Raw genomic sequence first — 70975 nt, 5'->3', positions numbered from 1 at the left:
AGAGGGAACGTATGTCAGTGTGTTAGAGAGGGAACGTATGTCAGTGTGTTAGAGAGGGAACGTATGTCAGTGTGTTAGAGAGGGAACGTATGTCAGTGTGTTAGAGAGGGAACGTATGTCAGTGTGTTAGAGAGGGAACGTATGTCAGTGTGTTAGAGAGGGAACGTATGTCAGTGTGTTAGAGAGGGAACGTATGTCAGTGTGTTAGAGAGGGAACGTATGTCAGTGTGTTAGAGAGGGAACGTATGTCAGTGTGTTAGAGAGGGAACGTATGTCAGTGTGTTAGAGAGGGAACGTATGTCAGTGTGTTAGAGAGGGAACGTATGTCAGTGTGTTAGAGAGGGAACGTATGTCAGTGTGTTAGAGAGGGAACGTATGTCAGTGTGTTAGAGAGGGAACGTATGTCAGTGTGTTAGAGAGGGAACGTATGTCAGTGTGTTAGAGAGGGCACGTATGTCAGTGTGTTAGAGAGGGAACGTATGTCAGTGTGTTAGAGAGGGAACGTATGTCAGTGTGTTAGAGAGGGAACGTATGTCAGTGTGTTAGAGAGGGAACGTATGTCAGTGTGTTAGAGAGGGAACGTATGTCAGTGTGTTAGAGAGGGAACGTATGTCAGTGTGTTAGAGAGGGAACGTATGTCAGTGTGTTAGAGAGGGAACGTATGTCAGTGTGTTAGAGAGGGAACGTATGTCAGTGTGTTAGAGAGGGAACGTATGTCAGTGTGTTAGAGAGGGAACGTATGTCAGTGTGTTAGAGAGGGAACGTATGTCAGTGTGTTAGAGAGGGAACGTATGTCAGTGTGTTAGAGAGGGAACGTATGTCAGTGTGTTAGAGAGGGAACGTATGTCAGTGTGTTAGAGAGGGAACGTATGTCAGTGTGTTAGAGAGGGAACGTATGTCAGTGTGTTAGAGAGGGAACGTATGTCAGTGTGTTAGAGAGGGAACGTATGTCAGTGTGTTAGAGAGGGAACGTATGTCAGTGTGTTAGAGAGGGAACGTATGTCAGTGTGTTAGAGAGGGAACGTATGTCAGTGTGTTAGAGAGGGAACGTATGTCAGTGTGTTAGAGAGGGAACGTATGTCAGTGTGTTAGAGAGGGAACGTATGTCAGTGTGTTAGAGAGGGAACGTATGTCAGTGTGTTAGAGAGGGAACGTATGTCAGTGAGAGAGGGAACGTATGTCAGTGTGTTAGAGAGGGAACGTATGTCAGTGTGTTAGAGAGGGAACGTATGTCAGTGTGTTAGAGAGGGAACGTATGTCAGTGTGTTAGAGAGGGAACGTATGTCAGTGTGTTAGAGAGGGAACGTATGTCAGTGTGTTAGAGAGGGAACGTATGTCAGTGTGTTAGAGAGGGAACGTATGTCAGTGTGTTAGAGAGGGAACGTATGTCAGTGTGTTAGAGAGGGAACGTATGTCAGTGTGTTAGAGAGGGCACGTATGTCAGTGTGTTAGAGAGGGCACGTATGTCAGTGTGTTAGAGAGGGAACGTATGTCAGTGTGTTAGAGAGGGAACGTATGTCAGTGTGTTAGAGAGGGAACGTATGTCAGTGTGTTAGAGAGGGCAACGTATGTCAGTGTGTTAGAGAGGGAACGTATGTCAGTGTGTTAGAGAGGGAACGTATGTCAGTGTGTTAGAGAGGGAACGTATGTCAGTGTGTTAGAGAGGGAACGTATGTCAGTGTGTTAGAGAGGGAACGTATGTCAGTGTGTTAGAGAGGGAACGTATGTCAGTGTGTTAGAGAGGGAACGTATGTCAGTGTGTTAGAGAGGGAACGTATGTCAGTGTGTTAGAGAGGGAACGTATGTCAGTGTGTTAGAGAGGGAACGTATGTCAGTGTGTGTTAGAGAGGGAACGTATGTCAGTGTGTTAGAGAGGGAACGTATGTCAGTGTGTTAGAGAGGGAACGTATGTCAGTGTGTTAGAGAGGGAACGTATGTCAGTGTGTTAGAGAGGGAACGTATGTCAGTGTGTTAGAGAGGGAACGTATGTCAGAGGGCACGTATGTCAGTGTGTTAGAGAGGGAACGTATGTCAGTGTGTTAGAGAGGGAACGTATGTCAGTGTGTTAGAGAGGGAACGTATGTCAGTGTGTTAGAGAGGGCACGTATGTCAGTGTGTTAGAGAGGGAACGTATGTCAGTGTGTTAGAGAGGGAACGTATGTCAGTGTGTTAGAGAGGGAACGTATGTCAGTGTGTTAGAGAGGGAACGTATGTCAGTGTGTTAGAGAGGGAACGTATGTCAGTGTGTTAGAGAGGGAACGTATGTCAGTGTGTTAGAGAGGGAACGTATGTCAGTGTGTTAGAGAGGGAACGTATGTCAGTGTGTTAGAGAGGGAACGTATGTCAGTGTGTTAGAGAGGGAACGTATGTCAGTGTGTTAGAGAGGGAACGTATGTCAGTGTGTTAGAGAGGGAACGTATGTCAGTGTGTTAGAGAGGGAACGTATGTCAGTGTGTTAGAGAGGGAACGTATGTCAGTGTGTTAGAGAGGGAACGTATGTCAGTGTGTTAGAGAGGGAACGTATGTCAGTGTGTTAGAGAGGGAACGTATGTCAGTGTGTTAGAGAGGGAACGTATGTCAGTGTGTTAGAGAGGGAACGTATGTCAGTGTGTTAGAGAGGGCACGTATGTCAGTGTGTTAGAGAGGGAACGTATGTCAGTGTGTTAGAGAGGGAACGTATGTCAGTGTGTTAGAGAGGGAACGTATGTCAGTGTGTTAGAGAGGGAACGTATGTCAGTGTGTTAGAGAGGGAACGTATGTCAGTGTGTTAGAGAGGGAACGTATGTCAGTGTGTTAGAGAGGGAACGTATGTCAGTGTGTTAGAGAGGGAACGTATGTCAGTGTGTTAGAGAGGGAACGTATGTCAGTGTGTTAGAGAGGGAACGTATGTCAGTGTGTTAGAGAGGGAACGTATGTCAGTGTGTTAGAGAGGGAACGTATGTCAGTGTGTTAGAGAGGGAACGTATGTCAGTGTGTTAGAGAGGGAACGTATGTCAGTGTGTTAGAGAGGGAACGTATGTCAGTGTGTTAGAGAGGGAACGTATGTCAGTGTGTTAGAGAGGGAACGTATGTCAGTGTGTTAGAGAGGGCACGTATGTCAGTGTGTTAGAGAGGGAACGTATGTCAGTGTGTTAGAGAGGGAACGTATGTCAGTGTGTTAGAGAGGGAACGTATGTCAGTGTGTTAGAGAGGGAACGTATGTCAGTGTGTTAGAGAGGGCACGTATGTCAGTGTGTTAGAGAGGACACGTATGTCAGTGTGTTAGAGAGGGAACGTATGTCAGTGTGTTAGAGAGGGAACGTATGTCAGTGTGTTAGAGAGGGAACGTATGTCAGTGTGTTAGAGAGGGAACGTATGTCAGTGTGTTAGAGAGGGAACGTATGTCAGTGTGTTAGAGAGGGAACGTATGTCAGTGTGTTAGAGAGGGAACGTATGTCAGTGTGTTAGAGAGGGAACGTATGTCAGTGTGTTAGAGAGGGAACGTATGTCAGTGTGTTAGAGAGGGAACGTATGTCAGTGTGTTAGAGAGGGAACGTATGTCAGTGTGTTAGAGAGGGAACGTATGTCAGTGTGTTAGAGAGGGAACGTATGTCAGTGTGTTAGAGAGGGCACGTATGTCAGTGTGTTAGAGAGGGAACGTATGTCAGTGTGTTAGAGAGGGAACGTATGTCAGTGTGTTAGAGAGGGAACGTATGTCAGTGTGTTAGAGAGGGAACGTATGTCAGTGTGTTAGAGAGGGAACGTATGTCAGTGTGTTAGAGAGGGAACGTATGTCAGTGTGTTAGAGAGGGAACGTATGTCAGTGTGTTAGAGAGGGAACGTATGTCAGTGTGTTAGAGAGGGAACGTATGTCAGTGTGTTAGAGAGGGAACGTATGTCAGTGTGTTAGAGAGGGAACGTATGTCAGTGTGTTAGAGAGGGAACGTATGTCAGTGTGTTAGAGAGGGAACGTATGTCAGTGTGTTAGAGAGGAAACGTATGTCAGTGTGTTAGAGAGGGAACGTATGTCAGTGTGTTAGAGAGGGAACGTATGTCAGTGTGTTAGAGAGGGAACGTATGTCAGTGTGTTAGAGAGGGAACGTATGTCAGTGTGTTAGAGAGGGAACGTATGTCAGTGTGTTAGAGAGGGAACGTATGTCAGTGTGTTAGAGAGGAACGTATGTCAGTGTGTTAGAGAGGGAACGTATGTCAGTGTGTTAGAGAGGGAACGTATGTCAGTGTGTTAGAGAGGGAACGTATGTCAGTGTGTTAGAGAGGGAACGTATGTCAGTGTGTTAGAGAGGGAACGTATGTCAGTGTGTTAGAGAGGGAACGTATGTCAGTGTGTTAGAGAGGGAACGTATGTCAGTGTGTTAGAGAGGGAACGTATGTCAGTGTGTTAGAGAGGGAACGTATGTCAGTGTGTTAGAGAGGGAACGTATGTCAGTGTGTTAGAGAGGGAACGTATGTCAGTGTGTTAGAGAGGGAACGTATGTCAGTGTGTTAGAGAGGGAACGTATGTCAGTGTGTTAGAGAGGGCACGTATGTCAGTGTGTTAGAGAGGGAACGTATGTCAGTGTGTTAGAGAGGGAACGTATGTCAGTGTGTTAGAGAGGGAACGTATGTCAGTGTGTTAGAGAGGGAACGTATGTCAGTGTGTTAGAGAGGGAACGTATGTCAGTGTGTTAGAGAGGAACGTATGTCAGTGTGTTAGAGAGGGAACGTATGTCAGTGTGTTAGAGAGGGAACGTATGTCAGTGTGTTAGAGAGGGAACGTATGTCAGTGTGTTAGAGAGGGAACGTATGTCAGTGTGTTAGAGAGGGAACGTATGTCAGTGTGTTAGAGAGGGAACGTATGTCAGTGTGTTAGAGAGGGAACGTATGTCAGTGTGTTAGAGAGGGAACGTATGTCAGTGTGTTAGAGAGGGAACGTATGTCAGTGTGTTAGAGAGGGAACGTATGTCAGTGTGTTAGAGAGGGAACGTATGTCAGTGTGTTAGAGAGGGAACGTATGTCAGTGTGTTAGAGAGGGAACGTATGTCAGTGTGTTAGAGAGGGAACGTATGTCAGTGTGTTAGAGAGGGAACGTATGTCAGTGTGTTAGAGAGGGAACGTATGTCAGTGTGTTAGAGAGGGAACGTATGTCAGTGTGTTAGAGAGGGAACGTATGTCAGTGTGTTAGAGAGGGAACGTATGTCAGTGTGTTAGAGAGGGAACGTATGTCAGTGTGTTAGAGAGGGCACGTATGTCAGTGTGTTAGAGAGGGAACGTATGTCAGTGTGTTAGAGAGGGAACGTATGTCAGTGTGTTAGAGAGGGAACGTATGTCAGTGTGTTAGAGAGGGAACGTATGTCAGTGTGTTAGAGAGGGAACGTATGTCAGTGTGTTAGAGAGGGAACGTATGTCAGTGTGTTAGAGAGGGAACGTATGTCAGTGTGTTAGAGAGGGAACGTATGTCAGTGTGTTAGAGAGGGAACGTATGTCAGTGTGTTAGAGAGGGAACGTATGTCAGTGTGTTAGAGAGGAACGTATGTCAGTGTGTTAGAGAGGGAACGTATGTCAGTGTGTTAGAGAGGGAACGTATGTCAGTGTGTTAGAGAGGGAACGTATGTCAGTGTGTTAGAGAGGGCACGTATGTCAGTGTGTTAGAGAGGGAACGTATGTCAGTGTGTTAGAGAGGGAACGTATGTCAGTGTGTTAGAGAGGGAACGTATGTCAGTGTGTTAGAGAGGGAACGTATGTCAGTGTGTTAGAGAGGGAACGTATGTCAGTGTGTTAGAGAGGGAACGTATGTCAGTGTGTTAGAGAGGGAACGTATGTCAGTGTGTTAGAGAGGGAACGTATGTCAGTGTGTTAGAGAGGGAACGTATGTCAGTGTGTTAGAGAGGGAACGTATGTCAGTGTGTTAGAGAGGGAACGTATGTCAGTGTGTTAGAGAGGGAACGTATGTCAGTGTGTTAGAGAGGGAACGTATGTCAGTGTGTTAGAGAGGGAACGTATGTCAGTGTGTTAGAGAGGGAACGTATGTCAGTGTGTTAGAGAGGGAACGTATGTCAGTGTGTTAGAGAGGGAACGTATGTCAGTGTGTTAGAGAGGGAACGTATGTCAGTGTGTTAGAGAGGGAACGTATGTCAGTGTGTTAGAGAGGGAACGTATGTCAGTGTGTTAGAGAGGAACGTATGTCAGTGTGTTAGAGAGGGAACGTATGTCAGTGTGTTAGAGAGGGAACGTATGTCAGTGTGTTAGAGAGGAAACGTATGTCAGTGTGTTAGAGAGGGAACGTATGTCAGTGTGTTAGAGAGGGAACGTATGTCAGTGTGTTAGAGAGGGCACGTATGTCAGTGTGTTAGAGAGGGAACGTATGTCAGTGTGTTAGAGAGGGAACGTATGTCAGTGTGTTAGAGAGGGAACGTATGTCAGTGTGTTAGAGAGGGAACGTATGTCAGTGTGTTAGAGAGGGAACGTATGTCAGTGTGTTAGAGAGGGAACGTATGTCAGTGTGTTAGAGAGGGAACGTATGTCAGTGTGTTAGAGAGGGAACGTATGTCAGTGTGTTAGAGAGGGAACGTATGTCAGTGTGTTAGAGAGGGAACGTATGTCAGTGTGTTAGAGAGGAACGTATGTCAGTGTGTTAGAGAGGGAACGTATGTCAGTGTGTTAGAGAGGGAACGTATGTCAGTGTGTTAGAGAGGGAACGTATGTCAGTGTGTTAGAGAGGGAACGTATGTCAGTGTGTTAGAGAGGGAACGTATGTCAGTGTGTTAGAGAGGGAACGTATGTCAGTGTGTTAGAGAGGGAACGTATGTCAGTGTGTTAGAGAGGGAACGTATGTCAGTGTGTTAGAGAGGGAACGTATGTCAGTGTGTTAGAGAGGGAACGTATGTCAGTGTGTTAGAGAGGGAACGTATGTCAGTGTGTTAGAGAGGGAACGTATGTCAGTGTGTTAGAGAGGAACGTATGTCAGTGTGTTAGAGAGGGAACGTATGTCAGTGTGTTAGAGAGGGAACGTATGTCAGTGTGTTAGAGAGGGAACGTATGTCAGTGTGTTAGAGAGGGAACGTATGTCAGTGTGTTAGAGAGGGAACGTATGTCAGTGTGTTAGAGAGGGAACGTATGTCAGTGTGTTAGAGAGGGAACGTATGTCAGTGTGTTAGAGAGGGAACGTATGTCAGTGTGTTAGAGAGGGAACGTATGTCAGTGTGTTAGAGAGGGAACGTATGTCAGTGTGTTAGAGAGGGAACGTATGTCAGTGTGTTAGAGAGGAAACGTATGTCAGTGTGTTAGAGAGGGAACGTATGTCAGTGTGTTAGAGAGGGAACGTATGTCAGTGTGTTAGAGAGGGAACGTATGTCAGTGTGTTAGAGAGGGAACGTATGTCAGTGTGTTAGAGAGGGAACGTATGTCAGTGTGTTAGAGAGGGAACGTATGTCAGTGTGTTAGAGAGGGAACGTATGTCAGTGTGTTAGAGAGGGAACGTATGTCAGTGTGTTAGAGAGGGAACGTATGTCAGTGTGTTAGAGAGGGAACGTATGTCAGTGTGTTAGAGAGGGAACGTATGTCAGTGTGTTAGAGAGGGAACGTATGTCAGTGTGTTAGAGAGGGCACGTATGTCAGTGTGTTAGAGAGGGAACGTATGTCAGTGTGTTAGAGAGGGAACGTATGTCAGTGTGTTAGAGAGGGAACGTATGTCAGTGTGTTAGAGAGGGAACGTATGTCAGTGTGTTAGAGAGGGCACGTATGTCAGAGTGTTAGAGAGGGAACGTATGTCAGTGTGTTAGAGAGGGAACGTATGTCAGTGTGTTAGAGAGGGCACGTATGTCAGAGTGTTAGAGAGGGAACGTATGTCAGTGTGTTAGAGAGGGAACGTATGTCAGTGTGTTAGAGAGGGCACGTATGTCAGTGTGTTAGAGAGGGAACGTATGTCAGTGTGTTAGAGAGGGCACGTATGTCAGAGTGTTAGAGAGGGAACGTATGTCAGTGTGTTAGAGAGGGAACGTATGTCAGTGTGTTAGAGAGGGAACGTATGTCAGTGTGTTAGAGAGGGCACGTATGTCAGTGTGTTAGAGAGGGAACGTATGTCAGTGTGTTAGAGAGGGAACGTATGTCAGTGAGTTAGAGAGGGCACGTATGTCAGTGTGTTAGAGAGGGAACGTATGTCAGTGTGTTAGAGAGGGCACGTATGTCAGTGTGTTAGAGAGGGAACGTATGTCAGTGTGTTAGAGAGGGAACATATGTCAGTGTGTTAGAGAGGGAACGTATGTCAGTGTGTTAGAGAGGGAACGTATGTCAGTGTGTTAGAGAGGGAACGTATGTCAGTGTGTTAGAGAGGGAACGTATGTCAGTGTGTTAGAGAGGGAACGTATGTCAGTGTGTTAGAGAGGGAACGTATGTCAGTGTGTTAGAGAGGGAACGTATGTCAGTGTGTTAGAGAGGGAACGTATGTCAGTGTGTTAGAGAGGGAACGTATGTCAGTGTGTTAGAGAGGGCACGTATGTCAGAGTGTGTTAGAGAGGGAACGTATGTCAGTGTGTGTGAGAGGGAACGTATGTCAGTGTGTGTGAGAGGGCACGTATGTCAGTGTGTTAGAGAGGGAACGTATGTCAGTGTGTTAGAGAGGGCACGTATGTCAGTGTGTTAGAGTGGGAACGTATGTCAGTGTGTTAGAGAGGGAACGTATGTCAGTGTGTGTCAGAGGGCACGTATGTCAGTGTGTTAGAGAGGGCACGTATGTCAGTGTGTTAGAGAGGGAACGTATGTCAGTGTGTGTTAGAGAGGGAACGTATGTCAGTGTGTTAGAGAGGGAACGTATGTCAGTGTGTTAGAGAGGGAACGTATGTCAGTGTGTTAGAGAGTGAACGTATGTCAGTGTGTTAGAGAGGGAACGTATGTCAGTGTGTTAGAGAGGGAACGTATGTCAGTGTGTTAGAGAGGGAACGTATGTCAGTGTGTTAGAGAGGGAACGTATGTCAGTGTGTTAGAGAGGGAACGTATGTCAGTGTGTTGAGAGGGCACGTATGTCAGTGTGTGTCAGAGGGCACGTATGTTAGTGTGTTAGAGAGGGAACGTATGTCAGTGTGTTAGAGAGGGAACGTATGTCAGTGTGTTAGAGAGGGAACGTATGTCAGTGTGTTAGAGAGGGAACGTATGTCAGTGTGTTAGAGAGGGAACGTATGTCAGTGTGTTAGAGAGGGAACGTATGTCAGTGTGTTAGAGAGGGAACGTATGTCAGTGTGTTAGAGAGGGAACGTATGTCAGTGTGTGTCAGAGGGCACGTATGTCAGTGTGTGTCAGAGGGCACGTATGTCAGTGTGTTAGAGAGGGAACGTATGTCAGTGTGTTAGAGAGGGAACGTATGTCAGTGTGTTAGAGAGGGCACGTATGTCAGTGTGTTAGAGAGGGCACGTATGTCAGTGTGTTAGAGAGGGAACGTATGTCAGTGTGTTAGAGAGGGAACGTATGTCAGTGTGTTAGAGAGGGAACGTATGTCAGTGTGTTAGAGAGGGAACGTATGTCAGTGTGTTAGAGAGGGAACGTATGTCAGAGGGCATGTATGTCAGTGTGTTAGAGAGCGAACGTATGTCAGAGGGCATGTATGTCAGTGTGTTAGAGAGGGAACGTATGTCAGTGTGTTAGAGAGGGAACGTATGTCAGTGTGTTAGAGAGGGCACGTATGTCAGAGTGTGTTAGAGAGGGAACGTATGTCAGTGTGTTAGAGAGGGCACGTATGTCAGTGTGTTAGAGAGGGCACGTATGTCAGAGTGTGTTAGAGAGGGAACGTATGTCAGTGTGTTAGAGAGGACACGTATGTCAGTGTGTTAGAGAGGGCATGTGTGTCAGTGTGTTAGAGAGGGAACGTATGTCAGTGTGTTAGAGAGGGCACGTATGTCAGTGTGTGTGAGAGGGCACGTATGTCAGTGTGTTAGAGAGGGCACGTATGTCAGAGTGTGTCAGAGGGCATGTCTGTCAGAGGGCATGTATGTCAGAGGGCACGTATGTCAGTGTGTGTCAGAGGGCATGTGTGTGTGAGAGGGCACGTATGTCAGTGTGTGTGAGAGGGCATGTGTGTGTGAGAGGGCATGTCTGTCAGAGGGCATGTATGTCAGTGTGTTAGAGAGGGCACGTATGTCAGTGTGTGTCAGAGGGCATGTCTGTCAGAGGGCATGTATGTCAGAGGGCACGTATGTCAGTGTGTGTCAGAGGGCATGTGTGTGAGCGGGCACGTATGTCAGTGTGTGTGAGAGGGCATGTGTGTGTGAGAGGGCACGTATGTCAGTGTGTGTGAGAGGGCACGTATGTCAGTGTGTTAGAGAGGGCACGTATGTCAGTGTGTTAGAGAGGGCACGTATGTCAGTGTGTTAGAGAGGGCACGTATGTCAGTGTGTTAGAGAGGGAACGTATGTCAGTGTGTTAGAGAGGGAACGTATGTCAGTGTGTTAGAGAGGGAACGTATGTCAGTGTGTTAGAGAGGGCACGTATGTCAGTGTGTTAGAGAGGGCACGTATGTCAGTGTGTTAGAGAGGGAACGTATGTCAGTGTGTTAGAGAGGGAACGTATGTCAGTGTGTTAGAGAGGGCACGTATGTCAGTGTGTTAGAGAGGGAACGTATGTCAGTGTGTTAGAGAGGTCACGTATGTCAGAGTGTTAGAGAGGGAACGTATGTCAGTGTGTTAGAGAGGGAATGTAATGTCAGTGTGTTAGAGAGGGCATGTATGTCAGTGTGTTAGAGAGGGAACGTATGTCAGTGTGTTAGAGAGGGAACGTATGTCAGTGTGTTAGAGAGGGCACGTATGTCAGAGTGTTAGAGAGGGAACGTATGTCAGTGTGTTAGAGAGGGAACGTATGTCAGTGTGTTAGAGAGGGCACGTATGTCAGAGTGTTAGAGAGGGAACGTATGTCAGTGTGTTAGAGAGGGAACGTATGTCAGTGTGTTAGAGAGGGAACGTATGTCAGTGTGTTAGAGAGGGAACGTATGTCAGTGTGTTAGAGAGGGAACGTATGTCAGTGTGTTAGAGAGGGCACGTATGTCAGTGTGTTAGAGAGGGAACGTATGTCAGTGTGTTAGAGAGGGAACGTATGTCAGAGTGTTAGAGAGGGAACGTATGTCAGAGTGTTAGAGAGGGAACGTATGTCAGAGTGTTAGAGAGGGAACGTATGTCAGTGTGTTAGAGAGGGCACGTATGTCAGTGTGTTAGAGAGGGCACGTATGTCAGTGTGTTAGAGAGGGAACGTATGTCAGTGTGTTAGAGAGGGCACGTATGTCAGAGTGTTAGAGAGGGAACGTATGTCAGTGTGTTAGAGAGGGAACGTATGTCAGTGTGTTAGAGAGGGAACGTATGTCAGTGTGTTAGAGAGGGCACGTATGTCAGTGTGTTAGAGAGGGCACGTATGTCAGTGTGTTAGAGAGGGAACGTATGTCAGTGTGTTAGAGAGGGAACGTATGTCAGTGTGTTAGAGAGGGAACGTATGTCAGTGTGTTAGAGAGGGAACGTATGTCAGTGTGTTAGAGAGGGCACGTATGTCAGTGTGTTAGAGAGGGCACGTATGTCAGAGTGTGTTAGAGAGGGAACGTATGTCAGTGTGTTAGAGAGGGAACGTATGTCAGTGTGTGTGAGAGGGCACGTATGTCAGTGTGTTAGAGAGGGAACGTATGTCAGAGTGTTAGAGAGGGAACGTATGTCAGTGTGTGTGAGAGGGAACGTATGTCAGAGTGTTAGAGAGGGAACGTATGTCAGAGTGTTAGAGAGGGAACGTATGTCAGAGTGTTAGAGAGGGAACGTATGTCAGTGTGTTAGAGAGGGAACGTATGTCAGTGTGTTAGAGAGGGAACGTATGTCAGAGGGCATGTATGTCAGTGTGTTAGAGAGGGAACGTATGTCAGTGTGTGTGAGAGGGCACGTATGTCAGTGTGTTAGAGAGGGAACGTATGTCAGTGTGTGTTAGAGAGGGAACGTATGTCAGAGTGTTAGAGAGGGAACGAATGTCAGAGTGTTAGAGAGGGAACGTATGTCAGTGTGTTAGAGAGGGAACGTATGTCAGTGTTTTAGAGAGGGCACGTATGTCAGTGTGTTAGAGAGGGCACGTATGTCAGAGTGTTAGAGAGGGAACGTATATCAGTGTGTTAGAGAGGGAACGTATGTCAGTGTGTTAGAGAGGGAACGTATGTCAGAGGGCATGTATGTCAGTGTGTTAGAGAGGGAACGTATGTCAGTGTGTTAGAGAGGGAACGTATGTCAGAGTGTTAGAGAGGGCACGTATGTCAGAGTGTGTTAGAGAGGGAACGTATGTCAGTGTGTTAGAGAGGGAACGTATGTCAGTGTGTTAGAGAGGGAACGTATGTCAGTGTGTTAGAGAGGGAACGTATGTCAGAGTGTTAGAGAGGGCACGTATGTCAGTGTGTTAGAGAGGGCATGTGTGTCAGTGTGTTAGAGAGGGAACGTATGTCAGTGTGTTAGAGAGGGCACGTATGTCAGTGTGTGTGAGAGGGCACGTATGTCAGTGTGTGTGAGAGGGCACGTATGTCAGTGTGTGTGAGAGGGCATGTCTGTCAGAGGGCATGTATGTCAGTGTGTGTGAGCGGGCACGTATGTCAGTGTGTGTGAGAGGGCATGTCTGTTAGAGGGCATGTATGTCAGAGGGCACGTATGTCAGTGTGTGTCAGAGGGCATGTGTGTGAGCGGGCACGTATGTCAGTGTGTGTGAGAGGGCATGTGTGTGTGAGAGGGCACGTATGTCAGAGGGCACGTATGTCAGTGTGTGTCAGAGGGCATGTGTGTGAGCGGGCACGTATGTCAGTGTGTGTGAGAGGGCATGTGTGTGTGAGAGGGCACGTATGTCAGTGTGTGTGAGAGGGCACGTATGTCAGTGTGTGTGAGAGGGCACGTATGTCAGTGTGTGTGAGAGGGCATGTGTGTGTGAGAGGGCACGTGTGTTAGAGAGGGCACGTGTGTGTGAGAGGGTACGTGTGTGTGAGAGGGTACGTATGTCAGAGGGCATGTGTGTGTGAGAGGGCACGCGTGTGTGAGAGGGCACGTGTGTTAGAGAGGGCACGTGTGTTAGAGAGGGCACGTGTGTGTGAGAGGGTACGTGTGTGTGAGAGGGCACGTGTGTGAGAGGGCACGTGTGTTAGAGAGGGCACGTGTGTTAGAGAGGGCACGTGTGTGTGAGAGGGCACGTGTGTTAGAGAGGGTACACAATGACCCTTAGGTATGGGTTTTAAGATGTATAATTTCCCTTGTCAACACATCACCCTATTCTCTGGAATGACCCATATGTCAACACATCACCCTATTCTCTGGAATGACCCATATGTCAACACATTACCCTATTCTCTGGAATGACCCATATGTCAACACCACCCTATTCTCTGGAATCACCCATATGTCAACACATCACCCTATTCTCTGGAATGACCCATATGTCAACACCACCCTATTCTCTGGAATGACCCATATGTCAACACATCACCCTATTCTCTGGAATGGGCCCATATGTTTCTGTGGAGCAACACTGACTAGGTGGTAGTAGCACCCTTTGTTGTTACTTGACTGGCTGTAGGCCTATAAGTTCATATAAACAGAAATGATGTGCCCGGTCAGTGACGTGTAGAGTTCAGTATTAGAACATGAATCCTAAACCGCCAATGAGAGATGCTGTATATCCTTTTATGGCAGTGAGTCTGCATCGGGGCTCGGGCTGATCTTGGCAGGCTGGTAGACTACGAGTCCAACTGGCTCTGTCACTGGGTGTTGCACTACCAGCCTCTCTGACTCACCAGGTGTCCGTGGCACATGTGGCTCCTGTCCCTACATGTCCCGAGACACTCCTTAAACCTGGCCGGTCATCCACAACCTCTCCCAGTCATTTACAATTAAGGTATTAAGAACTTCGGCTCACTCACTCATCTTCGCTTGCTCCATCAACAAATGGATCTCCACACCTTCCTATTCTGGGCCAGGTCCCAGGCTGATATGCTTTTAAGTCCCAGGTTGTGTAGGTCGTCCTCCAACTGGGTGTACCACCTGGCTCTCAGTCTTCCTCTTGGGCATTGGGGGATGGCTCCTTAAGGATAAGGGCAGGCTCCAGAGGTGGGTCGTAGTTTTGAGGCTCTGTCCAGGGAGGAGACCTGGACAGAGACCTGGACAGAGCCGACTTTTGCCGTATTGTGGAGTTTGGGATGTGGTCACTCCATGTGATGCCCAGTATGCCATGGAGGCACTTGGAGTCAAAGGCGTCCAGACGACGTGTGAGGTCCAGGGTGAAGTCCATGTATCTGATCCGTACGTCAGGATGGATGACGTGTGAGGTCCAAGGTGAAGTTCCATGTATCTGATCCGTACGTCAGGATGGACGACGTGTGAGGTCCAGGGTGAAGTCCATGTATCTGATCCGTACGTCAGGATGGATGACGTGTGAGGTCCAGGGTGAAGTCCATGTATCTGATCCGTACGTCAGGATGGACGACGTGTGAGGTCCAGGGTGAAGTCCATGTATCTGATCCGTACGCCAGGATGGACGACGTGTGAGGTCCAGGGTGAAGTCCATGTATCTGATCCGTACGCCAGGATGGACGACATGTGAGGTCCAGGGTGAAGTTCCATGTATCTGATCCGTACGTCAGGATGGACGACGTGTGAGGTCCAGGGTGAAGGTCCATGTATCTGATCCGTACGCCAGGATGGAGATGACCAGGCTATTGTATATGCAGAGTTTTAATCTTTTCAGAGAGAGGGTTACATTGTTTCCAGATGATGTTTAGGTTGGCAATGGTTGAGGCTGCCTGGCCAATACGTAGGTGAATGTCAGCTTTGCTCCTGCAGTCAGTTGTTAATGTACTTCTAAGGTAGCAGTACTTAGGAACAATGTGGTGGGGGTCCACAGCAGGGCTGGTTGGAGGAGGTTGGAAGTCGCTAAAAGACTAGATCTTAGTTTGGTCCCAGCTGATCATGAAGCCCAGTGGGTGGGTCTCCTCCTCCACAAGGTGTATGATGTCCAAGAGCTCGGCCAGGATTGCCACATGGTTCAGGTGGTTCAGGTGGTTCAGGTGGTTCAGGTGTTTCAGGTGGTCCAGGTGGTTCAGGTGGTTCAGGTGGTCCAGTTGGTCCAGGGGGTTCAGGTAGTCCAGGGGGTTCAGGTAGTGCAGGTGTTCCAGGTAGTCCAGGTGGTTCAGGTGGTCCAGGGGGTTCAGGTGGTCCAGGTTGTTCAGGTGGTCCCGGGGGTTCAGGTAGTCCAGGTGGTTCAGGTAGTCCAGGTGGTTCAGGTGGTCCAGGGGGTCCAGGGGGTTCAGGTGGTCCAGGTGGTTCGGGTGGTCCGGGTGGTTCAGGGGGTTCAGGTGGTCCAGGTGGTCCAGGTGGTTCAGGGGGTCCAGGTTGTTCAGGTGGTCCAGGTGGTTCAGGTGGTCCAGGTTGTTCAGGTGGTTCAGGTGTTGCAGGTGGTTCAGGTGTTGCAGGTGGTCCAGGTGGTTCAGGGGGTTCAGGTGGTCCAGGTGGTCCAGGTGGTCCAGGTGGTTCAGGTGTTGCAGGTGGTCCAGGTGGTTCAGGTGGTCCAGGTGGTTCAGGTGGTCCAGGTGGTTCAGGTGGTTCAGGTGGTCCAGGTGGTTCAGGTGGTTCAGGTGGTCCAGGTGGTTCAGGTGGTTCAGGTGGTCCAGGTGGTTCAGGTGGTCCAGGGGGTCCAGGTTGTTCAGGTGGTCCAGGTTGTTCAGGTGGTCCAGGTTGTTCAGGTGGTTCAGGTGTTGCAGGTGGTTCAGGTGGTCCAGGTGGTCCAGGTGGTTCAGGTGGTCCAGGTGGTTCAGGTGGTTCAGGTGTTCCAGGTGGTTCAGGTGGTCCAGGTCAGAGAGGCTGAGGCTCCCATATATTGGTATATAGAGTAAGTATTCATGGAGATGACCTCACGGACGGGAGTGCGTTGAGTGTAAATAAAGATTTAAATAGGTTGGCCTCTCGATTTCATTTTTTTCCTGGAAATCCTATTTAGGATATGTCTCTCTGTACGCAGGTCTCTTTGCGTGGGTATGTGCACGTACATGTATCCATTTCTGCTATTCCCTAGTATTGAGATGATATCACTTGCCTTTCTCTGGAAATCAAAAAAAAGGGAAATGATCCCTCTGAAGTCATGATGATCAAACAAGTTGTTGACAGAATCTGTCCCCTGTCCCCTGTCCTCTGTCCCCTGTCCTCTGTCCTCTGTCCTCTGTCCCCTGTCCCCTGTCCCTCTGTCCTCTGTCCCCTGTCCTCTGTCCCCTGTCCCCTGTCCTCTGTCCCCTGTCCCCTGTCCCCTGTCCCCTGTTCCCTGTCCTCTGTCCCCTGTTCCCTGTCCTCTGTCCCCTGTCCCCTGTCCTCTGTCTCCTGTCCTCTGTCCCCTGTCCCCTGTCCTCTGTCCCCTGTCCCCTGTCCTCTGTCCCCTGTCCTCTGTCCCCTGTCCCCTGTCCTCTGTCCCCTGTTCCCTGTCCTCTGTCCCCTGTACCCTGTCTCCTGTCCTCTGTCCCCTGTCCTCTGTCCCCTGTACCCTGTCCCCTGTCCTCTGTCCTCTCCACAACAAAAGAAGCCTTACCTGGAGCGCAGTGTGAAGGAGGATGAGGACAACATCAGAGAAATGCCCAGTCACATAGAACCAACAACACACACTCATTGACAAACACACACTCATTGACAAACACACTCATTGACAAACACTCATTGACAAACACACACTCATTGACAAACACACACTCATTGACAAACACACACACTTTTGCAAATGTATAATGTTCCCTCTGATATGATTTCTGTATGTAATAACCGGCTACAGGAACCCTTAAACAACTGACCAAGCAGGTACCATTGTCTGTAGTGTTTCTGGCTTGTTTGCCAGTTCTGTAACATCTGTCATGTTAATCTGAAGGCACTCTGTCCTCACATTACCTTAGGCAAGTTAAATCATTCACTTGTCAAGTGTCTTGTAATGTCATTTTCACTTCTCTGCTGTTTTTGTTACTGATGCAATTTGTTGATATGGTAATAAAAGTTGGTATTGTGCAACGTTTGTTTATTTCAGAGATTTACTGGTGTTCTTGCCTGCTGGTTTGACTGTTGTATCAGTCAATGGTAGACTTGTCTGTTTCCTGTGTGTGTGTGTGTGTGTGTGTGTGTGTGTGTGTGTGTGTGTGTGTGTGTGTGTGTGTGTGTGTGTGTGTGTGTGTGTGTGTGTGTGTGTGTGTGTGTGTGTGTGTCTTTATCTTTGTATGTGCAAGGCTGTTTGTTTTTCCCTTCCTATACGTCACTGGTTTCCTGTCAGGAGGTTTTGGGCTCCCTGATATCCTGTGTCCTCTCTCTCCATCCCTCTCTTCATCTTCCCTATCGTTCTCTCTCTCATCTCCTCTCAATCTTCCTCCCCCTTCTTGAGTTGTCCTCTTGCTCTCCCCCTCTCTCTCCCCTATCTTCTCCCCTCTCCCTCTCTCCCCTCTCCCATCTCCCCTTCTATCTCCCCCTCTCCCTCTCTCCTCTCCTCTCTCCCCTCTCCCTCTCTCACTGACACCACCAAACCCACTCTGTTTCACTGATCATCTGGTAGACTGTCTGTCTGTCTCAGTCTGTCTGTAGGCGATGTCCTACTGAGGCTCAGTATTGGTAAGGAGCTGTTCCGGACTTCCTCCTTGACTTCCTGCAGACAGTCCCTCTTGTGTCAAGCCAGTCCAGCCAGTGTGTCCGTATGGGTGCTTGGGCAATGTGTGTCTGTTTGGAAAGGGATGTGTGATGATGCACAAGGGTGTGTCTTATTGGGTAATGTCCTAATTTTAAGAGGATGAAGTATCTCTGCTTTAGGATTACACATGAAGGGAAATTCTGCCTTTAGGTAAGACGAGACACAGGAAGACAACGTGGACAGCAATCTGCAGTATAATTAATGAATAATTAAGCCCTCAACCGTATTTTATGGGTGGAGACATCTTACTCTGTTCTAGAACATGGAGTCATGCTTCGGTGTGTGTCGACCTCTTGTGGTCAATGAGTCATCAAATCAAATTTAAAAAATGGAATCAAAGTTTATTGGTCACATACACATATTTGCAGATTGTATTGCAGGTTCAGCAAAATGCTTGTGTTTCTAGCTCCAACATGGCAGTAATGCTGGTGTTTCTAGCTCCAACAGAGCAGTAATGCTGGTGTTTCTAGCTCCAACAGTGCAGTAATGCTGGTGTTTCTAGCTCCAACAGGGCAGTAATGCTGGTGTTTCTAGCTCCAACAGAGCAGTAATGCTGGTGTTTCTAGCTCCAACAGGGCAGTAATGCTGGTGTTTCTAGCTCCAACAGGGCAGTAATGCTGGTGTTTCTAGCTCCAACAGGGCAGTAATGCTGGTGTTTCTAGCTCCAACAGGGCAGTAATGCTGGTGTTTCTAGCTCCAACAGGGCAGTAATGCTGGTGTTTCTAGCTCCAATAGGGCAGTAATGCTGGTGTTTCTAGCTCCAACAGAGCAGTAATGCTGGTGTTTCTAGCTCCAACAGAGCAGTAATGCTGGTGTTTCTAGCTCCAACATGGCAGTAATGCTGGTGTTTCTAGCTCCAACAGAGCAGTAATGCTGGTGTTTCTAGCTCCAACAGTGCAGTAATGCTTGTGTTTCTAGCTCCAACAGATCAGTAATGCTTGTGTTTCTAGCTCCAACAGATCAGTAATGCTGGTGTTTCTAGCTACAACAGAGCAGTAATGCTGGTGTTTCTAGCTCCAACAGAGCAGTACTGCTGGTGTTTCTATCTCCAACAGAGCAGTAATGCTGGTGTTTCTAGCTCCAACAGAGCAGTAATGCTGGTGTTTCTAGCTCCAACATGGCAGTAATGCTGGTGTTTCTAGCTCCAACAGAGCAGTAATGCTGGTGTTTCTAGCTCCAACAGTGCAGTAATGCTGGTGTTTCTAGCTCCAACATGGCAGTAATGCTGGTGTTTCTAGCTCCAACATGGCAGTAATGCTGGTGTTTCTAGCTCCAACAGAGCAGTAATGCTGGTGTTTCTAGCTCCAACAGAGCAGTAATGCTGGTGTTTCTAGCTCCAACATGGCAGTAATGCTGGTGTTTCTAGCTCCAACAGAGCAGTAATGCTGGTGTTTCTAGCTCCAACAGGGCAGTAATGTTTGTGTTTCTAGCTCCAACATGGCAGTAATGCTGGTGTTTCTAGCTCCAACAGAGCAGTAATGCTGGTGTTTCTAGCTCCAACAGAGCAGTAATGCTGGTGTTTCTAGCTCCAACATGGCAGTAATGCTGGTGTTTCTAGCTCCAACAGAGCAGTAATGCTGGTGTTTCTAGCTCCAACAGAGCAGTAATGCTGGTGTTTCTAGCTCCAACAGAGCAGTAATACTGGTGTTTCTAGCTCCAACAGAGCAGTAATGCTGGTGTTTCTAGCTCCAACAGAGCAGTAATACTGGTGTTTCTAGCTCCAACAGAGCAGTAATGCTGGTGTTTCTAGCTCCAACATGGCAGTAATGCTGGTGTTTCTAGCTCCAACATGGCAGTAATGCTGGTGTTTCTAGCTCCAACAGGGCAGTAATGCTGGTGTTTCTAGCTCCAACAGAGCAGTAATGCTGGTGTTTCTAGCTCCAACAGAGCAGTAATGCTGGTGTTTCTAGCTCCAACATGGCAGTAATGCTGGTGTTTCTAGCTCCAACAGGGCAGTAATGCTGGTGTTTCTAGCTCCAACAGAGCAGTAATGCTGGTGTTTCTAGCTCCAACATGGCAGTAATGCTGGTGTTTCTAGCTCCAACAGAGCAGTAATGCTGGTGTTTCTAGCTCCAACAGAGCAGTAATGCTGGTGTTTCTAGCTCCAACATGGCAGTAATGCTGGTGTTTCTAGCTCCAACAGAGCAGTAATGCTGGTGTTTCTAGCTCCAACAGGGCAGTAATGTTTGTGTTTCTAGCTCCAACATGGCAGTAATGCTGGTGTTTCTAGCTCCAACAGAGCAGTAATGCTGGTGTTTCTAGCTCCAACGGAGCAGTAATGCTGGTGTTTCTAGCTCCAACAGGGCAGTAATGCTGGTGTTTCTAGCTCCAACAGGGCAGTAATGCTGGTGTTTCTAGCTCCAACGGAGCAGTAATACAGAACAATAAGATGGATGTCGGTGGTTTTGAACTACAAAATATCTCGTGCAGCAACCTTCTCATGAACTACAAGAAAAACAATACAAATCCCCCAAAAATATCAATAATAAAGAAGTCAAGAAATCTCAGAATGAGCAGTGTCAGATTCGTGAATCTAAATAATACAGTACATATATGATGGAGTGTATAGGCAGTATGGACAGTATATGAATAGAGAAGGTTTGTAAAGCAGTAGTTATACTGAACGCAAATATAAATGCAACATGTAAAGTGTTGGTCCAATGTTTCATGAGCTGCAATAAAAGATCCCTGAAATTTGTTTACATCCATGTTAGTGAGCATTTCTCCTTTGTCAAGATAATCCATCCACCTGACAGGTGTGGATGTATCCACCTGACAGGTGTGGCATATCAAGAAGGTGATTTAACGGAATTATCATTACACAGGTGCACCTTGTGTTGGGGACAATAAAATGCCCCTAAAATGTGCAGTTTTGTAACACAACACAATGCTATAGATGTCTCAAGTTTTGAGGGAGCATGCAATTGGCATGCTGACTGCAGGAATGTCCACCAGAGCTGCTGCCAGAGAATTGAATGTTCATTAATCTACCATAAGCCACCTCCAACTTTGTTTTAGTCAATTTGGCAGTACGTCCAACCGGCCTCAAAACCGTAGACCACGTGTAACCATGCCAGCCCAGGACCTCCACATCTAGCTTCTTCACCTGCGGGATGGTCTGAGACGAGCCACCCGGACAGCTGATGAAACTGTGGAGTTGAACAACCGAAGAATTTCAGCACAAGCTGTCAGAAAAAGTCTCAGGGAAACTCATCTGAGTGCTTGTCGTCTCCACCAGGGTCTTGACCTGACTGCAGTTCGGTGTCATAACCAGTGGTGGAAAAAGTACTCAATTCTCATACTTGAGTAAAAGTAAAGATACCTTAATAGAAAATGACTCAAGTAAAAGTGAAAGTCACCCAGTAAAATCCTACTTGAGTAAAAGTCTAAATGTATTTGGTTTTAAATATACTTAAATATCATAAGTAAATGTTGTTGCTAAAATATACTTATGTATCAAAAGTAAAAGTACGAATAATAAAAGAATCCTTAAATTAAGCAAATCAGACGGCACAACTGACTTCCGTTGCCAAATGCCCTACTTCTATGGCCACTGGATACCTGGAGAAGTATGCTCTTCACAGATTAATCCTGCTTTCAACTTTTACTTTATTTAGTCAATATTTTCTTAACTCTCTTTTCCTAAAACGGCATTGTTGGTTAAGGGCTTGTAAGTAATAATTTCACGGTAAGTTCTATACCTGTTGTAGTCGACGCATGTGACAAATTGTTATTTACAATGACGGCCTACCCCGGCCAAACCCCAAGCTGGATGACACTGGGCCAATTGGGAGCTGCCCTATGGGACTCCCAATCACAGCTGGTTGTGATACAGCCTGGAATTGAACCAGGGTCTGTGTTGACACACCTAGCACCTCTGAGATGCAGTGCCTTAGACCGCTTCTACCCCTCGGGTGCCCATACAAGCCTAATGGAACGAACATATACCATGATGCATCCCTGTCTTTACCAGGTTTCAGATTTGATAAAATATAAAATCATGACAGTATACTCGTATGCAGTCCTTTGTGTAAACAGTTATAACATTAAGCACCTTTCAGATGGGAGGAGTCACTTACCAAGCTTATGAAACTTCTTATTAAACCCCGATCTCCTCACTCAAACCCCCGGATCTCCTCACTCAAACACACACGGTCTAGATGCCATTACAACCTCTTCCTTTACAGTTTCTCGATTGTTTACACACATTTTCTGAAAGCATACCTCATATTCTCAGAACTCTACACACAAATCAAAAAACACACACAATGGGCAAAACCCTTCAATTCTCCAGCAAAATGAAACTTTACATTCAAAACAATGTTATTTCTTATCAAAATGGTATTTTGTTTTCAAATGACACACATAAACCATCATATGAATAGACATTTATAAGAACCAGTTGAACACTGATGTGCTCAATGTAAAACACTAAGGTGAATGGAAAACACTTCTTCTCCATTCATCATAATGACTTAAGCCTTTTTTTTGGTTCAGTGTTGCCATTACTACAGACAGTACATACATAAGTGTGTTGTACAATATTTGAGAATATTGTTTTTATACTCAGAACACACAAATACACGGTAACAAATATATTTTATTTTTCCCACAAAAACAATGTACATCCCATTCCCAACCAACACAGTTGCACATACAGTGGTCTACATACAAAACAGAAGAATTTAATGTATGCAGTTACAGTAAAATAAAATATGCTGCATCCTCTCTTCTGTTGCGGTCTGGCCACAGCACCTCATCCACATCACAAGCAATGTTTTCCCTGGCCAAGCAGCGGGGGAAATATGGCCTAGCATGGCGATTCCAGCCATGAAAAGCATCAGCTGCTTTATCTCCACATGCGTCTTCCATAGCTTGGAGAAGAGGTATACGCGTTTGTGGCGTTCGGTCATACACTTTCCATCTCCAGGCAGAAAACAATTCCTCAATAGGATGGAGGAATGGAGAATATGGAGGGAGATAAACTAAAAAGCGTGGGTGGGCAGTGAACCAGTTACGAACCAGAGCAGCCCTGTGGAAACTTACCTTGTCCCAAATGACAACGTACCTGAGCTGCTCTGGGCCATCTACCTGATCTGGTGGAATGAGTGTGTTGTGTAGGGTGTCCAGGAATGTGATCAGATGGGCGGTGTTGTAGGGGCCAAGGGTAGCATGGTGATGGATGACGCCGTGGTGGGGAATCGCTGCACACATTGTGATGTTCCCTCCGCGCTGGCCAGGGACTTGAACAATGGCACGCTGGCCGATGATATTCCTTCCCCTCTTTCGTCTTTTTGTGAGGTTGAATCCAACCTCATCAATGAAGATGAACTGGTGCTACTCTGCAGCCACCTCTAGCTCAAGGACTCTCGGAAACACACATGACAATATCAGAAATAGACATGGAGTGGTCACTATTGTGAAGCACAATCATTATGATTACAATACTGAAATATGTATAATTTATACAGTGTTGAGAGTATGCATCAATTGTGGGATTGTATAGGACTCACTTGCACATAGTTATATCGCAATTCTTTGACTCTTTCTGAATTGCGTTCAAATGGCACCCTGTAGACCTGCTTCATCCTGAGATTATTTCTGCGCAAGACACGGTCCAGTGTTGATAAGCTTACCCTATCAATATTTTGAAATGTCATTATTTTCTATTATTTTTCTTTGTATTTGCCGTAATGTTATGGCGTTATTTTCTAGGACCATGTTGATGATTTCAGTTTCCTGTTCAGGACAGGAACACGTTCCCGACCACCTTGTGTTGGTAATCTTTCAGTTCTGCCAAACAAATAGTCAAATACTGTAAATACAAAGTAGGAATACATTTCCCAAATACTTGAAACACACTTTATTTTTCACAGTCCTACAGAACAGTCCACAGGCAATACTGTACTACTGTACTCATTGAGTACCATATTGATATGCAGTACTGCAATTTTCTAGTGAGAGTAGATTTCTTACCTATTCTCATTTCGGAATGTCCGGATGATGGATAATACAGTGTACCTGCTCAAATTTGGCTGTACTCTTTGCCCAGCCTCCCTCATTGTTAGACCATGGTTGACCACACGATCAACCAAAGTGGCTCGGATCTCATCAGAGATTACGGTCCTTAGGCCTTCCTCATCCTTGTCCTCCCCGTCGTCCTCTGGCTCTGCCTCTGTTTCCAATGTTGGCATCCATTGCTCCAAAACAGAAGAGCTCACCTGTTGCCCTTTTATGCTAAAGCTCTGATTGCTAATTGTAAAACTGTGTGATGGCTGTTTGCCCATGTGATGAGTCAGTGTGCATATTTGAATGGCAGTGTGTTCATTGTGAAAACAAGAGATTTTCTGCATGAAAATTGTGCCAAATGCAAAGAATTGTGTGTAGTGTTTTGAAAAAAGTGTTTTAGAACTGCAATTTGAGTGTAAAGCAGGAATTGTGCTTGTAGTTTAGCAGAATTGGTTCAGGGGGTTGGTGCATGAGTTACATGTTGTGGTCATTGTGTCTCAAGTACCAATATTTGTGTGTAAACAATTGAGAAAAACTGTAAACACTGTTTCCCAATTAATGAACATGCACCTGTGGAACGGTCGTTAAGACACTAACAGCTTACAGACGGTAGGCAATTAAGGTCACAGTTATGAAAACTTTGGACACTAAAGAGGCCTTTCTACTGACTCTGAAAAACACCAAAAGAAAGATGCCCAGGATCCCTGATCATCAGCGTGAATGTGCCTTAGGCATGCTGCAAGGAGGCATGAGGACTGCATATGTGGCCAGGGCAATAACTTGCAATGCCCGTACTGTGAGACTCATAAGACAGCGCTACAGGGAGACAGGACGGACAGCTGATTGTCCTCGCAGTGGCAGACCACGTGTAACAACACCTGCACAGGATCGGTACATCCGAACATCACACCTGCGGGACAGGTACAGAATGGCAACAACAACTGCCCGAGTTACACCAGGAACGCACAATCCCTCCATCAGTGCTCAGACTGTCCGCAAAAGGCTGAGAGAGGCTGGACTGAGGGCTTGTAGGCCTGTTGTAAGGCAGGTCCTCACCAGACATCACCGGCAACAACGTCGCCTATGGGCACAAACCCACCGTCACTGGACCAGACAGGACTGGCAAAAAGTGCTCTTCACTGACGAGTCGCAGTTTTGTCTCACCAGGGGTGATGGTTGGATTCGCGTTTATCGTCGAAGGAATGAGCGTTACACCGAGGCCTGTACTCTGGTGCGGGATCGATTTGGAGGTGGAGGGTCCATCATGGTCTGAGGCGGTGTGTCACAGCATCATCGGACTGAGCTTGTTGTCATTGCGGGAAATCTCAATGCTGTGCATTAGAGGGAAGTCATCCTCCTCCCTCATGTTGTACCCTTCCTGCAGACTCATCCTGACATGACCCTCCAGCATGACAATGCCACCAGCCATACTGCGTGTTCTGTGCGTGATTTCCTGCAAGACAGGAATGTTAGTGTTCTGCCATGGCCAGCAAAGAGCCCGGATCTCAATCCCATTGAGCACGTCTGGGACCTGTTGGATCGGAGGGTGAGGGCTAGGGCCATTCCCCCAGAAATGTCCGGGAACTTGCAGGTGCCTTGGTGGAAGAGTGGGGTAACATCTCACAACAAGAACTGGCAAATCTGGTGCAGTCCATGAGGAGGAGATGCACTGCAGTACTTAATGCAGCTGGTGGTCACACCAGATACTGACTGTTACTTTTGATTTTGACCCCCCCCTTTGTTCAGGGACACATTATTCTATTTCTGTTAGTCACATGTCTGTGGAACTTGTTCAGTTTATGTCTCAGTTGTTGAATATTTACACATGTTAAATTTGCTGAAAATAAACGCAGTTGACAGTTAGAGGACGTTTCTTTTTTTGCTGAGTTTAGTTCTTTCTGATGGCTAATCTGATCTTGCCCACTATCTCTAATTCCAAGAAGTGTCTTCTTGACCCTTTGATCTTTTTCCTTTAGTTTTACAGTCTCAGCCTCTTAAACAGAACGAGTGGGTAAAGTCCATCTCAGGGGCAGATTATTAACCTGGCTCATCTGGTCCCCTCAACCCCCATAAAAGGGCCCTGTACTCCTGTATAGGGCTGAGGTCACACGTGTGTTGGCTAGTTGAGAAGAGGGCAGCACCAAAAAAGGAAACGAAGGATCCATCACAAACAACTGAGAGTCCAGATGAAGAAGAAGCAAACAGAAATACGACCAGACCTCAAGGTAAAGTCATCATTTACTATAATTTCAATACATTGATGAGATTAGTTTTGTTGTGAATGTTTAAATTGTAATTGTACGTTGTCTGGCCTGGTAAGATGATGGGTTATGGTTGAGTTCATGTCTGGTGTGTAGGTCCTTAGTGAGCTGTATTTCTGTTAACTTGAATAATTTAGCTTTACACTTAGTATATTGCATAATTGGATGTTTTCGAAGTATTTCTGTTTACCTTTGGGGTGAAATGACCAAGGTGTGCTCAGATTAGGGGATTTACTGCCATGATGTCTAACTGAATAACAACTTGTGGAGAATGGTTCTGCATTGATATCTGAAACCATGCTTTTTGGGGAATATTTGTGGCTATTGTTTGAAGACACAATACCTCATAGCAAAAGTGGACACACTGAGTTGTAGAAGACAGTTCTAACATTGTTTCTCTGACAAAGATGTAAAGGTGATACATTTTGTTCACAGTGGAATGTATTGAAACACCAAGAGGATATTATTAACCTAGATCCCTGTACCAAAACTCTGTGTTACTCCAGTCTACTTTGATGAGTTAGTCATGGAAGTGCTCCTCTTGCATCATCTTTCAAAACAGTCAACACCGAGAACCATGACAACCGACCACGGTGATGGTGACATTCTTCTGGGTTATAACGTAATCCAGGGCCATGTCGATCATTCACAGAGTAGGTCAATTAAAGGAGATGTGACACCCAGTTGGTCTTGTGCCTGAGGGTTGGCCTCGGTGGAGATGGCAAGGCCATATGGTGGGCTCCCGAGTGGCACAGCGGTCTGCATCTCAGTGCTAGAGGCGTCACTACAGACCCTGGTTTGATTCCAGGCTGCATCACATCCGGCCGTGATTGGGAGTCCCATATGGTGGCGCACAATTGGCCCAGCGTCGTCCGGGTTTGGCCGGGGTAGACCGTCATTGTAAATAAGAATTTGTTCTTAACTGACTTGCCTAGTTAAATAAAAAGTATGGGACAGTGAAAAATCACGTAGGTGACAATCTTGTGCCATATAAGGTATTTTATATGACGTCTGAGAGGTCATCGGTTATTCCCAGTTGTTGAACATCGTGTGACTTTCAAACTTTGTGTATGCCAAGTTACCCCATCTTACGTTGGATGTGTGAATGTCTCTGTCTTCCCTTTCAGAGTTGTGATGTCCAGACTCAGACAGAGGAGCAGCAGGGTGCTGAGGAGGGGAAACTGGCCGCAGAGGGACAGGAGGAGGGTGCTGAGGGGGGGAAGCAGCGGCCAGGCTCTGACATGATCTACACCATAGAGGATGTCCCGCCGTGGTACCTCTGCATTCTACTGGGCCTCCAGGTACACAAATACACACTCTCTCACACACACACTCACACACTCACTCACCACATACTCTCTCACACACACACTCACACACTCTCTCACACACACTCAAACACACTCTCACTCTCTCTCTCTCTCTCACACTCTTAGTTTTCATGAATGGTTTTCTGACTCCGCCTTTCTATCAGTAGTTGTTTCTTCGTCTCTTGTGTGCCTTCTTTCCCCCAAATGTATCTCCCTCCCTCCCTCCCTCCCTCCCTCCCTCCCTCCCTCCCTCCCCTCCCCCCTCGCTCTCTCTCTCTCTCCCCCCTCCCCTCTGTCCCCCCCTCTCTCTCTCTCCCTCCCTCCCTCCCTCCCTCCCTCCCTCCCTCCCTCCCTCCCTCCCTCCCTCCCTCCCTCCCTCCCTCCCTCCCTCCCTCCCTCTGTTTCTCCCTCCCCCTCCCCCCCTCGCTCTCTCTCTCTCTCCCCCTCCCTCTGTTCCCCTCCTCTCCCTCCCTCCCTCCCTCCCTCCCTCCCTCCCTCCCTCCCTCCCTCCCTCCCTCCCTCCCTCCCTCCCTCCCTCTGTTTCTCCCTCCCCCTCTCCCCTCGCTCTCTCTCTCTCTCCCCCCTCCCTCTGTTCCCCCCTCTCTCTCTCTCTCTCTCTCTCTCTCCCCCGCCCTGTGTTTCTCCCCCCCCTCTCTCCATGATGATTAACACTGTGTCTTTAATCGCAGCACTACCTGACATGTTTCAGCGGGACCATCGCTGTGCCCTTCCTGCTGGCGGAGGCCATGTGTGTGGGACAAGACCAGTACACGGTCAGTCAGCTGGTGGGAACCATCTTCACCTGCGTGGGAATCACCACAATCATACAGACCACATTTGGAGTCAGGTACGTGTGTATGTATGTGCGTGTCTTCTAATGCTTGGAATGTATTGTGTAACATGTTTTATCTTCTATGTTTAGGTTACCTCTTTTCCAGGCCAGTGCTTTTGCCTTCCTCATCCCTGCCCAAGCCATCTTAGGGCTGGATAGATGGAAATGTCCCCCTCAAGGTGCACCACACAGTCCCATCCTATGTCAGTAGAATATGGCCCAATCAAAGACAGAATCTCACTAATGAGCTATTGTGTCTGTCTTTCAACAGAGGAGATTTATGGGAACTGGAGTCTTCCTCTGAACACCTCCCACATCTGGCACCCAAGGATAAGAGAGGTACTTCCTGCCTCTTGTCACTGGGCCTCCATCTTGGGGTCCATCTTTCTGAACTGTAGCATCTCTCAGTGAGCCTCCATCTTGGGGTCCATCTTTCTGAACTGTAGCATCTCTCAGTGAGCCTCCATCTTGGGGTCCATCTTTCTGAACTGTAGCATCTCTCAGTGAGCCTCCATCTTGGGGTTCATCTTTCTGAACTGTAGCATCTCTCAGTGAGCCTCCATCTTGGGGTCCATCTTTCTGAACTGTAGCATCTCTCAGTGAGCCTCCATCTTGGGGTCCATCTTTCTGAACTGTAGCATCTCTCAGTGAGCCTCCATCTTGGGGTTCATCTTTCTGAACTGTAGCATCTCTCAGTGGGCCTCCATCTTGGGGTCCATCTTTCTGAACCGTAGCATCTCTCAGTGAGCCTCCATCTTGGGGTCCATCTTTCTGAACTGTAGCATCTCTCAGTGGGCCTCCATCTTGGGGTCCATCTTTCTGAACTGTAGCATCTCTCAGTGGGCCTCCATCTTGGGGTCCATCTTTCTGAACTGTAGCATCTCTCAGTGAGCCTCCATCTTGGGGTTCATCTTTCTGAACTGTAGCATCTCTCAGTGAGCCTCCATCTTGGGGTTCATCTTTCTGAACTGTAGCATCTCTCAGTGAGCCTCCATCTTGGGGTCCATCTTTCTGAACTGTAGCATCTCTCAGTGAGCCTCCATCTTGGGGTCCATCTTTCTGAACTGTAGCATCTCTCAGTGGGCCTCCATCTTGGGGTCCATCTTTCTGAACTGTAGCATCTCTCAGTGAGCCTCCATCTTGGGGTCCATCTTTCTGAACTGTAGCATCTCTCAGTGGGCCTCCATCTTGGGGTCCATCTTTCTGAACTGTAGCATCTCTCAGTGGGCCTCCATCTTGGGGTCCATCTTTCTGAACTGTAGCATCTCTCAGTGAGCCTCCATCTTGGGGTCCATCTTTCTGAACTGTAGCATATCTCACTTTGATTGACATTATCAGAGACATCATGTAGACATAACTAGAAGCCAGGGATTGTGGGTCAGGTCAAATGGTGGTCCTAGAGATAGCTAATGATAATAACAGTTGGTCTCTCTGCCCCTGTAGATCCAGGGTGCCATCATAGCGTCCAGTGTGGTGGAGGTGGTCATCGGGCTGGTGGGTCTCCCTGGTCTCCTGCTGGACTACATCGGGCCCCTGACCGTCACCCCCACCGTGTCCCTCATCGGCCTGTCTGTATTCCAGACCGCTGGGGACAGAGCCGGGTCTCACTGGGGCCTCTCAGCACTGTAAGAGCACAATCCATCCTCCCTTCTTCTCTGTAATGTATCCTACTCCCAGGTTTCTCTCTGCTCTCTCCATCTGATCCTCCCAGGTTTCTCTCTGCTCTCTCCATCTGATCCTCCCAGGTTTCTCTCTGCTCTCTCCATCTGATCCTCCCAGGTTTCTCTCTGCTCTCTCCATCTGATCCTCCCAGGTTTCTCTCTGCTCTCCATCTGATCCTCCCAGGTTTCTCTCTGCTCTCTCCATCTGATCCTCCCAGGTTTCTCTCTGCTCTCTCCATCTGATCCTCCCAGGTTTCTCTCTGCTCTCCATCTGATCCTCCCAGGTTTCTCTCTGCTCTCTCCATCTGATCCTCCCAGGTTTCTCTCTGCTCTCCATCTGATCCTCCCAGGTTTGTCTCTGCTCTCTCCATTTGATCCTCCCAGGTTTCTCTCTGCTCTCTCCATTTTATCCTCCCAGGTTTCTCTCTGCTCTCCATCTGATCCTCCCAGGTTTCTCTCTGCTCTCTCCATCTGATCCTCCCAGGTTTCTCTCTGCTCTCTCCATCTGATCCTCCCAGGTTTCTCTCTGCTCTCTCCATCTGATCCTCCCAGGTTTCTCTCTGCTCTCTCCATCTGATCCTCCCAGGTTTCTCTCTGCTCTCTCCATCTGATCCTCCCAGGTTTCTCTCTGCTCTCTCCATCTGATCCTCCCAGGTTTCTCTCTGCTCTCTCCATCTGATCCTCCCAGGTTTCTCTCTGCTCTCCATCTGATCCTCCCAGGTTTCTCTCTGCTCTCTCCATCTGATCCTCCCAGGTTTCTCTATGCTCTCTCCATCTGATCCTCCCAGGTTTCTCTCTGCTCTCTCCATCTGATCCTCCCAGGTTTCTCTCTGCTCTCTCCATCTGATCCTCCCAGGTTTCTCTCTGCTCTCTCCATCTGATCCTCCCAGGTTTCTCTCTGCTCTCTCCATCTCATCCTCCCAGGTTTCTCTCTGCTCTCCATCTGATCCTCCCAGGTTTCTCTCTGCTCTCTCCATCTGATCCTCCCAGGTTTCTCTCTGCTCTCTCCATCTGATCCTCCCAGGTTTCTCTCTGCTCTCTCCATCTGATCCTCCCAGGTTTCTCTCTGCTCTCTCCATCTGATCCTCCCAGGTTTCTCTCTGCTCTCTCCATCTGATCCTCCCAGGTTTCTCTCTGCTCTCTCCATCTGATCCTCCCAGGTTTCTCTCTGCTCTCTCCATCTGATTCTCCCAGGTTTCTCTCTGCTCTCTCCATCTGATCCTCCCAGGTTTCTCTATGCTCTCTCCATCTGATCCTCCCAGGTTTCTCTATGCTCTCTCCATCTCATCCTCCCAGGTTTCTCTCTGCTCTCTCCATCTGATCCTCCCAGGTTTCTCTCTGCTCTCTCCATCTGATCCTCCCAGGTTTCTCTCTGCTCTCCATCTGATCCTCCCAGGTTTCTCTCTGCTCTCTCCATCTGATCCTCCCAGGTTTCTCTATGCTCTCTCCATCTGATCCTCCCAGGTTTCTCTCTGCTCTCTCCATCTGATCCTCCCAGGTTTCTCTCTGCTCTCTCCATCTGATCCTCCCAGGTTTCTCTCTGCTCTCTCCATCTGATCCTCCCAGGTTTCTCTCTGCTCTCTCCATCTGATTCTCCCAGGTTTCTCTCTGCTCTCTCCATCTGATCCTCCCAGGTTTCTCTATGCTCTCTCCATCTGATCCTCCCAGGTTTCTCTATGCTCTCTCCATCTGATCCTCCCAGGTTTCTCTCTGCTCTCTCCATCTGATCCTCCCAGGTTTCTCTCTGCTCTCTCCATCTGATCCTCCCAGGTTTCTCTCTGTCTCTCCATCTGATCCTCCCAGGTTTCTCTCTGCTCTCTCCATCTGATCCTCCCAGGTTTCTCTATGCTCTCTCCATCTGATCCTCCCAGGTTTCTCTCTGCTCTCTCCATCTGATCCTCCCAGGTTTCTCTCTGCTCTCTCCATCTGATCCTCCCAGGTTTCTCTCTGCTCTCTCCATCTGATCCTCCCAGGTTTCTCTATGCTCTCTCCATCTGATCCTCCCAGGTTTCTCTCTGCTCTCTCCATCTGATCCTCCCAGGTTTCTCTCTGCTCTCTCCATCTGATCCTCCCAGGTTTCTCTATGCTCTCTCCATCTGATCCTCCCAGGTTTCTCTCTGCTCTCTCCATCTGATCCTCCCAGGTTTCTCTCTGCTCTCTCCATCTGATCCTCCCAGGTTTCTCTCTGCTCTCTCCATCTGATCCTCCCAGGTTTCTCTCTGCTCTCCATCTGATCCTCCCAGGTTTCTCTCTGCTCTCTCCATCTGATCCTCCCAGGTTTCTCTCTGCTCTCTCCATCTGATCCTCCCAGGTTTCTCTATGCTGCTCTCCATCTGATCCTCACAGGTTTCTCTCTGCTCTCTCCATCTGATCCTCCCAGGTTTCTCTCTGCTCTCTCCATCTGATCCTCCCAGGTTTCTCTCTGCTCTCTCCATCTGATCCTCCCAGGTTTCTCTATGCTCTCTCCATCTGATCCTCCCAGGTTTCTCTCTGCTCTCTCCATCTGATCCTCCCAGGTTTCTCTCTGCTCTCTCCATCTGATCCTCCCAGGTTTCTCTCTGCTCTCTCCATCTGATCCTCCCAGGTTTCTCTATGCTCTCTCCATCTGATCCTCCCAGGTTTCTCTCGTGTTTTGACACTTGAGATCCATCTATGTTGTCTTGAGTTGTATTATTGTGTGTGGTATGTTGTTCTTACCTCCCTTCCTCACTTCTTTTGTTTAAATGGTTTACCTTGTTTTGGGCTTGAGACTCTTTATCGTCTTACGTCGAGGTCATTGAAGCTTTTAATCTAATCACATACTGTTAACGTAATTACTTTGTCCCTGTTTGATGTCTTTTATTGGGTTATGGTGTAACAATATCACTGCCTCTCCCCAGGTCCATCTTCCTCATCGTGCTGTTTGCTCAGTATCTGAGGAACTGGTCCTTCCCTCTCCCCTCCTACAACAGAAAGAAAGGCTTCAGCACCGCCAGGGTTCAGATCTTTAAGATGTTCCCGGTTAGAACCAACACAGCACACATCTGTCTCACAGGGATGTTAGAAAGTCATACTAATAACATGTTCTCATGTGGGGTTTGACCTATTGTTAAATACATCAGACTAATCATTCACGGCACATCATGTCATACAAATCTTGAACGGTTATAAGAGAATCGGAGGCCCATTTTACTGCAGTGCCCTGAATGCTACTGCCTTAGTGAGTGCTGCCAGACATGTGGTGGGGACACTGTCAGGCTATAGAAATGACTCACTGTAATAGACAGACACAGACGACAGGGATCATGTCACCGTTATGTTAAAGCCAAGAATTAGCTTTCTGATGAAAATGGCTGTAAAATAATATACAAATATGGCACAGACTAGGCACATCCAAAATTATAACTTGGAATCTCGGAATCCCTATGATTCCGTTATATGACATGTTATGTTGTTCTTCCTGTGTTCAGATCATCATGGCCATCATGTTGGTGTGGTTGCTATGTTACATCCTGACCCTGACCGATGTGCTGCCCAGTGACCCCAGCAGGTACGGACAGAAGGCACGCACAGACGCCCGTGGTGACATCATGACCCTCTCCCCCTGGTTCCGGGTCCCCTACCCCTGTAAGGGACCAGCATTACCTCCACTGTCTCACACACCGGGGCAGTTTGGACACACGAGCTAGAGCAAGGGTCAAGTTAAGAAAGCGGATGACACTGCTCATTTATTAGTCACTTTAGAATGACCTTGTATATCATTTTAAATGGGGAAATGATCTGAGTTGTCATTTATTTCCATTGCCTTTCATCTTGCTGCAAAGGAGGAGGATTCAGACGTGTGATGTCTGTGTGTCTCTGATAGGTCAGTGGGGGTTGCCCACGGTGACCATCGCTGGGGTGCTGGGCATGTTCAGCGCCACACTAGCTGGTATCGTAGAGTCTATCGGGGACTATTACGCCTGTGCCCGGCTCTCAGGGGCACCTCCTCCACCTGTCCATGCCATCAACAGGTGAGCATCAGTCTCCTACACCGGGGGTTCGACTTCTAACATGGACCTAAGGCTCTTATTGTCAAGCATCAGTACCCTGTGTTGATGTATGTCTGTGTCATGTCTTTCCCGTACTAGGGGTATCTTCACAGAGGGGGTGTGCTGTATTATAGCAGGACTGCTGGGTACAGGAAATGGCTCCACCTCTTCCAGTCCCAACATTGGAGTTCTGGGAATCACTAAGGTAAGGAAGCTTAGCCCCTCAACTCATTTTGACTAGATGGAGTACAGCTTATGACAAAATTGACTTTTTGTAGCAGGTTAGGAGAACTTACGCAGCATGTTAGGAGAATTAACATAGCTGGTTAGGAGAATTAGGTTATGGTTAGGAAATGGGTTAGCTAAAATGCTAAACGTTTCGACTTTTGATGTAAATTTGACATAAGGAGGCTGTCTAAATATGACCCTGTTGGCCCCTAAGCCCCTTGTCTTTCATCTATGTCATGAAAAACACGATTGTAGATATGTAATCTCAAGCTGTCTAGTTCAAGTTGGAATCAGCAAAATTATCTTTTTGAAACGGATAAAGGCTTATTGGCATGCTCTCCAGTGCAAGTGCTTTGTCACAATGCAAATCGATTGTTATTATTGCCACATGATTATTAGCTAAAGGTCTGCTCATCTTTACATGAACTCTTATGTTAATAATTATGAATAAACAATGAGCTGATACCAGAGGTTGCACAGTTCACATTGAGTCACGTTGTAGTATGTCTCTCTCTCTACACACAGGTGGGAAGCAGGAGGGTAGTACAATACGGCGCAGCCATAATGTTCCTGTTAGGAACTGTGGGGAAATTCACTGCCCTCTTTGCATCGCTGCCTGACCCCATTCTAGGTGGCATGTTCTGCACCTTGTTCGGTGAGTTACTAACCTCCTAACAGAGAACTCACACACAGCGTCATCTCTCAATTCAATTCAACTCAATTCAGTTCAATTCACAGGTCTTTATTGACAGGGGAAACACATGTTAACATTGGCAAAGCAAGTGAAGTAGATAATAAACAAAAGTGAAATAAAAAATAAAAATGAACAGTAAACATTACACTCACAGAAGTTCCAAAAGAATAAAGACATTACAAATGTCATATTATCTATAAATACAGTGTTGTAACAATGTGCAAATGGTTAAAGTACAAAAGGGAAAATAAATAAACATAAATATGGGTTGTATTTACAATGGAGTTTGTTCTTCACTGGTTGCCCTTTTTTTGTGGCAACAGGTCACACATCTTGCTGCTGTGATGGCACACTGTGGTATTGTCTCTCTCTCTCCCCCCCACCAGGGGGCAGTATGATCACAGAAAGCTCACCTCTATTTGAGAAGGGATGAGTAAATATGTCTCTAGCTAGAAACACAGATAACAATGAGACAATAATAACCTTATCCAGCCCTCTGTTGTTTGTGTCTATGCCCTGCAGGTATGATCACAGCTGTGGGCTTGTCCAACCTGCAGAGTGTAGACCTCAACTCCTCTAGGAATCTCTTTGTCCTCGGCTTCTCCATGTTCTTTGGCCTAATGTTGCCCAATTACCTAGACATGCATCCCGGCTGCATCCAAACAGGTGGGCTGCACATTGAAAAGGTTTTTACTGATATGAAAAGACATCTCCATCTTAAGAGGAAGTGTAGGAGTGGCTTTAGAGAGTTACAGTGTGTACAGTTCGACTGTTATCAAGCTTTAGTATGGAATATTATGTTGATGTTATGAATAATGATTAGGATAATTCATTTGGTAATACATGTTTTATTGCCGTCCTCAGGAGTTGCAGAGGTGGATCAAATCCTTACAGTGCTCCTGACCACGGAGATGTTTGTCGGAGGCTTCCTGGCGTTTGCTCTGGATAACACCATCCCAGGTATGCATGCTATGTGAGAATGTGAAACCTCATCTCATTAACAGGAGCTACCAGTCACCTTGTCACACGCTGATCAAAGAGATAATCAGTTGCTTTGTGTTTGTTTATGTGACACCACAATATCACTATGGGACACATCAATCTTTCCATTTTTGCTCAACCGTTGCCTGTAACTACCAATGTTTGTTTGTGTGTGTGTGTGTGTGTGTGTGTGTGTGTGTGTGTGTGTGTGTGTGTGTGTGTGTGTGTGTGTGTGTGTGTGTGTGTGTGTGTGTGTGTGTGTGTGTGTGTGTGTGTGTGTGTGTGTGTGTATGTATGTATGTATGTATGTACGTACGGTTTAAACAGGCACCAGGAGGGAGAGAGGGCTGCTGGACTGGAAGGCAGATGAGAGCAGGGGGGAAAGCTCAGCGAATATGTGTACTTATGACTTCCCTATTGGAATGAGCTGCGTTAGGAAAGTCAGCTTCCTGCGCTATCTACCCATCTGCCCCAGCTTCCAAGGCTTCATGCGATGCAGACGGAAGGACAGCGTGCAGGAAAACATGGAGGATGAATTAAGAGAGAGGCATGAGAGTTTACGCATGGACACAACAATTACCTTGGCCTGCACCAAAGTATAGGAACCCTGCAATGATTCATCTTTAAGATCATTTCATACAGCTGTATTTTTCACAGCTATTTCTTGTTTTTGGACACTTACAGTTGTAATCGAAAAATGCACTGTCTGCAATGATGTTGCATTTTTGAAACTGGAATGTTAGCACATTCCTCACCACATTGATTTGGGAGGTTTGTCTACTGTCCACTACCACCTTACAGCATTCTGTTTCTAAGTTGAAGAACAAAGAGTCATATATTCAGATGCATACTGACCTTATACTTGTGTGTAGACTGTATTGAAGAAGCAGAGACAACATTAACAGGGTTTATTTAGTAAGTCTTTATAGTGTACAAAATTATAAGTAATGATAGTGTATCTCATCTGATGATCTGAACTCAAACATTTATTCAAAAACATTTATGATATAAAACTAAAGTATAATTAAGGAAAGCATTCCTACTTTTGACTGTCAAATGTTTGTTTACATTATTAAGTGTTAGAATAACATGTTAAACAGACCAATGAGAGTAGAGACGTCTAGAGACGGATTTGACAAAGTGCCAGAAGAAAGAAATCCCACAGGCTTCTATGTCAAGTCAACATGGTAATTGTACTGTACTATTAACTGAGCGACTGTACTATTATCTGAGAGACTGAACCAGGAAACGACACTGTACTATTAACTGAGAGAGACTGAACCATGAAACGACACTGTACTATTAACTGAGAGAGACTGAACCATGAAACAACACTGTACTATTAACTGAGAGACTGAACCATGAAATGACACTGTACTATTAACTGAGAGACTGAACCATGAAATGACACTGTACTATTAACTGAGAGACTGAACCATGAAACGACACTGTACTATTAACTGAGAGAGACTGAACCATGAAACAACACTGTACTATTAACTGAGAGAGACTGAACCATGAAACGACACTGTACTATTAACTGAGCGACTGAACCATGAAACGACACCGTACTATTAACTGAGAGAGACTGAACCATGAAACAACACTGTACTATTAACTGAGAGAGACTGAACCATGAAATGACACTGTACTATTAACTGAGAGACTGAACCATGAAACGACACCGTACTATTAACTGAGAGACTGAACCATGAAACGACACTGTACTATTAACTGAGAGACTGAACCATGAAACGACACTGTACTATTAACTGAGAGACTGAACCAGGAAACGACACTGTACTATTAACTGAGAGACTGAACCATGAAACAACACTGTACAGATTGGAAGACTGTGACACGGGTGTGACCTCTAGAAGTGATTCTAAAAAGGCGCAAACCAAGAGGCTAGGATCTATTGATCTATCAAGGAAGCACAGGATCCGTATCTTTATGACTGTTCATGATTGATTTCACTGTGACATGATGGAAAGATGTTGAATTTAAATTTCCCTTCCATATTACACTCTGAGCCTTTTTCCCTCAGAGTGTCTGTCAATAGCGCCCATTGCAGTCTCCCTGGCGATTAGTTTGTAATCTGTCGACAGCTGCCCTCTCGCTTTGTTCAGGTCACGCTCTTCAAGTAAACAATGGTAAGATGGAAAAGACAACAAAGCTTATGCAGGTCATAGGAAAAATCTGGTCCTATCAAACTTTGTTGTTATTTTTAGAAAACATTTCACTCATGTAAAAAATATCAACCACTAAAAATCTAATTTCTACATTTCTCCTTTGAAATGTGGAAAAATATAATCTGTGTTTTTAAGAATGTGTTGTTCTATCTATATTACACAACTAGACATGAAAAACATTACCACCAACAACAAAGATCATCAGGTTTCTGCCCACAAATACACATTGTCAGTAGGAAGAGGAGGGTTCATGGAACCAGGGAGAAACACACTGTATGCATTTTAGGTATGCAAAACAACACATACAGTGCTTTCAGAAAGTATTCATACCCTATTGACTTATTCCACTTTTTGTTGTGATACAGTCTGAATTGAAAATGTATTAAATGTAGATTTTTTTTCACTGACCTACACACAATACCCCATAGTATCAAAGTGGAATTATGTTTCTCGAAATTTTTACAAATTAATAGAAATAAAAAAATGCTGAAATGTCTTGAGTCATTAAGTATTCAACCCCTTTGTTATGGCAAATCAGTTCAGGAGTAAAAATGTGCTTAAGTCACATAATAAGTTACATGGACTCTGTGTGCAATACTAGTGTGTAACATGATTTTTGAATGACTACCTCATCTCTGTAACACATACAATTATCTGTAAGGTCCCTCAGTCGAGCAATGAATTTCAAACACAGATTCCACCACAAAGACCAGGGTGTTTTCCCAATGCCTCACAAAGAACTGCACCTATTGGTAGATGACATTGAATTTCTTTGGATGGTGTATCAATACACCCAGTCACTACAAAGATACAGGCGTCCTTCCCAACTCAGTTACCAGACAGGAAGGAAACCGCTCAGGGATTTCACCATGAGGCCAATAGTGACTTAGAAACAGTTCCAGAGTTTAATGGCTGTGATGGGAGTAAACTGAGCATGGATCTACATTGTAGTTACTCCACAATACTAACCTAATTGGTAGAGTGAAAAGAAGGAAGCCTGTACAGAATAATAATATTCTAAAACATGCATCCTGTTTACAAGGCACTAAAGTAATACTGCAAAAAATGTGGCAAAGCAATTACCTTTTTGTCCTGAATACAAAGTGTTCTATTTGGGGCAAACCCAATGCAACACATTACTGAGTAGCAAGCTCCATATTTTCAAGCATAGTGGTGGCAGCATCATGTTATGGGTGTACTTGTAATCATTAAGGACTGGGGAGTTTTTCAGGTTAAAAAGAAACCGAATGGAGCTAATCACAGGTACACTCCTAGGGGAAAACCTGGTCCAGTCTGCTTTCCACCAGACACTGGGAGATTAAATCCCCTTTCAGCAGGACAATAACCTAAAACACAAGGACAAATCTACACCGGAGTTGCTTACCAAGAAGACAGTGAATGTTCCTGAGTGGCCGAGTTGCAGTTTTGACTTAAATATACTTGAAAATCTATGGCAAGATCTGAAAATGGTTGTCTAGCAATGATCAACAACCAATTTGACAGAACTTGAATAATTTTGAAAAGAATAATGGGCAAATGTTGCACAATCCAGGTTTGGAAAGCTCTTAGAGACTTACCCAGAAAGACTCACAGCTGTAATCACTGCCAAAGGGGATTCTAACATGTATTGACTCAGGGGTGTAAATACTTATGTAAATGAGATGTTTCTGTATTTAATTATCAACAAATTAGCATATTTTTTTATTTTGTTATTATGGGGTGTATACGGTTGAGAATGATTATTATTTTTCATCCAGCCTAACACAACCAAATGTGGAATAAGTCAAGGGGCATGAATACTTTCTGAAGGACTGTACATCAGCAGCCCTCTGTTCTCTCACACAGCTTTATGATGATGTAAAGTCCCAGTAGTTCTAATCTTAATCGGTATTGTCAGGAGTCTCCGAATCAGAGATGAGACACTGATTTTAATGACTATGATTGATACGCAAGATTTACTCAACCTGACAGTATGTAGCTGAGACTGTCTGATCTATCACTGGGTAGCCTTGGGTGGCTTACCCACACAGTCCATACTTCCTGGATAGTGCAGTGTGCAGTCATGTGGTAGTGTTCTGCTGTTGCAGTCCGGTAGACGTCTCAAGGCCCGGTGTGAGGCATCTCCTGTGGATGAGCCTGAACAGAGAAGCACTGTGGAGTGTACATGGCTGGGAATTGCAGTGAGTGGCCGGGCATTGCATACACTGGTGGCAGTACTGCAGTAGGCACCGTCTGCTGTGGCAGCAGCACCTCCACAAACTGGCAGGTTTCTGGATCGAACAGCATCTTGCGTTGTGGCTGAGGGGGAAGTTGGGGAACGTCGACGTAGAAACATCTCCCTGTCTCCGGGTCGATCAGCATGTGTCGGGGTCCCTTTCCATAAACCTGAGCTCCAGCCATCTCAGGGTACACCAGCCCCGCACTGCCCTGCCTGTACTCTGTGCTGAATGGGGCCATGAAACCCTGTGTGCTGCACATGTAGTGCTGTTGTTGTGTTTCTGGGGAGGGCATTTTGATTTCTCCATTCCCTGCTGGCTGCCGAGGGGCGTATTTTTCTCCGCTCAGCAGTTGGAAAGGCAGGTTTTGAAGTGAAGGCTGCATCAGTACAGGGGCCTGTATGAAACTCATCTTTCCTTCATGGGTGTGGATTGTGTGGTAGCTCATTGGGTTGGCTGGATAAAAGAAGGAAGACATCAGCGTCTTTGGAGTCCCAGTGGTGTTGAGCTGTACACAGGCAGGGGATGGTGTGCAAGCGAGTGTAGTTTGAGCCTGGTATCTGGGTGGTGGGCCCTGAATTTGGTTGTTATCCTTGACACTGGAACACTGATACTGTTCTGGCTGGTATGCTGCTGATGAGTAATAAGTTGGAACTGCAGTAAAACTATTTTCCGCTGGTGGTGATTTCTGTTTTCCATTGGTGGTGCCTGTCCTTTCACACTGTCGCTGATTACACTTACGAGGGAGCTCCACTGAATACCAGGTCTGCCGGGGCATCTCTGCTTTGTTTGGGTATTTTGACGTTGAATCAGATTGGTTGATATGAGGTTGGCTGTCTCTTCTCCCAAAAGGTTTTACAAGGCTTTGGGGTGTGACATTTGTAAATCCAGTGTTAGAAACGATGTCTTGTGATTCATGGAGAGCTGTGGCTTTGGTTACATATCCCTTCGGGGCGGTGTAAAGTAAAGCTGTATTCACAACATTCAGAGGTGCCAGAGGGGACACTTTCTTCACAAACAGCTTTTCATCAGGCCTGGCTGCTCTGACCCCACAGGCCTCTCTGTGGCTGACCTGGTCATACATAGACTGCTGATAGAAGGATGGGGATCTGTCCTCTTGTCCCAAAACAGTGTCCCCTACATTTTTGAAAGACAGGTTGTAGGTATTTTTCACCAGCCTCCTCACATCCCTCACAACATGCACTGGAGCCATGGCTTTAAGTGTCCCCATGTTCCCAGACGGTCCCAGGAACTGTACATCTCCCCTGTCCCCTGGCTCTATCACCTTTCCTGATAAACCTTTACGAATTAGTGGCTGCTGACCGTCTTGACTTTCCCAGAGTATATCAGTCCTCTGTAGTGCCTTAGGCAGGGGGTTCTGTTGTTTATGGACCCCCTCCCCTCTGTTGCATTCCTCTGGTGTGTTTTTCACCGGAGTCCGTTTGCCTCCAGTTCTACTTGAACCAGAACAACATGTGCTCCTGTTCTTGTCTTTTGCTGAGTCACAGGATAGTCCATCCCCAGGGCTCCGGTCAGCGTACGGTAGAGCCCCTTCCCTGAGGTTTTGCCGTTCTATTTCCTCACTCTCTAGAGCGGTGGCTATTCCAGCCCTCTTAGTGAAAATCCTCTGAAACTCTGACCCTCCAAAGCTGCTCACCAGAGGAATTGAGTTCTGTTTGTAAAGCAGCTTTTGGTGTGTTTTGGCACTTGCAACCTGATGATATTGGATCGAGTTACTCTGTCTATGTGAATCAACGGAGCTCATATCAGTTGTGTTCTCTTTGACTGCCAGAGGGCTCTGGTGAGAGTCCTTAACGTTGCTCTGGACTTCTGCAGGTGCGAAGGCTCCTTCTTTCACTTCAGAGTTTTGAAGATTCTGCTCCAACTGCATCTTCTTTGACAGGACACTCTTAATGATACATGAGGCCATTTTGGTTTTTGTGGAGGTCTCGTCCAGGGAAACGGACTTCTGGAGCCTCTGCTTTCGCTCTGCCTGAGTTGTCCTGTTCTCCGACTCCATCCCATGTGACTCCTGGTGAAAGGCAGCCGGGGTGCTGTGCTGACGCATGAACACATCCCTGCGGTGGTTGACTGTACAGGGTGTACATCGGCCTTCATCTGTCACCTCACCTTTATCGCTGTCTTGTGATTCTGCCGTGTCCCGTCTCTTGAGTTGGATTTGCCTCTTGGGAACGGTTTTCATCCCCCCTCTGTACACCTCCCCTTGGTTTTCCATAGCCACATCAATGCATTCGAAGCTGCCGGTTTCTAAGCATGCTGTTGTGCTTTGGATGTTAGCTGACCCAACCGAGGACAGCTGGAGGGAGATATCATCTTCTGACCAGTCGCTGACTGTAGACGTTTGGGTCGAGGACCTACAGCTGGAGTTGTAGACATCCAAGTAGTCTGTCTGGGGGCAGTAGTATTTGCTGAAGGCCAGGTCTCTGTCAGTCTCGTAGAACTTGGTGGTCATGGTGGATGTCTCACCCCTGTGTTGTAGAGCTTTGTGGAGCCACCAGGTGCTTCTACAGGGTTTCTGAGGGAGCGGTCTGGATCTCCAGGCGTCTTCCTGGCTGTCCGTTGGCAAGCTCTGGGATCCGGGAGGGCTCTGTCATTGGTGTTGCTGCCCAGTTGCGAGGGAACACTCTGAATAACAACACGCTGGGATTCCTGACTGCAGATCCTGAGTGTCGAGATGCAGCTTGCAGGCGCTTTTCTATTTCTGGCTCTGAGTGACAGCTCCGTCTGCTCCTCTCTGTAGCTAGCCTCTGTGCAGTCCAACCCCTCCCACTGCTCCTCCTGACCACCCTCCATGGCGTTAGGGTTAGGGTTACCCTCCATGGGGTGTCTGCTAAGGAGTTTACTTTCAGTATCACAAATACTGGGAACCTCTCTGTGTTGTGGAAACCTCGTTAGGCTGTCTGCCAATGTGTTCTCGTCCCTTGTCCAGGTTGTATTGATTTGCCTTGGATCTGTTACAGGTGAATCTGGGTTGAGGGGAGAAGGACTTCTCATTGGTGTCAGTATCAGTGAGGATGGCAGCCACTGTGCCACTGTTTTTTGGATGCAGAAGTTTCATCTGATGTTTTACCTGACCCATCTGTACTCTTCCCCTCCTCTGTCAGGTTGGTTATACAGGGCTCAAACAGTAGAACAGCATCAGTAATTTGAGATGAAGGTGGTATTAGCGGGCACAGACTAGAGGCTGGGGGTCAGGAGACGGTGTTAACAGATCTCAGACTGGAGGCTGGGGGTCAGGAGACGGTGTTAACAGAGCTCAGACTAGAGGCTGGGGCTCAGGAGACGGTGTTAACAGACGTCAGACTAGAGGCTGGGCGTCAGGAGACGGTGTTAACAGACCTCAGACTGGAGGCTGGGGCTCAGGAGACGGTGTTAACAGAGCTCAGACTAGAGGCTGGGGCTCAGGAGACGGTGTTAACAGAGCTCAGACTAGAGGCTGGGGCTCAGGAGACGGTGTTAACAGGGCTCAGACTAGAGGCTGGGGCTCAGGAGACGGTGTTAACAGATCTCAGACTGGAGGCTGGGGCTCAGGAGACGGTGTTAACAGAGCTCAGACTAGAGGCTGGGGATCAGGAGACGGTGTTAACAGACCTCAGACTAGAGGCTGGGTCTCAGGAGATGGTGTTAACAGACCTCAGACTAGAGGCTGGGGCTCAGGAGATGGTGTGTCTTTTGGTTCTTCCACCTCACCAAAATCACTTAGTGAACATAGGACAGCGCAGTAGGAACTAGTCCAATCACTGACGTCATCAGTTGGCGTCAAAGTCCCATTATCCTCCTCCTCCTCGTCGTCGATAATACCCCATGGAAAGGTCCTTTCCGACATGACCCCACTGTCACAATGCTCTCCTCTTTTAAATGCAGTGTAGGATGTCGTCCAAGTTACATCCTTAATAACAGTTCTTCGGTGTTTAAAGCTTGATTCAGTTTCTTTTTATCCGGCACCTTAATCAGAACTACAGAAAGAAAGAAGAATAAAACTTTGGGTTTACACAATGACGCCTTTAAATGAAAAGTAACCTAAATAAATACATCCTAACATGTACACTTGTGGCCAAAAGTTTTGAGAATGACAAAAATATTAATTTTCACAAAGTCTGCTGCCTTAGTTTGTATGATGGCAATTTGCATATACTCCAGAATGTTATGAAGAGTGATCAGATGAATTGCAATTAATTGCAAAGTCCCTCTTTGCCATGCAAATGAACTGAATCCCCAAAAAACATTTCCACTGCATTTCAGCCCTGCCACAAAAGGACCAGCTGACATCATATCAGTGATTCTCATGTTAACACAGGTGTGAGTGTTGACGAGGACAAGGCTGGAGATCGCTCTGTCATGCTGATTGAGTTCGAAAAACAGACTGGAAGCTTCAAAAGGAAGGTGGTGCTTGGAATCATTGTTCTCCCTCTGTCAATCACCTGCAAGGAAACACATGCCGTCATCATTGCTTTGCACAACAAGGGCTTCACAGGCAAGGATATTGCCTCCAGTAAGATTGCACCTAAATCAACCATTTATCGGATCATCAAGAACTTCAAGGTGAGCGGTTCAATTGTTGTGAAGAAGGCTTCAGGGCGCCCAAGAAAGTCCAGCAAGCGCCAGGACCGTCTCCTAAAGCTGATTCAGCTGCGGGATCGGGGCACCACCAGTACAGAGCTTGCTCAGGAATGGCAGCAGGCAGGTGTGAGTGCATCTAAACGCACAGTGAGGTGAAGACTTTTGGAGGATGGCCTGGTCTCAAGAAGGGCAGCAGAGAAGCCACTTCTCTCCAGGAAAAACATCAGGGACAGACTGATATTCTGCAAAAGGTACAGGGATTGGACTGCTGAGGACTGGGGTAAAGTCATTTTCTCTGATGAATCCCCTTTCCGATTGTTTGGGGCATCCGGAAAAAAGCTTGTCCGGAGAAGACAAGGTGAGCGCTACCATCAGTCCTGTGTCATGCCAACAGTAAAGCATCCTGAGACCATTCATGTGTGGGGTTGCTTCTCAGCCAAGGGAGTGGGCTCACTCACAATTTTGCCTAAGAACACAGCCATGAATAAAGAATGGTACCAACACATCCTCCAAGAGCAACTTCTACCAACCATCCAGGGACAGTTTGGTGATGAACAATGCTTTTTCCAGCATGATGGAGCACCTTGCCATAAGGTAAAAGTGATAACTAAGTGGCTCGGGGAACAAAACATCGATATTTTGGGTCCATGGCCAGGAAACTCCCCAGACCTTAATCCCATTGAGAACTTGTGGTCAATCCTCGAGGCGGGTGGACAAACAAAAACCCACAAATTCTGACAAACTCCAAGCATTGATTATGCAAGAATGGGCTGCCATCAGTCAGGATGTGGCCCAGAAGTTAATTGACAGCATGCCAGGGCGGATTGCAGAGGTCTTGAAAAAGAAGGGTCAACACTGCAAATATTGACTCTTTGCATCAACTTCATGTAATTGTCAATAAAAGCCTTTGACACTTATGAAATGCTTGTAATTATACTTCAGTATTCCATAGTAACATCTGACAAAAATATCTAAAGACACTGAGGCAGCAAACTTTGTGAAAATTTATATTTGTGTCATTCTCAAAACTTTTGGCCACGACTGTATTTACACAGTTTTGAATCATGTTTTGTTCATCTAACTTTTGTATTCTATTTTTATGTAACAAATCTAAAAGTGCTGCATAGTATAAAATAAAATGTATCAAGGTATTTAACAGTTAATGTATAACATCTACATTATCTATGAAACCTCTGTCAGTCTTGTGAAAACCTCATAGTTATCAGGTAAGTGGGATTCTGAAGGCCTGCACATGCATCTGATCTGACTTAAAGGTATTCTCCCCTGACCGTGTGTTTGTAGCTGGCAGTGTCTGTGAAAGTGAGACCTGACACTTCCAGTAAGACATCTACAGTTACCTTGATGTGAGGTAGATGAAGGCCCCCCTCGTGTCATGTCAGCTGTGAAGAGAACCACAACCTAATTCCTATGAACAGATCCTACAGCCCAGCCTGGAGAAAATTCTTCACACATCAACCACCAGTCCAGTCAAATCCTCCTCCAACAAAACCTGAAACCAAAGAACCACAGGCCTTTATATGTCTAGACATCTCAAATACAACAAAAAATAGAAATCAAAACAAAATTAACTACGCCAACCTTCTCCTCTTCACCGTCTAAAATAAATGGATGACTGGAGACTGGATGACTGTCTGACCTTCTTTTCTCGTCTCTTGAGGTTTGGCCCTGGGCCCTGGGGCTATGTGGTCCTGGCCCAGCAGGAGCTGACACGACAGCCTGGCAGTAAACTCGAAGTAGCAGGTGCTGGTTGGGTTGTGCTGGAGCTGAGCATACCACTGGAATCCACATAGCAATGCCAGTTTACACACAGTCACAGGGCTGGCTAAATATAGCCGCTGCAGCCCTATAGCGCTATCATTGGGGAGATAGGGCTGTGGCCACTAAATGACTCCTCTAAATGGAATGGTTGATTGGTCATTTGAGGATGGTGATACACTGTATGTACTACTAGCTGGAAACCTACAATTTAGTTTATGTAATAGTTCATTTTTACAGAAGGGCACATAGTAGGCACCTAATACATACATGAACTTTGATAGCTATAGTATAAGTGTTTATTCTTTAGAATGAACATCATACCATTTTGAACGTTTTGTATTATTGACTGTTGTTGCAGCAGTGCTGCTGTGGGATCATGATTCAGCAGTTGAGATAACCAACCCCCCCTGTGATAAATGTGTCGTGGTGCAGTGCCAAATGTGTCTGATGGGACACTACCGTGCCGACCATACCAAGAGGACAGGGAATGGACATTCGGTCAAATTTACCACCGTGGCAGCGCCAAATAGTTTGTTGGTATGGAATACATTGCATTTTAACGAGCTAATTGGTATAGCTTGTGTGGTAAATACCCACTCTGCTAGATGTCTGTGGTGTGCAGATCCCCAGTCCCTGCAGATCAGCAAGCATCAACTGGAACACTCCGGTGTTAACCTGTGTGTTTGTGTAAGGCTCAGTGGAGGCTGCTGAGGGGAGGATGGCTCATAATAACGTCTGGAACGGAGCGAATGGAATGACATCAAACACCTAGAAACCATGGAAACCATGCGTTTGATGTAATTGATACCATTCCACCTATTCCACTCCAGGAATTACCACTAGGCCGTTCTCTCCAATTAAGGTTGCCACCAACCTTCTGTGGTAAGGGTCTACACTGTCTGGGGTGACTGTGGGGGTCTGGCCCTGTAGTGATGCACAGGATGTGATTACTCTTCTTCACTCCTCATTAGATTGCATGCTTTCTTTATTTTCTTTGACTCTTCTAAACAAATAAAACGAGAAACAAATTGCATCAAATTATGCTGACCTGAGCAAATGGAAAGTGCAAGAAACATAAAACCCTACAGATCATAAATGTTTAGGCTTATATGGCAGTAGACATAATTAAACTGTGCAATCATTGAAAACAAACACCCACCCACACATACAAACACACACGTGACCATTCACTCAGCAATAGCATGAAAGTGTCTCTATGTATGACACAAGTGTATAGTATGTCCAGGCTATAGAGATAGATAGAGGACTCATCTTTGTATCTGTGCCATTATTATTTTGTTTTTTAAAAATGTTACCATTATTTTACCAGATAAGTTGACTGAGAACACATTCTCACTTACAGCAACGACCTGGGGAATAGTTACAGGGGAGAGGAGGGGGAAGAAAGAGCCAATTGTAAACTGGGGATGATTAGATGACCGTGATGGTATGAGGGACAACTTGGGAATTTATAGAGTATGTAGCATATATGACAGCATGGGCAGAGCCACTCAAATCAAATAAAAAATCGAATCAAATTATATTTGTCACGTTCGTAAACAACAGTGAAATGCTTACTTATGGGACCTTCCCAACAAAGCAGAGAGAAAGAAGTCTTATGTCTTCTAGAAGCTGTTCAGGGTCCTGTTTGTTCCAGACTTGGTGAACCGGTACCGCTTGCCATGCGGCAGCAGCGTAACAGTCTATGACTGGGGTGACTGGAGTCTTGGCCATTTTTAGGGCCTTCCTCTGACACCGTCTGGTATAGAGGTCCTGGATGGCAGGGAGCTCATTCCCAATGATGTACTGGGCCGTACACACTACCTTCTGTAGTGCCTTGTGTTCGGATGCCAAGCAGTTCCCATACCAAGCAGTGATGCAGCCAGTCAAGATGCTCTCTATGGTGCAGCTGTAGAACTTTTTGAGGATCTGAAGGCCCATGCCAAATCTCTTCAGCCTCCTGAGGGGGAAGAGGACTTGTCGTACCCTTTTCACGACTGTGTTGATGTGTGCAGACCATGATAGATCCTTAGTGATGTCCTCCTCCACTACATCCCTGTCGATATGAATGGGGGCGGACTCGCTTGGCCCTCCGTTTCCTGTAGTCCACGATCAGCTCCTTTGTCTTGCTGACGTTGAGGGAGAGGTTTTTGTCCTGGCACCACATTGCCAGGTCTCTGATCTCCTTCCTATAGGCTGTGTCATCGTCATCTATGATCAGGCCTATCACTGTCGTGTAGTCTGCAAACTTAATGATGGTGTTGGTGACGTGCGTGGCCACGCAGTCGTGAGTGAACAGGGAGTACAGGAGGGGACTAAGCATGCACCCCTGAGGGGCCCCCGTGTTGAGGTTCAGAGTGGCGAATGTGTTATTACCTACCCTCACCACCTGGGCACGGCTCGTCAGGAAGTCCAGGATCCAGTTGCAGAGGGAGGTGTTTGGTCCCAGGGTCCTTAGGTTAGTGATGAACTTGAAGGGCACTATGGTGTTGAACCCTGAGCTGTAGTTGATGACCAGCATGCTCACGTAGGCGTTCCATTTGTGTAGGTGGGAACAGGCAGTGTTGAGTGCAATAGAGATTGCGTCATCTGTTGCAGCCGTATGCGAATTGGAGTGGGTCCAGCGTGTCTGGGATGATGGTGTTGATTTGAGACATGACCAGCCTTTCAAAGCATTTCATGGCTACAGATGTGAGTGCTACAGGGCGATATTCATTTAAACAGGTTACCTTGGCATTCTTGGGCACAAGGACTATGGTCATTTGCTTGAAACATGTAGGTATTACAGACTGGGTCAGGGAGAGTTTGAAAATATAATTGAGTCTATCTCCATTTTAAAGTATTCAATTTTCTTATTCACGAATGACTGATCCCTCCTGATGACCCGATTGGACATGACTCCCACAGGGTCACCATGAAGGATCAGTCAATGAAGTTGGACTACATTAAAATGGTGGAAACCCTCAACGGCGCTGCACATGCTAATAAGGCCTTTTTGGCCCTGGAGTCCTCTATTATTCTCTATGGTCCAGGCTGACAAAAATGGATACATGGCCAGTGGTGGAAAGAGTACCCAGTTGTCATACTTGAGTAAAAGTAAATATACCTTAGTATTTATTTATTTGTTTATCTAACTAGGCAAGTCAGTTATGAACAAATTCTTATTTACAATGACGGCCTATCCCAGCCAAACCCGGACGATGCTGGGCCAATTGTGTGCCGCCCCACGGGACTCCCAATCACGGCTGGATGTGATACAGCCTGGATTCGAATCAGGGACTGTAGTGACGCCTCTTGCACTGAGATGCATTGCCTTAGACCGCTGCCCCACTCGGGAGCCCATAGTAGAAAATGACTCAAGTAAAGGTCACCCAGTAAAATACTACTTGAGTAAAAGTTTAAAAATACTTAAGTATCAAAAGTAAATCTACTTTTGTAAATCTTATTCTACTACAAATCTACCATTCCAGTCTTTTACTTGCTATATTGTATTTACTTTGCCACCATGGCCTTTTTTGCCTTTACCTCCCTTATCTCACCTCATTTGCTCACATTGTAAATAGACTTATTTTTCTACTGTATTATTGACTGTATGTTTGTTTTACTCCATGTGTAACTCTGTGTTGTTGTATGTTGTCGAACTGCTTTGCTTTATCTTGACCAGGTCGCAGTTGTAAATGAGAACTTGTTCTCAACTTGCCTACCTGGTTAAATAAAGGTGAAATAAATAAATAAATAAATAAAAAATATAATTGCTAAAATATACTTAAGAGAATAATTTCAAATTCCCTATATTAAGCAAACCAGATGGCAACATTTTCTTGTTTTTATTTTATTTACGAGAGCCAGTGGCACACTCCAACACTCAGACATCATTTACAAACTAAGCATTTGTGTTTAGTGAGTCTGACAGATCAGAGACAATAGGGATGGCCAGGGATGTTCTCTTGATAAGTGTGTGAATTGGACTATTTTCCTGTCCTGCTAGCCATTCAAAATGTAACGAGTACTTTTGGGTGTCAGGGAAAATGTACGGAGTAAAAAGTATATTATTTTCTTTAGGAATGTAGTGAAGTAAAAGTTAATGTGGTCAAAAATATAAATAGTAAAATAATGTACAGATACCCCCAAATAACGACTTTAGTAGTACTTTAAATTATGTTTTACTTAAGTACTTTCCACAACTGTCCATGGCAGGCATCTAGCAGTTGATTTCATGTGCCACCTGTTGGTCAAACAGAGAGATGACATAAGGATCACACTGTGGTCAATGCCATTGTTCTACATGCTGGATCTGATTGTATTGACACGTGGTTTTGATCATTTCTCTAGTTCACAAAATATAGATTCTTATTTTTAAGTATTAATTTTATGAGTGTGTCCAGAAGACCTATACGACCTGCACCACCATGCATCAGTCAAACTCAATAGCCTTAATGCTGTCATTTCAAATAGGCCTGCCCTGATCTTCCCAGAATATAAAACACGTAGTTCAAATCCTGTAATAATGTACAAGTGTAATATAGATGTTACATAGAATATCCGCCAGAAGTTGATTTTAGTTGAATGCTGTCTGGGGGCGCTGTCAAAACCCTCCCCATTCAAGATTTTCTCCACCGTACCAACAGGGAGAACAGCGTGTTGTCTGACCAGGTTCCATTGAGTTGAAGGGAACACATCACAGGGGGGTGAATGGAGAGGGGCGTCGAACAAAAATATCATTCAAACTCAACATACCAGTCTTTGGGTTTGAGTTCATGGATCTGTGCCGATTAGACTAGGAGTTGATTATTTTGCTGTTATTTTTCTGTTGTTGAAGGTGTTTTAAAGGTGTAGGGAAATTGTCGGCGAAGATTTTAATCAGAATGCTGCTGGTCTGAAACAAAGGGGTCGCGACTCCGGAGTGCTGCAGTGGTAAAAGCAGGTTGAAAGGTAACATTTTAGTGGATACTAGCCTACAAGTCCAACATGTGACTAGCTTTGCACGTTGTCACCATTCCAACCTCTTTCCGGTATGTACTGTGGTACAGTCATGTGTAGAACAATTGTCAGAAATATCCGCTTGGTCACCATAACTTTCTAGTGTGGCGAGGTGAGTTGCCACGCGTGGTAGATTAGTAAGAAATGTATAAGCACGAATATAAACAATGTATCCGAACATGAGCATGCCTAGTGCAATACAGATGGCGAATGTGAGGGAGTCGCTTTCTTAAATTACATTTCTGTGCTGTAGGCTAGCTTACATATTTATTGAATTTATCAAAGTGTAATGAAAACTGTTGTACAATAAGCAATACGCGGTAGTATCTGAAATCAATGAGTGCACACTAGGCTGGCTACCCTAACGTTACTTCCTAAAATAACCGAACAAAATCTGAGTAACGTTAAGTCAGTTTGAGTGCATTATTTTGCTGCAAATCCAAATGATTTGGATACCATAACACATAAAATCATACAAAAATTCAAGTTAAACCTGTCAGTTTCCCAAAGTTTGCCTTGATGATATAATTGATGTTGATCGGACAGGTATCTAATGTGTTTCTGGGCACTGTTTGGCGTTTTGCTCAGGGTGGACAGTGGCCACAACTCACCACTGGCAAGATGGAGCGGGAGGAGCAGTGGTGGACGTGCCAACTCGCTGCAGACATCCACCAGTCTCTACGAATAAAGGTGAACGTCTCATTCTGATTCTCTGATCGTTTTTATCCACAGCAAACATGGTGCTTAGTTGAATTTCACAAATACCATCAGAAAATGACGTGTGTGTATTTTATTTGCCTGTAGTGAGTTAATCTATTCCTGTACTATTTACTGTCTTTGATGCTGAGGTGTGAAATGTCACATGCCCCCCTGAAGCTTGGGCCTAAACCATAACACTTGAGGTCGTTTCCCTGTCTGCTTAGCAGAACCTCTACCACAGCCTTGCCTAAAATTGGCTGTGTTTAGACAGGCATCACTGTTCTTTTCACATCAGATCTGGAAAAAAAATATCAGATTTGCGCTGACTGTCTAAACGCAGCCATCTTATGTATTTCAATAAGACCAAGAGATGCATTTGTTTGACCCCATGGTATCATTATATTTTGTAGTTCAGGATTTCCACGACCTATCAGGGATTGACACTTAATGGTTGTGAACAATAATAAACCCAAAGACGGCTTCAAAATAGATGTATTGATCAGTCATCTTAAATTGTAATTAGTCAAATTGGCCGCGCTATTGTGTGCAATTGCTGTCCAAATGAGCTGATGCAGCCAGCTGAGCTGAGAGAAGATCTGTGAAGTGGGTTAATGGGTGGAGGGGGTTCATTCAGGGCAGACTGTAATTGTCTGTGTTGACTGGATTAGAGAGCACTGAGGACCTGACGACTCTACTCAGCCTGTTGGCTCTGTTAGTGTTTGTCTCCTGTTTATGGCACGGCTGTATATCATGCCCACTTCCTGTAGGCGCTGCTAAGTGGAAGCTTTTTGGCTGTATGTGGAGCGTTTGCTTTTATGCTAATTTAGGATCTTGCTCTCTTGCCAAAGACTCAACATTGTTAGATCCAGGGGTGCATCTTTCACTGGGGACGTCCACATTCTGAAATTGCATTTTTGGAATGTGACACAAAATGAGGCAACGGTGTGCTTTAGGACCATGCGGACGCCGAGCGGTCGGGTAGGCTGGTTGGAGTGTTTATCTGACTGGATTAAAAATAATTATGTCCCCGCCCCCAATTTCTAAAACCAAAGTTGCGCCCCTGGTTAGATCTGAAGTTCCTCTTGTCCTGCCTGTTACCCAGTAGCCAGATAATGGGGCTGAAGTGATGTGTAACTTTATGCTGACATTACTTGGTCATCGTGAAGGAATGCAATCTCCAGAGCTTTGATGTTTACACTTACACCGTCCTTGTTCTAGTTTGAAACAATTTACAAGCTGGCAACTACTGGCAAGATCTGATTTTTATCAGTAGCTATTCAGAAATAGAATTTGACAGGCTTCATGGAATAAATATTTTAGCAAATGGGTGCATTAGAGCTAAATCTAGGTGCTTTTTCACAAGGATGGTTTTTCATGAGAGCTTTGATGCATCTGCAGGGTTACAGTATGATAAATTGCACAACTGATTCTTTCCCACAGACCGTTGCTATGGAGGCCTCTCTACCTGTGTCCTCCTGCTCACCAAAGGCTGTTGAATGTATTAATAGCGCTTCTCTGTATAAAAAGGCACAGTTTGCTGCTGCCGGGTTGTATGCCTAGTTTGTTGCTGCACTGCTAATTGCATTTTCACGATAATGCAATTCACAAGGTTGAAGTAAAACAATTGAAATTGAAAGTGGAACAATAATATTAGTGATTTTGAATGACCAATTCATTAATACATTCCATTTCACAATTTGACAAGAATTTCCTGTAAGTGTGATGTTATCAAACCCTTCAGAATCTTTCAAAGTCGTATCACCCACTGTCCTGGAGAAAATGAAATACTGAGAATCCTGCACCGGAGAATGTTGACCCAATTTGACCTGCGTTTCAGAATAGGGTTGTGCCGATATTCCGACAAATCCAATATCGTAATATTTGACATTGACGATATATTGTGAAGTGCAAGACGATATGACTTGAATGTCAGTTTAAGGCAGTACCTCTCTGATTCAGAGGGGTTGGGTTAAATATAGAACACACATTTCAGTTGAATACATTCAGTTGTACAACTGACCAGGTATCCCCCCTTTCATTCAGTTGTACAACTGACCAGGTATCCCCCCTTTCATTCAGTTGGACAGCAGACCAGGTATCCCCCTTTCATTCAGTTGGACAACTGACCAGGTATCCCCCCTTTCATTCAGTTGTACAACTGACCAGGTATCCCCCCTTTCATTCAGTTGGACAACTGACCAGGTATCCCCCCTTTCATTCAGTTGGACAACTGACCGGGTATCCCCCTTTCATTCAGTTGGACAACTGACCAGGTATCCCCCTTTCATTCAGTTGGACAACTGACCAGGTATCCCCCTTTCATTCAGTTGGACAACTGACCAGGTATCCCCCTTTCATTCAGTTGGACAACTGACCAGGTATCCCCCCTTTCATTCAGTTGGACAACTGACCAGGTATCCCCCCTTTCATTCAGTTGGACAACTGACCAGGTATCCCCCCTTTCATTCAGTTGGACAACTGACCAGGTATCCCCCCTTTCATTCAGTTGGACAACTGACTAGGTATCCCCCCTTTCATTCAGTTGGACAACTGACTAGGTATCCCCCTTTCATTCAGTTGGACAACTGACTAGGTATCCCCCCTTTCATTCAGTTGGACAGCAGACCAGGTATCCCCCCTTTCATTCAGTTGGACAGCAGACTAGGTATCCCCCCTTTCATTCAGTTGGACAGCAGACCAGGTATCCCCCCTTTCATTCAGTTGTACAACTGACCAGGTATCCCCCCTTTCATTCAGTTGGACAGCAGACCAGGTATCCCCCCTTTCATTCAGTTGGACAACTGACCAGGTATCCCCCCTTTCATTCAGTTGGACAACTGACCAGGTATCCCCCTTTCATTCAGTTGGACAACTGACCAGGTATCCCCCCTTTCATTCAGTTGGACAACTGACCAGGTATCCCCCCTTTCATTCAGTTGGACAACTGACCAGGTATCCCCCTTTCATTCAGTTGGACAACTGACCAGGTATCCCCCCTTTCATTCAGTTGGACAGCTGACTAGGTATCCCCCCTTTCATTCAGTTGGACAACTGACCAGGTATCCCCCCTTTCATTCAGTTGGACAGCAGACCGGGTATCCCCCCTTTCATTCAGTTGGACAACTGACCGGGTATCCCCCCTTTCATTCAGTTGGACAACTGACCGGGTATCCCCCCTTTCATTCAGTTGGACAACTGACCGGGTATCCCCCCTTTCATTCAGTTGGACAACTGACCGGGTATCCCCCCTTTCATTCAGTTGGACAACTGACCAGGTATCCCCCTTTCATTCAGTTGGACAGCAGACCGGGTATCCCCCCTTTCATTCAGTTGGACAACTGACCGGGTATCCCCCCTTTCATTCAGTTGGACAACTGACCAGGTATCCCCCCTTTCATTCAGTTGGACAGCAGACTGGGTATCCCCCCTTTCATTCAGTTGGACAGCAGACTGGGTATCCCTCCTTTCATTCAGTTGGACAACTGACTAGGTATCCCCCCTTTCATTCAGTTGGACAACTGACTAGGTATCCCCCCTTTCATTCAGTTGGACAGCAGACTAGGTATCCTCCCTTTCATTCAGTTGGACAGCAGACTAGGTATCCCCCCTTTCATTCAGTTGGACAGCAGACTAGGTATCCCCCCTTTCATTCAGTTGGACAGCAGACTAGGTATCCCCCCTTTCATTCAGTTGGACAGCAGACTGGGTATCCCCCCTTTCATTCAGTTGGACAACTGACTAGGTATCCTCCCTTTCATTCAGTTGGACAACTGACTAGGTATCCTCCCTTTCATTCAGTTGTACAACTGACCAGGTATCCCCCCTTTCATTCAGTTGTACAGCAGACTGGGTATCCCCCCTTTCATTCAGTTGTACAGCAGACTGGGTATCCCCCCTTTCATTCAGTTGGACAGCAGACTGGGTATCCCTCCTTTCATTCAGTTGGACAGCAGACTAGGTATCCTCCCTTTCATTCAGTTGTACAACTGACTAGGTATCCCCCCTTTCATTCAGTTGGACAGCAGACTGGGTATCCTCCCTTTCATTCAGTTGTACAACTGACTAGGTATCCTCCCTTTCATTCAGTTGGACAGCAGACTAGGTATCCCCCCTTTCATTCAGTTGGACAGCAGACTAGGTATCCCCCCTTTCATTCAGTTGGACAGCAGACTGGGTATCCCCCCTTTCATTCAGTTGGACAGCAGACTAGGTATCCCCCCTTTCATTCAGTTGGACAGCAGACTAGGTATCCTCCCTTTCATTCAGTTGTACAACTGACTAGGTATCCCCCCTTTCATTCAGTTGGACAGCAGACTAGGTATCCCCCCTTTCATTCAGTTGGACAGCAGACTAGGTATCCCCCTTTATATTGTGATGTGCAGGACTTTACTCCATGATTGTTCTTTTATTGTTGCTCTTATTTTTTACTTTAGTTTATTTAGTACATATTTTTCTTAACTGTGTTGTTGGTTCAGGGCTTGTCACTAAGCGTTTCACTGTAAGGTTCACTACACCTGTTGTATTCGGCGCATGTGACAAATAACATTCTTTTATTTTTACGATTAAAAACAGTGCAGTTTTATCAGTTAGGATGTGTCAATGTGTTGAAAAAGAGGTCTAAATGTATTAATTAAGCCTTATTTCTTCGGCATTCAAATCACATTTTTTTGGTCGCGTGAACATCGCAGGTGCAGCGAAATGCTCATGTTTCTAACTCCAACAGTGCAGTAATATCTAACAATACACACAAATCCCCCAAAATTAAAATGAAGAAATATCAGAACTAATATTACATACTAATATTATTTAATGAGAATGTGACTATAATATCGTAAATAAGATGACAAATTTCACAGTCTAGAATTATCTAGTCATAAATGGTGCAAAACAATTTATATCGGATATCTCGATATTTGAATTCGCATATCGTAGAAGAGCTCTCCCCAAATAACGGCCAACCCTAGAAGACAGGAGAATGTTGACCCAATTGGAACCGCGTGTTGCAGAATATCAAGACCATGCCTTCAGCTGATCAAGAAGCAGCTGTAGAGTTCCCTAAATGAAAGCCGTGCTCTACAAAAGGCTGTGTTCAGAGGGTCAGGCCCAAGCCCCTCATCCCCAGGGAGACAGATGGCTGTGAGACATGTGGCCTGGCTGGCTGGGCTTGCACAAACATGGGAGACTCCCTGGTTCCCACAGCAGACTCCTTGAATATGAGCTACGTATAGATGGGAGATATATGGAACAGTTGGATTTGGATCTTCGCTGTCTTCCTTTGCCTAGCAACAGTGACCTTGCCAGACACATAATTAAATAGAGATATGTATGTCAATGTTTCCAGGTCTGAAATAGGATAGGTTGTTCACATGGATGTCTGTGGGATGCATATTTTTAAATGATCCATAACATATTTAATAAAGGTTAGTGGGTTATTTTAATATTTCATTTCCCTCCAACATTAATGTTAACAATTTACGTGAAGAATAGGCTTTTATAGCTGGTGACGGGTCTGGAAGGCATGGGATAAACAAGTCGCTTAGTTCCAAAAAATATAAAACTAATTCATAATATTTTGAGTAATCTTTTAGGCCCATTGTCCAGAATGGGTTGCAATTTCTTGGCAGTTCTTCACATTTTAAAGTGGAGCCTTGGCACATGCTTTTACATCGGCAAGGTCACCTGTGATACAAGTCAGAATTCGACGTCCGTCCGTGTCTGAGGACGTCGGAAGATGAAGTGGAACCAGGCCACTAGGGGCAACAGTGAGCTCTGTTACCTTCCAGTAGGTTTTGCTAGAGCTTTGTGGAAAGGGATGATGGATGGGCATAAGCATCTGCTTCTGATTCCAAAGGTTGCGTGTTTGAATCCAGCGAAAGAAAGTTGTTTTTTATATTTTTGTTTTAAGCCTATCAAGCCTATCCCAAACCTTTGCCTTAGCTGTTCAGATTTAATGCCTAAACTTAACCTTGACAATGTGGAGTTAATGCCTAACCTTAAACACTTAGAAATGTGATGTTTGAGAAACATGGACGAATGTCTAATTATGACGTGAGACTGTGAGAGCTTGTAGGTTACATTTCTCCAGACAAAGTGCTGTTTGTTTTCTGTATACCCAATTCAACTGTGCAATACCTTAGTCCCCTCTCATTTGTCTTGTCTCCTCTCCTTGTCTCCTCTCCTCAGGAGCTGAAGTTGCCTACCTACAAGGCCCACTCTCCTCAGATCAGGATGCGGCGTTACTTTTCTGACCTGCTGGCTGTCCTCAGTAACCGCTACCAGCTGTGCCCAGCGGCTCGCCACCTGGCCATCTACCTCCTGGACTTGTTTATGGACCACTACGATGTGGCAGTCCGCCAGCTCTACATCATCGCCCTCTCCTGTCTCCTCCTAGCCAGTAAGCAAACAGCAACACAGTCGATCCGGTAAAGATGGAGCAGCAGTAAGACTACCCTCTAGAACATGTCATCTCATAGTGACAAGTACTTCAGTTATAATGTCCTTCCTTTACAAGGACAGATGTAGGTTGTTTGCTCTTGTACAGAAAGCTGCATTTTCAACTACATCTGTATATATGTTTTAGAATCATAATTGATGTGAAAAAGTAAAGTGGGGATTGTGGAGCAGCCTGTGACTGCGTGGTTTGTCTGAGGCGCTGTGTTTAGTGTGAGCTGTGTGTATAAGAGCCTCGGCCTCCCCCAGACCTCTGTCAGTCACCAAGGGAACTTATCACATGTAAAAACCAGTAGGCCTGCATTACCCAGAACCCTGGCCTGCATTACCCAGAACCCTGGCCTGCATTACCCAGAACCCTGGCCTGCGTTACCCAGAACCCTGGCCTGCGTTACCCAGAACCCTGGCCTGCGTTACCCAGAACCCTGGCCTGCGTTACCCAGAACCCTGGCCTGCGTAGTAATTAAAGTTGTTGAAGAGAACAATCACAATGGTGACTTCTAGAGATTAGATGTCTTCTAGAGATTTAGATGTCTTGTCTTCTAGAGATTTAGATGTCTTGTCTTCTAGAGATTTAGATGTCTTGTCTTCTAGAGATTTAGATGTCTTGTCTTCTAGAGATTTAGATGTCTTGTCTTCTAGAGATTTAGATGTCTTGTCTTCTAGAGATTAGATGTCTTGTCTTCTAGAGATTTAGATGTCTTGTCTTCTACAGATTAGATGTCTTGTCTTCTACAGATTAGATGTCTTGTAGAGAATAGATGTAGACCTGACTAACGGAACAGTTGCCGTGGACAGGGTTGCCGTGGACAGGGTTGCCGTGGACAGGGTTGCCGTGGACAGGGTTGCCGTGGACAGGGTTGCCGTGGACAGGGTTGCCGTGGACAGGGTTGCCGTGGACAGGGTTGCCGTGGACAGGGTTGCCATGGACATTGACAACATTTGTGTTTTAGATTGAGAGGTCTCATTGTTTAGGGCTGTTTTTGCTTTCTGTTGTGGAACAATGATTACCCCTGCACCTCTCTGAGAGGGGAAGTGCTGCTGGGATGATTTTGCTAACAGAGAAGCGTTAATAAGTACTGTTGGGCCTTTTCAGTGAATGTTGCTGGGGTGAATATCTGCATGAATGTTTAATGACTTAAAAAATGAAAAGTGGGGTAATTATTTGCCCCCTTCTCAAACACACACACCCTCCAGTGATCTGTTGAAAGGGCCTCTCCCTGAGTGCCCAGGACTGGTCTCCAGAGGTCAGGGCTTCTGCATTGTTAGAGCATCTGACTCTAGGGGGATATGCATGATGAGGATTTAGCTGTGACCAGTGAAAGGGAAGATGGAGGGTGTGTGTGTGTGTGTGATGAATTATACATCTATAAGCAGTCTTTTGAGCACACTCAGTATTTTCTCACACGACCCATAACATGTGTTTGATTTTTCACTCACTATAACACTGTTTCCCATCCAGGTAAGTTTGAGGAGAAGGAGGACTGTGTGCCAAAGCTGGAGCAGCTCAACTCTCTGGGCTTCATGTGCAGTCTGAACCTGTCACTGACCAAGAAGGATCTGGTCAAGATGGAGCTGCTTCTCTTAGAGACGTTTGGCTGGAACCTGTGTATGCCCACGTCAGCACACTTCATAGACTACTACCTCCATGCTGCTGTACAGGACGGAGACCTGCACAACGGCTGGCCTCTCTCCTCCCTCAACAAGACCAGAGCCTTCATGGACAAATACACACACTACTTCCTGGAAGTCTCCCTGCAAGGTGAGGAGGAGATTAGGAGTGGAAGTTCATAGTGACAGCAGTGGGTGGTTTAATGGGCAAGACAGATTTCCTCTTTAGTGGGGCCGTCCGTTGTTGAGTAAATGTAACTGATGATCTGTGTCTGTGTGTCCCAGACCATGCCTTCCTGGGCTTCCGGCCGTCCCAGGTGACAGCAGCTTGCATCGCGGCGTCCCGCATCTGTCTCCAGATCACCCCCAGCTGGACCACCGTCCTCCGTCAGCTCACCGGATACTCCTGGGACCACCTCACCCAGTGCATAAAGCTGCTGCTGCTGTAATACTGCTTTACATAACGTGCTGCACACCCACATTAATCTGACCACAAACCATGCTGATGGCCATCTGCCTAGGCTTCATTTATCGTCTGCCATGTCTAAAGTCAGCAGTTTTTGTGTTTGTGTTGTGTTCTTCCCATGTATGCACTTTTCCTTCATGGTGGGTTAATGCAAGGTTAATATTCTACAGCTTTTTCATACTGTCAATACCATTGACCCTTAGTTATTTCCTCTATATATTGATGTTTATGTCCATCAGCTAAAGGTCGTCAAGTAATGATTTTCACTCTTTTCCTCCCTGTAGTGCCCATGACAACGATGTGAAACAGGCCAACAAATCCAAGTCCAACTCTCCGTCTGGCCAGAGTCCTCTCCAACCGCAGGCCTATCCCTCGCCCTCCACAGCCTCCTGCTCCACCCTGATACAACCCTCTTCTGGCTCCCAGCAGCTGCTCTTCCAGACAGGCGGCTACCAGCAGCACCTCACCCAGCACTCTACTTCTGTTTCCCACATGGACATGCTAGGTGAGTCCCAGGCTCTAGGCCCTGTTGGGTCTCGGGACTACCTCCAGTCCCACCAGACAGGGCTCCTCTCAGGCTCGGTTTCTCAGGGAGCCTTCCCCCCCATTCCCCAGCCTGACCTCAGGACTGGGCTCCTCCCTGCCCCTCCAGGGACCCATCTCCATGCAAGTGGTCCTTGCTGCAGAGCCCCGTCACTGTCTCGGCCTGTCCTACGGGGGCGGCTACCTGGGCTCCCATCACACCTTCACAGCAGGCTGCTTCGACAGGTGACGCCAGGAGAGGGAGGACGAACTGAACCTGGGCCAGTCAGTGTCCACCACCTGTCCTGACACCCTGTCCTCCTCCACCTGTCCTGACTCCCTGTCCTCTTCACCTGTCCTGACCTCATCCACCAAGGACGAAGGAAACCAAAAGGAAGAAGCAATGTCAATGCAGATATTGCTGCGGTTTTGACCTAACAAAGGTCCTAACTATTTGAAATGACACACTATTTGTGATGAGTTGTTTACATACAGTATGTTCTGTTCTTTTCACAAGACTGCTTGATCTATACTGAGAGACTGTGAGGCTGGTTTGGCCACTGTGATTCTGACTCCCTGCTTCCACACCATTTCTCTCAATGTGGAACATCTGTTTTTTTTATACTAGTATCTTTCAATGCTGCTGCCTTAAACAAAACGATGGCTTTATGATCATGCAAGTGGTCTGTCTTTGGAGTTGTTTACATCCGTGGTTCTCAAAGCTCTCCTCAGGGACCGCCAGACATTTCACCATTTTGTTGTAGCTCTGAACTAGCTCGCCTGATTCATCTACTCAAGGGCTTGATGATTAGTTGAATCAGGTGTGCTAGCTCTAGAATAAATAAAATACCTGGGCCGGCTGGGGGTCCCTGAGATGTTTGAGAACCACTGGTTTACATGAACAATACCATATATCAGGGTGTTTTGATGGATTACTTGGGGGTGAAAGCTGTATTTTAACAGCTGTGTCAATTAATTCCTTTTTTTATGTTGTGTTTAACTTCTATTGGTTAAAGACGTGTATATTGTAATGTAGGAGATATGTCTCACTGGGATTTCTGATTTAATTTTTTTTTTGTATGTAACCTTTATTTAACTAGGCAAGTCAGTTAAGAACAAATTCTTATTTACAATGACGGCCTACCCCGGACAAACCCAGAGGACGCTGGGCCAATGTGCGACGCCCTATGGGACTCCCAAACACGGCCAGATGTGATACATCCTGGATTTGAACCAGGGACTGTAGTGACGCCTCTTGCACTGAGATGCAGTGCCTTAGTCCGCTGTGCCACTCGGGAGTAGACTCTGTCTTGTTTTGCTGTTCTGGTGCCACTGCAGGCATGGAGCCATGGTGTCCAGGGGAACAGACACATCTGTCCTCTCAGCAAATCAAACCACAGGGCAGGAAGTGATACTTTACTAGCTAGTCTCCGGGGGGGCGAAGCCACGCTTTCTCCTCAGTTGTCATGTAAATTCTCCTGACTGGTACCATTTAATATGTGTGTCTTTGACTGAAACCCATGCCAGTCACACAACCCTCGCTGGAACAGCTTCTGCTGCTCTCATTGTCACAAACACCTTGAGCAGTTAACGACGCCATGAGAATGTTGCTGCACAGGATATCTTGTAGCATCCATCATATTGTTCTGTATTACTGCGCTGTTGGAGATAGAAACACAAGCATTACGCTGTACCCGCGATAACATCTGCAAATCTGTGTATGCGACCAATAAACTTTGATTAGCACATACAACTACTGATGTCCTACCTCAGTCACTCTCCAGGCTTGTCCTGTTATTACAACAAACCTGCTGTAAAATTCACCTTGCCGGGTCAGATGTTTGGAGTGCCACCAAACATGAGATCCTATAAAATGAGCTAAATTATAGTTGACCGTAAGATGTTTTGTGATTTATTGGTTACCTTGGATACGACCCATTGAATGACAGTAGAAATATCTCTGACAATAGAAGAACAGAAGTATAATAACAAAATTTGACTTTTTTCTTTGATGCTTACATGGAATATTGCCGCGTTCACATGCTAGTCGGAATTAGGGATCTCTTGACATTTCTGACTTGCTAACTGGTTGAATGCTGCACGTGTATAACTACAACCAGTTAGCAAGTGGGAAATGTCACAGTTTCCTAATCCCGACTAGCATGTGAACGCGACGTGAGCTTGACGTTTGTATCGTGAGTCATGACACTGTCATTTAGCGACGTCTAAATCCAGGCAGGCCAGACATGCTGTTACCATTTAGCGACGTCTAAATCCAGGCAGGCCAGACATGCTGTTACCATTTAGCCACGTCTAAATCCAGGCAGGCCAGACATGCTGTTACGTCTAAATCCAGGCAGGCCAGACATGCTGTTACCATTTAGCCACGTCTAAATCCAGGCAGGCCAGACATGCTGTTACCATTTAGCCACGTCTAAATCCAGGCAGGCCAGACATGCTGTTACCATTTAGTGACGTCTAAATCCAGGCAGGCCAGACATGCTGTTACCATTTAGCCACGTCTAAATCCAGGCAGGCCAGACATGCTGTTACCATTTAGCGACGTCTAAATCCAGGCAGGCCAGACATGCTGTTACCATTTAGCGACGTCTAAATCCAGGCAGGCCAGACATGCTGTTACCATTTAGCGACGTCTAAATCCAGGCAGGCCAGACATGCTGTTACCATTTAGCCACGTCTAAATCCAGGCAGGCCAGACATGCTGTTACCATTTAGCGACGTCTAAATCCAGGCAGGCCAGACATGCTGTTACCATTTAGCGACGTCTAAATCCAGGCAGGCCAGACATGCTGTTACCATTTAGCCACGTCTAAATCCAGGCAGGCCAGACATGCTGTTACCATTTAGTGACGTCTAAATCCAGGCAGGCTAGACATGCTGTTACCATTTAGCCAAGTACACGTGGGTCCGGTGTCCGTGTCTCAGCTTTGATGGGGTGAGACGTTTTTTTTATAGAGTATTAAATATTTTACACATCAGATCCTGACCACAATGTCTGTCTGCTTCCACTACTGTTGACAAATGGCATGAAGGACCCATAGGCCTCTAGTTTAGTGGGTCTCAGATAACAAAACCATTCTTCTGCGTACCTTAACTTTGACCTACCTCTATATATAGTGCAACCTATGTTTTATCATTAGACCAAATGTTTGTAGATTTATATTTGATCTACAACTTTTTTATCTTTGTTTTTTAATTTTTTATTTTTGTTAACTGTGTGTTTTGTTAGAATAGATGAAGAGTTCAATGCACCATCAAGGACCAATGTAGTGTATCTTGTGATCTGTAGCCTAACGGTTGGTCATTTTAGATAAGACTGCTTTCAATCACACTGTCATCTTACATTTTAAAGGTCACCTTTTTTTTTTTTGCTAATGTTTTTTTTAGTACGTGTGTGTTTTTAACTGCTTTAAGGCAGTGGATTTCTTTACCTTAAATGAAAATGTTGTACATTGCAACCACCTAGTAGCCTCAACTCTTGAAATCCAAGTGGCCCAACTATATCCACTCCAATGGAATAATGATTACGGCTGTGAGCAGGAGAAGCACATTGAGGAAGGGAATCAAAAAACAGTGTTTACTCTGTCAAATGAGGTGCAAATAAAACCCAAAAAATCCAGTCTGGCAGTATCGTTCCTCCACCCTTTGTTTTTGGTCTTTGTCGAGAATATGCGTAGCTAGAGGTATTGCAAGCCTCTCTGAAGTCGATTAGCATACCCCAAGGGGAATAGTTTTAATATGAATGTCTCAACTCATTGCACATGAAAAGGTCTTCAATGGGGGTGAGAGGAGGGGGCTCTACCAATTAGCTCCACCCTCTAGATCAGTAACCTCACCCCAGCCTCTCTTGATGCTCCCTCCCTTCCTCTACAGACCTCAAGACAATGGAGGAGATTCCTATCCCTCATGTTTACCCTCCCTTTCCCACTAAACAAATGAAGTCAAGACACTGGAGACTATCGATACTGTAGGTGTAACGGGGATTTGTATCTCACAATGAAAAGACCAATGTGATTAAGTGTAAAGAAGAAACTGTATGTGTGAAGAATCATTGCAGATGAAGAATTATGAAAACATGTTAGTATCTCTTGAGATACAAACCACAACAGAAAGACAAAATAAGGAAGTAAAAGCAGTGCATAGGATGTCCTGTATATAGAGATACTCAGTTCAAGGGTCTTTTAGTGGAGTTTTGGTTAAACTCCAACAGGAATTAAATTCAGGAACAATGCATAGACTTTGCCTGTCAACTGTACGACGAAAGACTGATATACGATAAATGCAGCTTTTCCCCCCGATTTATTTCAGCAGTTTTTTCCTGGTAATTTTCAGAGCCTTTCTGAGAGGTTTCGTAACATCATCCTTTGTGGCCTGTATTCATTCACCGTTTCCATGAAAATAGGCTCCCGAGTGGCGCAGTGGTCTAAGGCACTGCATCTCAGTGCTAGAGGTGTCACTACAGACCCTGGTTTGATTCCAGGCTGTATCACAACCAGCTGTGATTGGGAGACCCATAAAGGCAGCGCACAATTGGCCCAGCGTCGTTAGAGTTTGGTTGGGGTAGGCTGTCACTGTAAAATAAGAATTTGTTCTTAACTGACTTGACTAGTTAAATAAAGGTTAAATAAAAAAGAGTTCTAATTTCAGTTGATCACTGATGATAGGAAAGTGAGTGAGAGGTTATAGTAGCCCCCCTTCAATGGACAGCTTGGTAGGGGGTACTGAAGTGGGGACGCTGGGGTGGGCAAGGGGGGGGTTGGGTAATGGATCATTCTCGCTAGCTTTGTTTACAGAGGGGGGAGGGGTTGGCTAGCATAGTCCTCGGCTTACCCAGGGGCACTGACTCACCCGAGACATCCTCTTCTCTGCCTAGCATTTTATTGTGTCTATCCCAGAGAGCTTAATGGCTAAATAACAGTGAGGCACAAACCTATTGATTGCATGTTAATGTTTAATACTAAAACTCAATGTACATCTGTCATGGTGGAATGAGAATCAAACTCGTTTCCACATTCTGTTCTACACACTGCTTAATCTTGATGTTATCCGGTTTGAACATTTCTAGCAAATCTTGATAAAGACTTATTTCAACCTTTCAAATAGTCTGAAGTTACTACTACTGTGTATTTTGTATTGTGTTTAAAGATAGATTGCCCCCAGTGGTTGTCTCAGGATAAACATAGTGACATTTGGCAAGACTTGAGGTTCTCTTGTACCCATTATATGTGGCAAATGTCATCAAGCGTAAGAAAGACATTAAGACAAAGGCAGCAAGTTGGCCAGTGCAGTCTCATTTTATTGACTTATTATTTAATTAGAGTTGTTGTTGTTGTTAATAACACGGTCACAATATCTTTAGATCTTCTTGCTGGTTCTTTTCAACACGACCGAGCCCACGGTTGAGGTCTAAACAGCGGGGGAAAAGACGTTAAACATCACTTGGAACTGCCAAAACGTATTTTATCCTCTCTCCTAATATACACCATCTTCTGCCAAAGTGCCTGCCACTCTTACCTCAATCAGCTTTCCTCCGCTGATTTCAGATGTGTGGTGGTATTTGGGGAATTTCGTGCTCAGCTTGCCCCCCTCCATTGTAACGGTGGCCTGAAATGGATGGACATAAAAATGCTTTTTATTCAAACTATAATTTATTCAACAAACAACCTCAGTTTGTTTGATCTACATGTCATATAATACATGCATCCAAGTTCCCCTAAACATAGATTTATTTTGACGTTTAGCAGACACTCTTATCCAGAGCGACTTACAGGAGCAATTAGGGTTAAGTGCCTTGCTCAAAGGCACATCGACATACTTTTCACCTAGTCAGTTCGGTGGAGTCAAACCAGCAACCTTTCGCTTACTGTCCCAACATGCTTAACTGCTAGGCTACCTGTCGCCCTTCTGATCTTCGCTTTGCTATTCAAACCCTCCAAAATATTAGACAAACTTGCTGCAGATTTCATTATGTGAATTTGAATGTCAATATACACATGATAACTGTCTATCTTGTCTGAATGTCATCTTTACGGCTGTTGACCCTGACTACTGACTATATGAGACTTGAGTCTGAAATACAACAGCAGTTTACACAACAGACACCGGCACAAAACTCTCTCATTTCTGATCTAGAGATGTTTACCTTGAACTTTTTCCCACCGATGGTCTCCATGTCACATTCCTGGTCAATTACAAACTTGTTGGTGACGCTCTTGTTTGTGGGATAGAGCTGGGACCATGAGAACTCATTGCCGTTCTGCACCACCTCAGTGATGAGTTTGTAATCGCGACCCTTCTCAATGATGTCATCAGGGATGCCTTGGATTACAAGAAAATATGTAGTTAGACTACGGGGTAATGAGGCCATTTTGAATCATATGTGTTTTGAATCACATACAATCATACGTTTGAGCACTGTCATTTTTCCACACTGACACTGCTAATCACCAATGAATGTGAATACATCCCTTTCAATACATTGCATAATCCAAGTTAATTCAAGATGTCAAGACAAATAGTTTTTATAGGCTCTAGGCTAGTAAGCTTGAGTAAATGCCTCACCAACGAGCTTGCAGAATTCTTCGTATCCCTCCTGGGTCTCAGTTTCCCACTTTCCAGCAAAGGCCATGGTGTACAGAGAGTTGATGGGTTGAGGAGAGGTGAGCGAAAAATCAATTCCAAGGCAAGCAGGGAAGCGTAAGGTACTGAGTGACAACCTGTCCCTCTTTAAATACAGTCACCATCTCCACCCATCTCTCATGACACTTTTGGTACAGCACTACCATAACTACACCATAAACATTTATGGTGCCACCTGGGTAATATGGCGAGTCATCAGAGAGCTGTTGACCATGGGGTCACTCACCTTTCCACATAGTATAGTAGCCTATGGTGAAATACCCACTGCACCGAATGTTAAGCCCTTAAACAACACAACCAGACGTGAGCCCGACTGAATAAATTGAACTTTGAACAATATTTCAATACTACATCAAATGGCAGCATAGAGGTCCAAAGTGTCTCAGAAAAGTGGACAAGATTGTACTGTACAACTCCTTTTTAAATTTGTTAGTAAAGGGGAATCACATTGTGAGTTTACTGACTGCTTCAGTCTAGGCCCCTAAGGCTACCTTACATAGAGATGAAACAGGCTCTCTGAATCAACCACCATTTTGTCTTGCCTGTTTAGTTCTCCTCTGTCACTGGGAGTGTTGTTGTAACCCCTGATGGACAGCCACAGAGGTGTACTGTGCATTTTCCACTCTTGACAAAAGGGCCTGCAAAGCTGTGATGAGGCAAGATCTGGGACTTGGCAGTACACAAGATCAACTCATGTAAGGACAGTAAGCTCTTTAGATCAACAGCCACAACACCAGGGTGTGTTGTCTTCAGGTGTGGACATGGGAAAGCACACCTATCCTCAGACCTCTCCCAAAAATTCACACACCAATGCAATTCAGTGTTCCACTACTCAGATGCTACTCAGAGTAAATATCTCTTAAACACACACACACACACACACACACACACACACACACACACACAGTGTGTTTCATAATTATAAAGTCATTTTTGAGGAAGCAACACATACTCCAGGTCAATACCCTTAAGTGATAGGGGTAAAACCCATTGCTCATCATATAATCTCTACTGGTATATACCTTTTCAAAATGCAAGCCACAAGACTGTTGCTTTCTGCCCATGTTTTTGATCATTCCTTGATTTACGAAATGCTCTAATAGTTTTTTGTTTGTTGAAATGCTCATTTGAAATGCTTACAACAGTGAGACGAAGTCATCCCAAAGTCTATTCGGGTTACAGTTACTCATTGACTTAAACTGTCACCTTTGATTTCATCACTAGTGTCGTTGTTGTACTATGCCATGAGAAAACATAAACCTCTTTCATGATTGTATGCTCAACTGATTGTATGCTCAACAGTGTCCTTCAGCGCTGAGCCAAATAATTTTATTCCCCTCTCAGGGTTGAATCAGTTTGAAGAACGTAAAACACAGTGAAACATCAACTTTTATAGTGCACCATACTAATTCAAAGTACACCTTACCAATGACTCCCGAGTGGCGCAGCGGTCTAAGGCACTGCATCTCAGTGCTAGAGGTGACACTACACACCCTGGTTCAATCCTGGGCTGTATCACAACCGGCTGTGTATTAGGAGTCCCATAGGGCGGGCGCACAATTGGCCTTGTGTTGTTAGGGGAGGGTTTGGCTGGGGTAGACTGTCATTGTAAAATAAGAATGTGTTCTTAACTGACTTGCCTAGTTAAATAAAATGACAAATGTAATACTTGCCAAATGTCATACAAATCAGAATTAATCTTTGTAAGTAGGTGCTCTCTCTTATTGATAATCTGTAATTCACACAACTGACACAACTAACTGTCTTTGTCCATAAAATATGGCCTATACTGTATTCTCATATTCCATAGTATGCAATCTGCAAGGTCTTTCAACAAGGAGTATGTCACATTTGTGCTCTCAAACCTTATAGCACGTAGGGTCTGTGGCGTGATTGTATCTGTCTGATTTCTTTGCAAAGTACTAATAAACTATTTGAATATGTCCACATTTCCTCAACTCAAAATGTAGTTCAGCTGCCTAGTCAAATAATTTATCTCCCATCCACCCCAACGGTATTTCCTGCTGAGATGCTTTGACAGTGCTTTTCAGAGGGAACACTGTTGACCAAACACTATCAGTTTGAAAAAAATCCTGTATCCATTGAATAACATAGATGAGGGATATACAGTAGTTTGCATTGTAATTCTACAATTGATCGTTTTTTGGGATCCTGTCTTCAGAAATGGAGAAACTGTAGCATATATAGACCTTCTGGTAAATGGGGATTCTATAGAGACATACAAATAATGTGAGAAAATAAGAGAATAAAATACAAATTTGCAATTATGGCCTAGGACTTTGAAAACCCTTGCACCACCCAGTAATCCTGAAGCTGAGGCTACACCAAGGACTTGAGCCATTTGTTGTAGTTTGAACAGTAAGAAAAGACTGCTCAAAGTCATTGCAGGCATTTTACTGTATATTGTGTTTGATCTCAGCTTTTTACTAGAGTCCCTTCCTGGTGAATTTGCAGTGACTTATGTTAAACGCAATGCATGGAGTGTTGCTCTGAATATGTTTGTTTTTTAAAGGGAGGGATAGAACTGCCCGGGTAGAGATGCCGACGATGAGTATGACGGGTCTCCTCTCTAACAACCAGGAAGTTACGATTCAAACTCCCATTAGACAACTCTCCATGCGTTTTAATGTCAAAATACGTTTTTTTGCTCACCAAATATAGAGTTTCGCTGAGCATCTATCTTAATTTAAGCCTGTAATGTATTGTAACGACCCAGGGTCATTACAAGTATGCACTTCCAAAACAAAAAAGAATTTACAAGCAACCGAAAATATGCCTATTCGGCCCGTCCAATTCATCACTCATTACTGCAAATACAGGTTTGAAGGCTACAACAGCTAAATGTTTTATTTATTTGTAACCTTTATTTAACTAGGCAAGTCAGTTAAGAACCAATTATTATTTACAATGACGGCCTACCCCGGACAAACCCTAACGACGTTGGGCCAATTGTGCGCCTCCCTATGGGACTCCCAATCACGGCTGGTTGTGATACAGCCTGGAATCGAACCAGAGCCTGTAGTGACGCCTCTAACACTGAGATGCAGTGCCACTCGGGAGCCCAATAAATACATTGGAGGTGCCGAATCAGCAATTTTCCGGTTACTTTATGTACACCTTTTTAGAAGTACAAACCGGAGTAGATGAAGCTAGT

General features: G+C 45.7%; 3 protein-coding genes and 1 pseudogene across 3 annotated transcripts; 2 read left to right on the top strand and 2 right to left on the bottom strand.

The window, feature by feature from the left end:
• The first annotated feature begins 25725 nt into the window (after window positions 1-25725).
• Window positions 25726-38332, top strand: LOC106603915 (solute carrier family 23 member 1). The gene is made up of 14 exons (XM_014198141.2): window positions 25726-25892; window positions 27056-27229; window positions 27928-28085; window positions 28161-28249; window positions 28342-28409; window positions 29514-29695; window positions 32611-32731; window positions 33181-33337; window positions 33576-33723; window positions 33841-33946; window positions 34495-34624; window positions 35186-35329; window positions 35528-35623; window positions 35972-38332. The coding sequence occupies exons 1-14, from the start codon at window positions 25854-25856 to the stop codon at window positions 36244-36246; spliced, it is 1887 nt and encodes a 628-aa protein (XP_014053616.2). The 5' UTR covers window positions 25726-25853; the 3' UTR covers window positions 36247-38332.
• Window positions 38333-39381: 1049 nt separating this feature from the next.
• On the bottom strand, window positions 39382-46524 carry LOC123742501 (uncharacterized). The gene is made up of 3 exons (XM_045717384.1): window positions 46233-46524; window positions 45992-46143; window positions 39382-44029 (listed from the first exon to the last, which is right to left on the bottom strand). Exon 3 carries the CDS (start codon window positions 42523-42525, stop codon window positions 39937-39939), a length of 2589 nt encoding a protein of 862 aa, XP_045573340.1. The 5' UTR covers window positions 42526-44029; window positions 45992-46143; window positions 46233-46524; the 3' UTR covers window positions 39382-39936.
• A 5458-nt stretch (window positions 46525-51982) lies between these two features.
• Window positions 51983-64780, top strand: LOC106603913 (cyclin-J-like; annotated as a pseudogene).
• A 1659-nt stretch (window positions 64781-66439) lies between these two features.
• Window positions 66440-68015, bottom strand: LOC106603912 (gastrotropin). Its single transcript, XM_014198137.2, has 4 exons — window positions 67723-68015; window positions 67304-67479; window positions 66676-66765; window positions 66440-66567 (listed from the first exon to the last, which is right to left on the bottom strand). The coding sequence occupies exons 1-4, from the start codon at window positions 67787-67789 to the stop codon at window positions 66517-66519; spliced, it is 384 nt and encodes a 127-aa protein (XP_014053612.1). The 5' UTR covers window positions 67790-68015; the 3' UTR covers window positions 66440-66516.
• Window positions 68016-70975: the final 2960 nt, after the last annotated feature.

Source organism: Salmo salar, chromosome ssa04, assembly GCF_905237065.1.
Source record: "Salmo salar chromosome ssa04, Ssal_v3.1, whole genome shotgun sequence".
Taxonomy (NCBI): Eukaryota; Metazoa; Chordata; class Actinopteri; order Salmoniformes; family Salmonidae; genus Salmo; species Salmo salar.
This window is presented reverse-complemented; position numbering and strand designations above follow the sequence as displayed.

Coding starts and splice junctions, on each gene's coding strand:
- LOC106603915 (XM_014198141.2), top strand. CDS start 25,854: ATGAAGAAGAAGCAAACAGAAATACGACCAGACCTCAAG. Junction 27,230..27,927: donor GCATTCTACTGGGCCTCCAG/GTACACAAATAC, acceptor CTTTAATCGCAG/CACTACCTGACATGTTTCAG. Junction 33,724..33,840: donor CCTGTCCATGCCATCAACAG/GTGAGCATCAGT, acceptor TTCCCGTACTAG/GGGTATCTTCACAGAGGGGG.
- LOC123742501 (XM_045717384.1), bottom strand. CDS start 42,525: ATGACCACCAAGTTCTACGAGACTGACAGAGACCTGGCCTTCAGCAAA.
- LOC106603912 (XM_014198137.2), bottom strand. CDS start 67,789: ATGGCCTTTGCTGGAAAGTGGGAAACTGAGACCCAGGAGGGATACGAA. Junction 66,766..67,303: donor TCGGTGGGAAAAAGTTCAAG/GTAAACATCTCT, acceptor CATCCATTTCAG/GCCACCGTTACAATGGAGGG. Junction 66,568..66,675: donor GCGGAGGAAAGCTGATTGAG/GTAAGAGTGGCA, acceptor CCCGCTGTTTAG/ACCTCAACCGTGGGCTCGGT.